This window comes from Lactuca virosa, chromosome 3 (assembly GCF_052849685.1).
Source record: "Lactuca virosa cultivar CGN04683 chromosome 3, Lactuca_virosa_CGN04683_v6, whole genome shotgun sequence".
Classification (NCBI taxonomy): Eukaryota; Viridiplantae; Streptophyta; class Magnoliopsida; order Asterales; family Asteraceae; genus Lactuca; species Lactuca virosa.
Window position 1 is genome coordinate 413,075,036 of NC_136428.1, and position 72,089 is coordinate 413,147,124.

The window sequence follows — 72,089 nt, forward strand, 5'->3', positions numbered from 1 at the left end:
ACTGGGATGCCGAGGATCACAAAACAAGGTGTAAAGTAACCACGCAAATATACTTGGTACCCTTAATATTTACCCCTCAATCGATGTGCCGGTTAACCACACACACTCCAACGATACTATGATAAACATTAAGTTACCCTTTGCCTACCTTGTTAAGTCCAGGTTAGTGTGTCGGTTAACCACACACGCTCCACTAACAGCTTAAACAAAGTGCAAAGTGTAATTTCATGGATTAGCACCTTATTCACACTTTCCTAAGTAACTAAGATTGGGAATTTATAAGTGTTTAGTTACTTAGTATTTATCATTATACTTATAATGAAGGGAGAATTATAGTCCTTGTCCTACCTGTTCGGCTAACGACCCTCCACTGGTCAAGGAAGCGGTGAGTGAGAGTGGACACCCATTAAACTGCCATTTTATAAGCAGTAACCTTATACCCCCCTTATAAACCGGCTTCGTGAATGAGGCATACTAATGGTAAGACGACTTGCTCTTATACATATAATATATTAAACTTTTAATATTATAATAGTATAAGGGTGTATTTTAGACATTCAAAATACTTGGTGGTTTAATCTATTAATTAAACTAGACTTTCAATTTAATTAAACTCAAACCATATATTTATGGATTAATAATACCCTTTTAATTAGACGCTTTAATTAACTATTAATAAAGTCCATAAGAGTTAATTTGAACTATTCAACAAAACATCATAATTTCAATTATTAAACTCAAAATTAAAACCATTTAATTAATTGTTTAAGTTATGAACCCAAGAGTTTTAGAATTCAATTCTTTTTTTCATAAAAAACTTTTTCCAAATTCCAAAACTTGAGGGCAAGTTTTGTAACTCTTGAAAACCTTTGGATTCCATAACTTATGGAGTTAAATACTTGTTTTATGATGAAACTTTTCATGTTCCATAACTTAAGAACAAGTTATGGAATTCTTTAAAACATTAACACCAAATTTTGTAACTCCATAAAAACTTTGAATCAATTTTTTTTATTAAAAAAAACTTTCATATCCATAACTTATGGAAGTTTCAAAACTCTTAAGATCACAACTTTAAAAAAAAGAAAACTTTTGAGCTCCAAAATTTTATGACAAAATTTGCAACTCCTTAAAACATTTAGATCAACCTTTTAAAACTAATAAAATAATCATATCATTTTATCTTTTACTAAATTTGACCGAATTCAACTCATATAACAAATGATTCAAATTTTACAAATAATTCGTTTTTCACAAAACAAATAATTATCTTAAAATTTGACAAACGTCATGTTTTTTTTTTCCTTTTTTTTCAACTTGAAAATAAAACATTTGCATCAATATAACAGAAAACAACCCATGGCTCTTATACCACTGTTGGGTTTTGAGCATTCTAACACTCCTATGGTGTACATGCAATCCTATAAACCTTGGATCTATGTTTTCTCTATTATACATGCAAATATTAACTATTCCAAGGTTACATCCTAACTAGCATATTATGAAGCACCTATACTACAAAGTTCTAGTTAGATGACATACCTTTTGATGTAGCTTGATGTCTTCAAGCTTTAAGAGCTTAGCCCCAATAGTATGGAAGTCTCAAATGGAATCACAAATCACCAAAACACCTTGGAAGAACTTGAGAGAATATGTATGCACACTAAAATCGGCCCACTCTTATTTTCACATACTTGTGCCAATTTTGTGAGCCAAGGACCCATTTATATATTATGGAGGATTAGGGTTACATCCATGTAAACCCTAATACCCGTGACCTTTCATTTACATAGGATCCATGGGTTAAAAGCTCCATGGACCATCCATAAAAGCTTAGCCCAACCTAAATGAACTTGGCCCATTCCATATATATAAGAGTCCGTATTTAATTAGTTCTTTTTGATCACTTAATTAATTCTAAATTAATTCTTGATCAATACTAATTAAATAATATGATTCCATATTAATATATTAGAACTTATAATATATTAATATAAATCATAAATATACTATTCTCAAAAGAGTATCCATATAAATTGTGCCGGTGAAGTGCAACCCAAATGGACCATGCCGGGTCGGGTCAAGTATATACCAAATATCGTTATGGACTTAGACATTAATCCAACAGTAGTAAGCTTCGTCATCTTCACCATCTTTCTTCTCAGCCATCTTCCTTAACATGCAATCCTTGGCAAAGTGGTTCTTGCCAGGACAGTAGTTGCAATCGTACCCAAAGTCTCCCACAATCTTACTCTCCTTCTTTTCTTTGTCCTTTTGAGAGGTGTTCTTGGTTTCTTCTTTCACCTTTTCTGAGCTGTAGCTTCCCTGCCAGTTTCGGTTCTTGTTGACCGGGGACTTTCTGTGAGCAAACTTCTTTAGGTTTGTAACCATCATTGCATATTCTTCACTGTACAGATCACACTCTGACATATCAGATTCCTCCTCTTCGTCTGCTACATTCTTGCTCTTAGAAACAAGGGCCAGTGAACCAACACCCGAAACTATCTTCGCTTCCTTTGTCACCACACTTTCATGAGATTTGAGTATACCCATCAGTTTCGCCAGCAAATATGATTTAAATTGCTCATGAGCCTTCACAGTCGATACCACTGCCATCCATTCGGGCCTTAAGCCATTCATGAAGGTAACCTTTTGTTCGATCACCTTCCTTTCAATACCGTGCTTCATCATCTTGCTGAGCAGATGGTTGAAACGATCGAATGTCTGAATGAGTTTCTCTTTAGGTTTTTGTTGGAAAGCACCGAATTCAGAGAGCAATAAGGTTTGGATCGAGTGCTCTAGATCCTCATCATTTGAATATAATTCTTTCAACTTATCCCATTTTTCCTTAGCTGTTGTGCATGAACTTACCAGACGAAAAGTGTCGGATTGCAAAGCAAATGTGATCGTCGTCATGGCTTTAACGTTGCATAACACCTTGTCTTTTTCGTCTTGAGGGATCTTATCTACGTCCGCCAAGAGTTGGTTATACTCTTTTTGAATCTTGATCGTTCTGTTCGTTCCAGAGTGAACAAACGGATCCAATGTTATTGCTTCCCAGATAAGATAGCCATTGTCTTCGAATCCAACGACATAGTCTTCGAAGTGATGCGCCCATACTTCATAATCTTGAGTATAAAAGATGGGAACCCTCGTAGTGGATCCTATACTATTGGAGATGTTGATCGGATTTATTTGAGAGTCAACGTGAGATATGATGAACTTTTTCTTTTAATCTGCTAGAATCAGACTTGTAAACTTGAACTTAGGGTTTTATTAAACACAAGACATACCGTCGACAAAAAGAAGACAACTTCTATATATTGATAAAAGCGGAAACCCTAAAGGATTCTTCAAACAGAAGAGATGCGTATGTATTACACAGTCTCCTGCTCTGATACCAATTGATGGGAATAAAGCGCTATAGATCGATAGATTCTAAACAGAAAAACAATATTAATCGAGTAAAGAACACAAGAATGGATCAAATGGTGTCGAATGATTAATATCTCACACCTCAGAAGAGCTCGATGAAGAACTTCGACTGTAGAGGTGTGCCAGGGTTACAATGCAAAAGCTATTAATGAGAACGATAACCTTAAAGCTATACATGCATGCATAATATATAATCTAACCCTAATGAAAAACCACGGTTGGATAGGCCCAAACCGGGTAAACAAAATGGACTATTAAACGAGCCCAAAGACGCAACACTTAACCCCAACAGAACTCTGTGACAACCCGAAATTTCTGTCTTGTACAACCATTCAATTCAGTCAAAGTCAGATTTGTTTCTGCTAACTTTTAGCACTGTTTAGAGTCTGTTTGAGCAGTATAAGCCTAGTATATCAAAGGATCAAGTGTTAGATTGGGTCAAATGAAGTTTAAAACCATCAATCAAGCCAAAAACCCCTCAATGAGGAGTTTGCGGCGATGACACATGAGTTTACGGCCGTAAACTCATGGTGGCCGTAAACTGTAGCCTATAAGTATGAAGCGTGGGCCATTTTTCTCCACTTTTACCATTTCCAAGGCTAGGTACTTGAAAACTCTCTCAAGTATCATAGGATCTTGCTTCAAAACCGTCAAAAATGTAAGTGATTTCTTCCATCTATGTGTTAGTACATCTCTTATTCTTGAATCACCTTTGAATTCATCCATGAATTCCATCTTTTGGGTCTAGATCTTCAAGATCCTCAAGAACATCAAGAACACATAAGTTCTTTGGGCCGAAATCTACTCTTCTAAGTTTCTAAATCGTAAGTACCCTCTTATATACTTGCTATCTAGTTAAGACTCTTGATTCTAGCCTTGAAATCAAGATTTTCCCAAGAACAACAAGAGTTTACGGCCAAGAGCATCTCCCTTGGCTGTAAACCCTAAATATGGGTGCATTTGGACCTTAAACTCTTCCTAAGGCTTGTACATGAACCTAGAACCCTTCCTCAATGCTTTAAGCCCTTTAAAACACCCATATGCACAAAGTAGCATGAGTTTACGGCCGTAAACTCATGGGGCCGTAAACTCATTGTAAGTACGCAAATCTGCTTGTGTATCAATCAGATCTGTTTGATGGTGCGGAATCCCAATCAAACGGATGATTTCAGATCAAAAGAAGAAAAGGAGAAGAAGAATAACTTGAATCTATGATGTATTCAAGATTGGAATGATGAACAATACACAAGATTAACACACACTTTCTTCTCTCTCTATATTCTCTCACACCTTAGAATACACACACTTAAGCTCCTTGGCTCTTACCCTCAAATGCACTCCTCACCCTATATATATGGACCTAAGGCCAAGCACAAAATACAAATAATCCAATGCTAGATCGAAAACACATGGGTTTTCGGTCCAAGCTACAATTAATCCTATAGTATTTTTGGCCCAAATAATAAAAACAATAAATGCTTAGAAAAGCAAAGTATAAACCATATTTTTGACCCAACAATCTCCCCCTTGGTTTATAGCTTTCTTTTCTAAATGACCCAACAAGCTCCCCCTAAAAAGGTAGCTGGCTTTTCTTGTTAATCTTCATTGTGAGCTTGGCTTCAGCATTTATCTTCAAATTCTTCACAACTTCAAGATGAACTTGATGAATCTTCAATGAATGAATTCATCTGGAGCAATTGGGCTTATCTTCAAAATTTGACATTGAAGGCGCATTGGGTGAAGAGGCTTCTTGAAAAGATTCTTGAAAGATAGCGCTTTCAGCTTGAGAATCTTCAGAGAGAACGTTAGAGAGAACGAATCTTCTGGATCACTTCAGCAGGTACGTAGATAGCAGCAAATTGATTGAGGAGGCTTCAATGCAACCTGTCATATAATCTTCAAGTGCAACTTCACCTTGCTTCTGGGGTTGAAACATTGAATGTCGAAAGAATAATCTTCATTTCTTGCTCCTTCGAATGAGACTTCTTCGATGCTCACAGATGAAGCCTCGGCTCAGAAAATCTTCGATACAGTCTCCATGAGTCTCATCTAAATCTGAATTCATTTTTTCAAGACGAAACAAAACTAAAAGAAAAACTTAGCACACAATATTTTTGGATTTTTTATATTTTCTGGAAAAATAAAAACAGAAACAAAAATATTTTTGGATTTTTGATTTCTCTGAACAAGAAATAAAATGGAATATAACACTATTTTTGGATTTTTAATTTTCTGATTTTTGTTTGATTTTTGAATTTTTTTTAATTAATACTCCCCCTAAATTTGTGCGTAGAGGAAAACTATGAACAAATTTAACAAAAATAAAAATATTTGGGATCAAAGTTGTCAAGCAATCCAATACTATTTATCAGCACACACCTGCATGTCTAGATCTGGACAATCACCGGTATTGTGGTCCACTTAAACAAAAAAGATGTTGACAATTTGGATAGATTATAAGTGACAAGTTATTGTGATATATATTCCTAAATGGACATTTAGCTGACGACGACCAAGGATATTGTTGTCCACTTAAGTTGAGCAGCGAGATCTACAACCAATCTATAATTGTTCAATTTTAGTTGTACTAGAACTTGTTTCCTGCTTCCTGATATACCCCAATAATCAAGAACTTCCAAAGAACTCCTTACTTTATGTGAGTAGTCAATCATTAAGAACGAAGTCAGATATAGAAGTGCATATGTTGTATCCCAGGTCGGATGTTATCCAATCACACAGAGGGAACAACATATGACTAACAGAGATAGAGGGATTGAGAGGTAGAATGTTGCATATGTTGTGTCCCAGGTCGGATCTTCCGATCACGCAGAGGGGACAACATATGGCTAACAGATAGAATGAATTTCATAGATAAGGAGGTGCGTAGAATTAGAGTTGCATATATTTCAATCCAGGTCGGATATGTTCCAATCACGCAAAGGAAGCAACATATGGCTGACAGATAGAAAGCAAGAAAATAATTTCCTACAGACCTACTTTATCAGAACCCCCCAGTTGCCCTATCAATACCGGAATTAATGACATAAGTTCGTACATCAAGGAAGAGTTAAGCCACAGTTCTAGATGCATATTAATTTAGTTTATCTCGAGGGTTCTCGTGTTTATCTCACTGCTCAATCTACCCGAGCGTCGTATGGTCAATCCAAATGAAACTATCTAAGTCTATATTGTCTAGTCCTTTCATGGTCAATCAATGTCTAGTCCTTTTAAATCCTTTGTGCCTACCAGCACATTGAATACAGAGTCTAGACAATTCGGCTTTAGTGCATTACACGAATTGCATATTGCCCTTTAGCACTAGACTTCATATCACTTCCCAATAATAACTACTAAGAAAAAACTATTAAGAAAATGAAAAATTGTCTTTAAAAAGAATCAGAGTAAGATAAACTCAGGAGTATAGAGAAGAAAATGCAAACCGTAATTCACCGATTGAATTTGCATCCAGAAGGTCTGAGAACAACACGCATAATCTCAGAACAGATCCGAAAATTCTTCATGTCATTAAGCATTGACCCCATGAGTGATCCCTTCCTTTCTTCCTTTCCCACAAAGGACACATACTCTCAAATAATGTTCTGAGTGTTGTACAGTTGAGAGATGCCTCCTATCATGTACCTGGAACAGCCACTACCAACAAACCGAAGTCTGATGATATGCCTCCATAGCTGCTCCGACACAGAGCGGGATTGGTTGGTCTTTGGAACCCAGTCCATTTTGAAACCGGGTTGACCTTTCTCATCGTTGCATAGTACTCTCTCCCAGGACATGTCCTGCTTATCACAAACAGAAGATGATGAAATATTAGAATCGTTAGAAGATTTGGGAGAATGGACCTTCAGAACCCATCTGTAGTTGGGTTTAACCCATTTCTTGTTAGATCCGATGGGTGCTTCGGCACTTGATTTTGAACTTGAAGCCGATTTTCGAGTTGACTTTGATTTTAGATTGGGCTTTTTGGCCGACATTCCATTCTTGACCTTGGGAGTTGGATTCTTGGTCTTGTGGGATTGATTTTTGGCCTTCGTGGCATTCCAGTCGCCATTTTCTTAACGTGGCCTCGAAGGGTTTCCATTGTAGAATCTCCATCTTGGCGCATTCTGCCAGCCTTATGCATAGTAGGGACCATATGCGCGATTTGGACAATTTCTGGAAACGTGTCCAGGTGTTCCACAGTGAAAACATATCTTTTTCTTCACTGTGAAGTTCTTTCTTCCTGCCCCTGGTGGCGTGTCCTTGCCTTGTCTCTTATTGTTCCCACAAGCACAATTACAACAGGCACTCTGTTTCACTGGAATTGGTGGCCTGTATTTCTCAACAGCAGGTTGATCAGAAGCAGCTGAGTTCGAAGCAACAGATTTAGAGTTCAAGGGTCGTTTGTTTGTTCAGTAGTTTTCTCCTTGTTCTCATCCTCTACTGCTTTACCTGCGCAGGAAGTAGAATCATTAGTATCTTTTATCTCAACACCCTCAGTTGCCTGTTCAGCAGCTGGTTTACCGTATACCATAAATGGTTCTCGGTCAATCTCTTCCTGAGTCAAGGGATTAACAGAATACGAATGGTTAAATGGAGGACGGACACTCTCATATCCTAAACCATTGGTTTGATTATCTTTAAAACTCAATTGTTTTTCAAATAAGGACTCGACTGTCTTACTTGACGCAGTATAATTTTTGAAACTAACATCTGTTTTTACACAATTAAAAAAAATAATATATATATATATATATATATATATATATATATATATTATTTTTTTAATTGCCCTTTGACTTAAAAACCGAGAAAGTCAACCTTCAAATTCAAATTTAAAAGTCAAACTTAAAAAGTCAAACTTAAAAGTCAAACCGAAAGGCTAAATTTGAAAATTTAAAAGTTAAACGAAAAAGTCAAAGTTTAAAGTCAAAGGTCAACCTTGAAAGTCAAAAGCAAAATTTTAAGGTCAAAAGTTAAAAATAAAGTCAAAAATTAAAAACTAAATTTTTTGGGTGAAAATGAAGTTTAAAAATAAAAGAAATTGATTTTTGGGGTTAAAAGTGTCAAAATTCGAAAATTGGAACCGAGAAGGAGGTGTTTTGAATTAAATTTCGAGGGATTGTCACAAAGGATCGGTTAGCCGAGTTGGGTAAGGCGTGGGGTTGATGAACTAGAGGTCCCGGGTTCGATCCCCGGCACCCTCCAATTCTGCTTTCCCTTTTTTTTTATATGAAGCTGACGCGAGGACGAAGGTGCGAAGCCGGAAACGCTGCAGAGCCGTGAACCTGAGGCGAGACCGAAAACGTGTGTGAACCGAACACGTGCACCGCAAACCCACCAGACCGAATACTCCGATTCCGACCGAAAGCTCCTCGGAAATCGCTGGTTACGACGAAAAACAGCGTTTTTTGCTCATTTTTGCTCCAAAACTCGATCAAAAACTCGTTTTTATGAAAAACGCGAAGAACAAACCCCCCTTATTTTGCCAAGATCTATCTAAAAACGCAAAAATCTCTTCAAAATAAGTTCAAATAAGCTCCACATCTGAAAATTTTGATTGATACAATCCAAGCTCTAATACCACTTGTAAGTCCCCAAATCTGCTTGTGTATCAATCAGATCCGTTTGATCGTGCGGAATCCCAATCAAACGGATGATTTCAGATAAAAAGAAGAAAAGGAGAAGAAGAATAACTTGAATCTATGATGTATTCAAGATTGGAATGATGAACAATACACAAGATTCACACACACTTTCTTCTCCCTCTATATTCTCTCACACATTAGAATACACACACTTAAGCTCCTTGGCTCTTACCCTCACATGCACTCCTCACCCTATATATATATGGACCTAAGGCCAAGCCCAAAATACAAATAATCCAATGCTAGACCGAAAACACATGGGTTTTCGGTCCAAGCTACAATTAATCCTATACTATTTTCGGCCCAAATAATAAAAACAATAAATGCTTAGAAAAGCAAAGTATAAACAATATTTTTGACCCAACACTCATTGGCCGAAATCACATAGGGCTATAAACTCATGGCCGTGAACTCCCTTGGTCATACCATTTTGGCCATGAACTCCCTAGAATGGCCATACACCTTTAGTGTTTTGGCCGTGAACTCCCTAGAATGGCCATACACCTTGGTCATACCATTTTGGACGTAAACAATATATCTGTGTGTGTACTCAAGTCTTCACTTGACACCTAGCATCCTATACCACTCTTTCATCGAAACTACTCACTACAAGTGAGTTCATATCCCCGTATTTTCATAGTTTTTACTGTTTTAAGGGGGGGGGGGGGAATACAAGTCTAACACAAAGATGTTGTGTTATAACAAATAATTTCAAATGGATTACAGTTATCAAAACAAATGGTTTCAAACATCTTATCGAAATGAATTTCAGTATCATCAAATCAAGTGGTTTTAAGCGATTGTTTCAAAAAAAGACATCAAGTCACCAAAATGGATTTCAAAATATGAAACTTCTTTTAAATTTTTTATAAACTTATATTTTCCTCCAAAAGAATTCACGTTTGTATATATATATTTATATAAATAAGATTTAAAAGGTTTAGGACTGACAACCCACTTTGGTTCCTTTTCCTTGTTTGGATGTGGATTATAAGTAACAGTTGTCTGTCCGAGTGTCATTTAAATTTTACTTATATATATTTGTATATGTATACAAATATAAAAGTTAGTTCAATAAATTTCAATGACCATTTGTAACATGTTGAGCAAGGGTTACATTCATGAATACTTATTATCAATTCAGAATGTCCATATAAATTATAGTAGGTGTAATTTATGATTCATAGTACATTGATTTACAAATCAAAGTATATGTGACAACCGTCAATTTTTGACCAAGTCAAAGTCAACTAAAGTCAACAAGTCAAACCGGTCAACTCATCTAACCCTTGTATATTAGGATTTCCATTATGTTCCTTATTAAACTACTCGCAATCTTAATACAAAGTATCACTTAGAGTTTTCACGTGTTCGGAAAATCTAAACCCTAATCAGGGCAACTGATGAAACTACTCGATAAAACATTATTCCATACCCCTCGAGAGCGTATAACAATCATAACAAGACTTAAGGAGGTTTACAAACCTTGCGTTACAAAGCCAAACACTCAAAAATGTCACAAAAGAAATCTCTCCCAATCTCTTTCACTCTATCTCTCTCTATTAAAAATCTCTCCCAAATCTCTCTCTGTATGGGAAAGCTCTCCAAGAATGTGAAATCTCTCCCAAATCTCTCGCTATATGAGAAATCTCTCCAAAAATGTGAAATCGCTCTCAAATCTCTCTCTGTTTGAGAAATCTCTCCAAGAATGTGAAATCTCTCCCAAATCTCTCTCAAAAAGTTCCTTTAACTTTTTATAATCATTTCGGGCATCCCGACACTTAACTTGGTGAAAAACGGTGCAAAACGGGAAGAATTCTTGAAAAATAGCCTGAACAAACCGAAACCCTCCTTTAAGGACCGAAGCCTCTCGGACCGAAAGTGCTTAGAACCGAACTGAGTCGGACCGAACCCGAAGCTGCCTGCGAACCGAACCCGAAGGTCCCTTTGGACCGAACCTTCCGAACCGAAACCATTAGGACCGAACCAAAGTCTGATGATCTGAACCTGAAGTTCGCTTTAGCTCCTGGCCTTCGCCTTCGGGCTATTTCGCTCCACCTCGCCTTCGGGCCCAGCAGCAACAAGGACTGAACCTCGACCCAGTACCGAGAGGTCTCGCAGATAGCCCTTTCCTTCCCAGTTTTCGACTACGACTTCATTTTAGGCCCGTTTTACATAATTTTAACGAGGGATTTTCACCCAAAATTATATTTTAACATATAAAACCCCATACTTCATGAATAATCACGTTTTTTAGTGTAAATCTTATCCAAGGAGAGTGGGTGAAGTATTTGAGGTGGAGTGTTGACTTTACTTTAGTTTATGACACAAGCAACCACCCACACCCACTCCATGACCAGCCCACACCTCCCCACCATACCTGGTCATTTCATTGTCCTTTTCCCCCTCTTTCCAGCCAAGTACTTTGACTCAAGGGTAGGAAAACCCTTATCTCTCCTCCCATTCACTCACACTTCACCAATAAGCAAAAACTCATTCTCCCTAACTTCTCTCTCTAGATTTCGAGATTCAAGGCTGATTTTGAAGTTCTTCATCTACCTTCGTAAGTAAATCTCTTCCCACACTTGATTTTCTTACACTTCTTCACTCAAATCATGAGTTCCTTACACAAATATCGTCATATTTGTTGTTAGATCTTCGAATCTTCAAAGCATCATCTAAGTGTTCTTGAGTTGAACACTTCTTTTCTTCATCATCCATCTACTGAAATCACTCAAGGTGAGTTCATACCCCTATCTTTTCTTGTTTTTCTTAAGTTTTAAGGGGGGGAATACAAGTTAAAACACCAAGAACACAACTAAACTCATTTAACAGCCTTCCTCAGAAAAGTTCAACTCCATTCACGGACTGTCTTGGTCAACTTAAACATTTTAGTTTTCAAAATTGTATTAGGTGAAAATAGTTCAGATTCATACCTTTAAAATGACTACTTGCACATCACCATACGATTTTTCTACGTATTATGGTGATTTTTACGAAACTGCCTATCATTTGAAAAACAAATTCGGACCGGTCTGTGAATATGAAAATTTTAACACAAATTAAAGGCTTCCAAAAATTATGAACAAACTAGACACATTTTATGAACTCTCAGAATTTACGGATTCAGTTTTCGACTTCGTATGATTTTTCTATGATTTTTCTAAAACAGTGCAGAACGGTTAAAAACTAGTTAACGGCTTATAACTTTCATAACAATTTGTATTATGTTGAGCAAAGTGTATAACAATAAGATCTAAATATTGAATGTATTTTCTTGTTAGTTTATCATCATAAACTGAAATTTTGTCATTCATGATCAGGTTTACTCATTCATTTCGAATACATATAATAAACTTCAATAAGCATAGTTTATGGATTTTTACTTCATGAAAAAGGTTTTACTCTCAAAACAAATGGGTTTTTCATATCCTACGTGATAAACTATAATAGTAATAGTTTAAGGATTTCATATCACTAATTTATTCAGAAAAAGTGATTTTTCTTCCTCCACGGAAGAGGTTTTAATATCAAACTATGTGTAAACTAGTTAACTTAGGTTGTGAGGCAATTCTCTCCCCGTACGTTCGAGTACGGGATCCCAATTCCTGTAAGTTATAACCAGAGTCTCTTGTAGGGAGAGCGTGATAATTGTGTATAGATCTATATTGGGTTTGACACCACACACCTTGCTGCTAGCTACAGTGGGACCTGCAGGTCTACGGGTGACAAGAGTCATAGTATCTTAACGTCTGAAAAACGTTGTGCAGGTTATTTCTCGTCATAGTATGGTTATAGCGACTCACATAGGTAGTTAACTATCTTTCAAGTTTACATGGAAAATTTTACTTTGAAAAGGGGTTCACTTCCAAATCAAAAAGGGTTTTATGCCGATTTAAAACCACTTTTATATCTTTAAGTATGGAAAATACTTGTTTACTTTCGGTCCTGGGATTTAGGACCACATAAATTTTATAAGGAAAATATAGGATTTTCTTTGGAATCATATATCTGTTAAAACTATATTTCATCTAGAATTATTAGACTTCAGCTATAATTGCTAAGTGTATATGCTAGAGTTATATAAGAATCTAGTCATAATCGACTTAGAATTAGTGGGCCCGCCTTACTTCCTGTTCCTTGTTTGGTTGTGGACCAAGGGCAGACCCATTATATTTGACGGTTTATTTAACTTAAATTTTATATAACTTATATACACTGGGCGATTATAGAAGGAATCTATGGGTCTTTCTGTTGGATATAGTGTCTAAGTCCATAACTATATTTGGTATGTACTTGACCCGACCCGGCATGGTCCATTTGGGTTGCACCTCACCCGAACATTTTATGGATAATCGTTTGAGAATAGTATAAGTTATGATTTATTAATATATTATAAGTCCTAATATATTAATATAAAATCATATTATTTAATTAGTATTGATCTATAATTAATTTAGAATTAATTTAGAGATCAAAAGTATGACTAATTAAATATGGGCTCTTGTATTTATATAGTGTGGGCTAATGCTTATTTGGAATGGGCTAGGCTTGTATGGAAAGTCCATGGATACTCCATGGAGCTTTAAACCCATGGATCTCATGGAAATGAAAAGATATGGGTATTAGGGTTTACATGGATGTAACCCTAATCCACCACACTATATAAAGGAGGCTTTGGTTCTTGAAATAGCACTAGTTGATGTGTGTAAACCAAGAGGGCCGATTTCAAGAAGTTTGTGACTATTCTCTCAAGTTTCCAAGTTTGTGGTGATTTCTGACTTCCATTTGAGGCATCCACATTATTGGTGCTAGGCTCTAAAACTCCAAGCAATCAACTACTACTACAAGGTAAGTAATTCTACTAGTTTTATTTGATTCAAGTATCCCATGCCATGCTAGTTAGGATAAGAACCTTGGAAAAATAATTATTTGCATGTATCTTAGTCAAACATAGATCCAAGGTTTCTAGGGTTGCATGTACACCATATGAGTGTTAGAATGCTCAAAACCCATCAGTTGTATCAGAGCCAGGTTTGTTTATTTGATACTTGATGCAAAAAAAAAAAAAAAAAAAAAAAAAAAAAAAAAAACTCTAAAATCGAAGTTTTGTTCAGAAGCTCATATCAAAATTTCAAGTTTTGTATATGTACTTACGATTGTTGAAATTTTTGATATGAACATTCATAAACATATGAGTTTATAAGATCATAGAAATTATGTGCTAATAATTGATTAGATTAATTCTTGATCTTTATGTGTTTTAATGGAGTCCATAACTAGTTCTTAAGTTATGGATAAACAAAAGTCACATTTATAAATAACCATTAAAAGAACACATAGGTTACAAAAAATGAAGAGTCTTCATTTTTAATAACCATTAACTCATAAGTTATGAGAAATGAAAAGTTTTGAAAGTTTACAAAACTTTCCCTCAAGTTTAGGAACATGTAAAGTCATATTAAAAACTTTAGTTCAACCCCTAGAATTTTAAAAGTTAAAATTCAACCCTTATACTTTATAATATTATAAGTTTAATAATATTTATATATGTATAAGATCAAGTTGTCTTACCGGTAGTACGCCTCATTCACGAAGCTGGTCTATAAGGGGCGTATAAGGTTGTTGCCTATAAAATGGCAACTTAATGGGTGTCCACTCTCACCCACCGCTTCCTTGATCGGTGGAGGGTCGTTAGCCGAACGGGTAGGACAAGGACTTATAAATTCTCATTAAAAGTATAATGATAATACTAAAGTAACTAAACTTTATTGAATTCCCAATCTTAGTTATTTTAGGAAAATGAGAATAAGGTGGTAATCCATGAAATTACACTTTACACTTTGTTTAAGTCGTTAGTGGAGCGTGTGTGGTTAACCGGCACACTAACTTGAACTTGACAAGGTAGGTAAAGGGTGACTTAATGTTTATCATAGTATCGATGGAGCGTGTGTGGCTAACCGGCACATCGATTGAGGGGTAATACATTAAGGGTACCAAGTAATTTTCATGGTTACTTCACACCTTGTTTTGTGATCCTCGGCATCCCAGTCACAAAACTTGAAGGGCACACTCGAGATTGAAACATGCCATTGAAGAAAGTTCAATGAATCTCAAAGAATCTAGGAGTTTCTAAACCAATTAAAACCTAATTAAATATTTCGTTTTTGATGGTGGAAATTGGTGAATCGTCATTCACCTACCTTCAAATATCTTATAACTTAGATTACGGCATCCCTCTTCTAAGTTATAAAATATTGTGTTGGGTCCTAGCCTTAATAGTGTTAGGTTTTGAGCATTCTAACACTCCTATGGTGTACATGCAACCCTATAAACCTTGGATCTATGTTTTCTCTATTATACATGCAAATATTAAATATTCCAAGGTTTCATCCAAACTAGCATATTATGAAGCAACTATACTACAAAGTTCTAGTTAGATGACATACCTTTTGATGTAGCTTGATGTCTTCAAGCTTTAAGAGCTTAGCCCCAATAGTGTGGAAGCCTCAAGTGGAATCACAAATCACCAAAACACCTTGGAAAACCTTTAGAGAATATGGATACTTGGCTCACACTATGAAATCGGTTATTGCCCTCTTTAGTGTATCCACATTAGCCACTAGCCTAATTTCATGAACCATAAGACCCTTTATATAGTGTGGAGGATTAGGGTTGAACCCTAATACCCATGACCTTTCATTTCCTATGATCCATGAGTTAAAGCTCCATGGACTATCCATGAATACTTAGCCCAATCTAAATGAACTTGGCCCACTACACATATATATATCTAAGAGACCATATTTAATTAGTTCCTTTTGATCACTTAATTAGTTATAAATTAATTCTTCATCAATACTAATTAAATAATATGATTATATATTAATATATTAGAACTTATAATATATTAATATAAATCATAAATATACTATTCTCAAAAGACTATCCATATAAATTGTGTCGGTGAAGTGCAACTTAAATGGAGCATGCCGGTTCGGGTCAAGTACATACCAAATATAGTTATGGACTTAGACATTAATCCAACAGTATCCCACTTGGATAAGTCTAAAACTATTATTGAGTATGACTTCAAAAACCAACTGGCAATCGTAGCTCTTAAAGCCGTTGTCGAACTCTGATCTTGTCAATGAACTCTGACCTTTGTCAATGACTTGTCCATTAGATAAGGGATCATATATTCCTCCATTGTAGATATCATATGGACTGAGACATGGATTATAATCATTCTCTCTGTCCATTTGTTGTTTCCCGATTTTCGATTTATGATGACTGACTGATTGAACAAATCAAATCAGTCCTGGCTTGGCCAAGCACTCACATGTGTCATCGCTAAATCATCGAGGGGCCCACAGATATCGCTTTTATCCCGAAGGTAAAAGGAATGGATAAACTTCGACTCATATGGCTTGTTCTACTACTTGTTGAATCATACACAAAGGCACGTTTTATAACATCGAGTTACCAATGTGTTTTCATGCAATCAATGTATAGCCAACTCATAGTAACAACTCATATCTCTAGGTTTGAAGAATATAAGATATTATCGTCTCATGATCACTCGTGATAAAATCCATGAAGTGATTCAAATGAGAACGGGTTTAATCCAATACTTAGAACTTATGAGCACTCATGAGTATTGTAGCACCACTTTGTCCACCAACTTGGACCTCTACAAACCAACCCATGACAGTCTTGATTCATATCTACTTCCAACATATGACTGACTGTGGATGGTTTGAATAACTTAATCATTCAGGAAGAGCGACTTAGTTATTCTGGAAGTCAAAACATGCAAAGTGAAACACAAGAATAAATGAATCAAATCTGGTATCAAACCCTATGAATATAAATAAACACTTTTATTTATCACCATACTGATTACTCATTATTCATTTTTTCGGTTTTATCAACTTTATACTTGAATTAAAAACACTAGTTGTCCCATGCTCCAAGCATGTACACTATGTTTTTCTTAAACAATAGCTTTGCCATACACCAAGTATGCACTCTATGTTTGTCTATGATCCTTACTTTGTGAAATAAACCAATTGAACATAATTTCAATGATTCTAATTTCACACTCCCAAATCCTTATCGAAAAATGTGAGAATTTCAAATTCCTATCATTTATCGAAATCTGTTTAGATTTTAAACTTATATGCACTGACCCTCCTGTAATGAATATGTACAAAGTCACAAAGACTTGTCAACGGTCATTATAAGGTATTCCAATGGAGATCAACTCCATGGAAACTAAGTCTCATATTCAAAGTACATTGCTTTGGACATGATTCTTGCATTAAGTTTTCTAATCTTACACAGATAACTTCCACCTATGGAGACAACTCCATATTCTCATTTTGACTATCACTTCTGAATAAGAGATGCCTCTTTTCAGAATATGTCAATATGGTCCTTCCAAAATTAGCACTATACTTCCAACTGTCCCTGAGCAACCAATCTTTGGTAAACCTCAGATTGTGATTGACAATTGTTTAATCATTTTAGTCATATCCAATTCTAGACCTTTTCCCTTCTTAATGCCTCTAGGCATTTGGAAAAATTTAGAAATGACAAATATTATAGCACATGCAATCGATCCTATACCCAAAGCAAATGGTACACGATTCATGATGTCTCACATAAAGACATGATTCTAGACCAGTCTTTTGCTACAATATTTTTATTTGCCATGTTTTCAAAATTTGACTATGAAGAGGGATGCCGTAATCATAATCGAATTTTGAGAACTCAATATATAGAATTTCCTTAAGTTGAACCAATCCAACATGAAATTCATATATATATATATATATATATATATATATATATATATATATATATATATATATTCTTGACTAAGGATGATTAAGGTCTCAATCTAAGCCTTTAGAACTGAAATGAAGTATATTCTATCCCTTAATTATAGCAAAACAACTTTTTCAATCCCTGCAGCCTCACGAATTGAAACTTTTGTTTTCTATAATTAACAATGCTAACTTGCAACACTAACATCAATTATCATGCTCCCACTTACATGATGATTATTAGCATAAGACTTATGCTCCCACTAGCTTTGACATGTACTCAAAAATCAGCTGGACTTCTAGAATTCAATACTTTATTGACTTTGTTACCAAAGTTCAGATTTCTGATACGAGATGCTTTGATAAAACTTTATCAAAATCATACACCTTTCCTTAGATAGCATGCATGTGTGTCTAAACAATTTCAGAACTATGAAAAGGGATGCCGTAATCATAGTCTCAATTGTTTCGACCTTTTGCCATCTGCTTCAAATCTACTTGGTGGAAGTGTTTCCTCACCATCATTTTCATGAATCAGAGAGAAACCTTATGACCCTTAGATTTTATGGTGTATGTGTTCTTATCCATGTGAATCGTCAAAACCATAGTCATAAGACAAGGATAATGACAAATCCAAACTCATATGGACTGAACTTATGCAATCTTAACTTCTTGCCACCTGGCAGTACAGGGCCTGCCATTGCTTCCAAGTTGTTATGCAACCAATTGAGAACTTTCAGAACTCCTATGCAAAGCCAATTTTAACTGGAATGGGCACATAATATGTCAGCACGATAGGTTATAAACCTCAAGTCGTGTGCTAGTGAAGAACCTCAAGTTTTATTCTTGATTAGTTCTTGAAATTCTTTTTAGGATCTTTAAGACTCCCACTATCCTCTTGACATATAAGAATATCTTACCAAATATTCAAGAGATAGTGCGGATTCTTTATCAAGACAAACACTTCACACAATTGGCCTTAGTTGGTCTTTGTTTTATCCAAAACATCACAACTTACCAATTTCAAATGTACAAGAGTTGGACACTTTTACTCTGACATTTGACAAGTGTTTTAAACCTTTCTTTAAGATATGTCACTCAAGTTACAATCTTGGAGTATGACTCTAAGAATTGTTTTGGAACGAAGTATGACTCATCTTCCTTATCTAACCATTTTAACAATTCATGACTCCTCTTCTTAGTCATAAGAATGCACTAAGATGACCTTTAGAGGACTAATTGTGATATGATTTCTAAATCATTAAGATTATCACAAACATGATACTAAAGTACTCTCCCATCTTTTCAGATTTGAGAAACTTTTATCTTTCTACCTAATTTGATTCTTCCCATTCGTTCTGCCATACATTGAGATTTTTCAATGTTTCAGAATTATACTTAAACTTGTAAGTATAACCATATTTACTAAACTTTAGTAAATCAAATAGTCTTAACGAGCTTTGTGGTGGACATGACCAGTGCACAAGAATGTGTACTCGATCCCTTTAGTCCTTCACTTGAGTCATACATCCATGTGAACAAGTAATTAGTCTTGATTTTCCAATGCTTGAAAGTTCTCATTCATCATACTATTCAACTTGCATGATTCCAAGTTTCGGTTCAATTGAAACTTGGGTGATGAGGAACTTTCCTGATTTGGTAAATTTAGACACTACCACAAATGAAAGAATCAAATCCATTTTCCAATATTGCTGTCAGTGGAATCATATAAGCAACAATTTTCCACAAATACCATTGTAAGGATACTTCAAATAAATAAAATTAAACAATTTTCTTTTATTTTAAAACTTTGCGGAAAAACTTATCCTTACAATCCACATGGAAAATTGTTGTTATCTATTCCTTAGCAATATATCATAACTTCTTAAGCAACTGCTCAAAATTCTGATGCGATCGAAATCCACCTTCGCGATCAGAATCAACATATACTTCCTTTAAGATTTCTCTCTATTCTTTGATTCTTAAAACATCAACATGTGACCCAGTCACATCATGTAATGACGATCTCCGAATAGAACTTAACAGAGTTAGATAATGGGCTCTACCTGATGTAGAGTTAAACTTATTGACTTTAACATCCTTAGGTAAATTTGGCAGCTTTGCAATCAATGCCCCTTACTTTGGAAAAATAAACATATGACCCTTTGGTAATGGGACTATCTTAGACTTAGCCTTTCTCTTTACCATTTGGTCAACCGGGTTGACTATGGTGAGTCCCTTTCCATTGGGAAGAGAATGATTTTTCTGGATTTCCAGTGTCACCATTGTCACTGTCCAAAAAGTTTTTGGGAAGTTGATCTTCTAATCAAATTTGCTTTACTATTGTTCCAAATCATTGCTGATTCAGCAGCACCAAGCAAATAGATATGATCATTAAGGTTCATGCCATAGTCTGTTTCATAGTAGTCCTAAAGGAACTCACTATGTGACTTAGAAAGTGATTGAACATCCAACTTTCTCAACACTTTGACACCCAACTCTCCCGGCTTGTCAATATGTGACTTCATCTCTAAGATGTGATCACACATAGACCTTGCTTGCCATTAGGGCTTGAGTGACCTTGAACTTGTGGGTTAGGGAGAATAATTGGAGGAGGTGGAGGAAGAGAAGTATGACATCCATGAGCCAAACTCGGGAAGTCATATTCATTAGGAAAGCTTGGTTTGGGAAGATCATTGTTGTCTAAACCAGACATCAACAATGGGAGAAATTCACGTAAAGTTGATTTAAGTCCTTAATATAACACCCAATATGATATATTAAGGCTAGGACCCAACAAACTATTTTATAACTTGGAAGAGGGATGTCGTAATCGAAGGTATAAAATATTTGAAGGTAGGTGAATGACGATTCACCAATTTCCACCAAGATAAACGAAATGTATTATTAGGTTTTAATTGGTTTTGAAACTCCTAGATTCTTTTGATATTCATTGAACTTTTCAATGGCATGTTTCAATCTCGAGTGTGCCCTTCAGGTTTTGTGACTGGGATGCCGAGGATCACAAAACAAGGTGTGAAGTAACCATGCAAATATACTTGGTACCCTTAATATATACCCCTCAATCGATGTGCCGGTTAACCACACACGCTCCAACGATACTATGATAAACATTAAGTTACCCTTTGCCTACCTTGTTAAGTCCAGGTTAGTGTGCCGGTTAACCACACACGCTCCACTAACAGCTTAAACAAAGTGCAAAGTGTAATTTCATGGATTAGCACCTTATTCACATTTTCCTAAGTAACTAAGATTGGGAATTTATAAGTGTTTACTTACTTAGTATTTATCATTATACTTATAATGAAGGGAGAATTATAGTCCTTGTCCTACCTGTTCGGCTAACGACCCTCCACCGGTCAAGGAAGCGGTGGGTGAGAGTGGACACCCATTAAACTGCCATTTTATAGGCAGTAACCTTATACCCCCTTATAGACCGGCTTCGTGAATGAGGCCTACTAACGGTAAGATTGACTTTATCTTATACATATCTGTATAATTAAAATTATAATAATAGTATAAGGGTGTATTTTAAACATTTAAAATACTTGGTGGTTTAATCTATTAATTAAACTATACTCTTAATTTAATTAAACTTAAACCATGTCTTTATGGAATTATTAACTCTTTTAATTAAACACTTTAACTAATTTAATGAAGTCCATAAAGTTTGAATTTTAACTTTTAAAATTGTAGAGTTTGGAATTAAAGCATTAATGTGTGTGAGACTTTACAAATTCCAAAACTTGAGGGCAAGTTTTGAAACTATTCAAAACCTTTCATCTCATAACTTATGAATTTAATGGTTCATTAAAATGAAGACTCTTTATTTTTATGTAACCTCTTATTCTTTAATAACACTTTTAAAGAAGTGACTCTTAAACATCCATAACTTGAGGACAAGTTATGGAGTCATAAAATAGTTTAATCAAAAAAAAAACTCTTCATTTTTGTGTAACCTATGGCACTTTTATGAGTTTTAAGATTCATAAATGTGACCTTTTATGTGACTTGAAGAAAAGTAACAAAAACACCTTTTATGAACTTCTTTTAGATTAATATGGATTGAAAGCAAGTTAACAAATAATATTTTTCATCAATCTAAATTAACTCATAAAACAAGGTAACACAAAAAAACTTTTCATGTTCCATAACTTAAGAACAAGTTATGGAATTTTAAAACATTAAGACCAAGTTTTGTAACTCCATAAAAAACTTTGAATCAATTTTTTTTAAAACCTTTTCATATCCATAACTTATGGAGGTTTCAAAAAACTCTTTAGATCAAACTTTTCAAACTAATCAAATAATCAAATCATTTTATCTTTTACTAAATTTGACCTAATTCAACTCATGTAGTAAAGTGACTCAAATTTTATAAATAATTAGTTTTTCATAAAATCAAGTAATTATCTGAAAATATGACAAACTTCATGTTTTTTTCCTTTTTTTTCCTTCAACTTGAAAAAAAAAATACATTTGCATCAAATATAATAGAAAACAACCCATGGCTCTGATACCACTGTTGGGTTTTGAGCATTCTAACACTCCTATGGTGTACATGCAACCCTATAAACCTTGGATCTATGTTTTCTCTATTATACATGCAAATATTAAATATTCCAAGGTTTCATCCTAACTAGCACATTATGAAGCACCTATACTACAAAGTTCTAGTTAGATGACATACCTTTTGATGTAGCTTGATGTCTTCAAGCTTTAAGAGCTTAGCCCCAATAGTGTGGAAGCCTCAAGTGGAATCACAAATCACCAAAACACCTTGGAAAACCTTTAGAGAATATGGATACTTGGCTCACACTATGAAATCGGTTATTGCCCTCTTTAGTGTATCCACACTAGCCACTAGCCTAATTTCATGAACCATAAGACCCTTTATATAGTGTGGAGGATTAGGGTTAAACCCTAATACCCATGACCTTTCATTTCCTAGGATCCATGGGTTAAAGCTCCATGGACTATCCATGAAGACTTAGCCCAACCTAAATGAACTTGGCCCACTACACATATATATATCTAAGAGTCCATATTTAATTAGTTCCTTTTGATCACTTAATTAATTCTAAATTAATTCTTGATCAATACTAATTAAATAATATGATTATATATTAACATATTAGAAATTATAATATATTAATATAAATCATAAATATACTATTCTCAAAAGACTATCCATATAAATTGTGTCGGTGAAGTGCAACCCAAATGGACCATGCCGGGTCGGGTCAAGTACATACCAAATATAGTTATGGACTTAGACATTAATCCAACAAATATTACATTTGGGTGTTTTGTTAAGGACTATCTCTATATCTAATCTAATCTATTCCCTGTTCTTTTCAGATGTCTTCCAATAACAATGCTTCTGGCTCAAACCCTACTAGCTCCTTCTCTCTCATGAATCTTTGTGGGAGAGTCATCTTTGATGGGTTCAAATTTACAGATTGGATCAGAAACATCAGGATGGTCACTCGATATGAGAACAAAGAATATGTTCTCGACAAGGAGCTGAAGGTACCCGAGCCAACTGCTACTCCTGAAGAGCTTGCTGAATATGAGGTACATGAAAGAGATGCTACAAAATTGGCATGCATCATGATGGCCACCATGACAGCCGAGCTCCAAAAGTCCTATGAGGACTATTATCCTTTTGAGATGCACAAGGACTTGATGGACCGCTACCATCAAAGTGCTCGTCAAGAGCGATATGAAATAATCTCCTCCATGATAACAACCCGAATGAAGGATGGTGAACCCGTCACGGGCCACATGCAGAAAATGCAAAGGTATGTGGACCGTTTACTGAAGCTGAATGTGAACTTCCCTGAGGAGTTAGCAATAGACATCATTTTGCACTCCTTGCCATCGTGTTATGATCAATTCCGCATGACATATCACATGAACAAGGAAGAAGTCACCCTCAGCAAACTTCAAGGACTCTTGAAGACCGCCGAAAGTGGTCTAAAGGGTAAGTCGGTTGTTACTACTCCTACTCCTACTCTAACTGCGGCCAATGTCTTGGCAATCGGGCATGGCATAGGGAAGAAGAGAAAGAACCCTTCTAAGGGTACCAAGGGTAAGACCCTTAAAGGCTCCTCTTCAAGCAAAACCAAGAAAGGTTTTGTCACTCCTTCTGCTAACCTGAATGAGGCTGAATGCTTCTATTGCCATGAAAAGTCACACTGGAAGCGAAACTGCCCAAAGTACCAGCAAGATTTGAAGGATGGGAAAGTAAAACCCAACCATGTAGGTATATACACTATATTGTCTAATAACTCACCTCATTCTAAGTCTTGGGTCCTTGACACAGGTTGTGGTATTCACATATGTTGTGATTTGGAGGGACTAAAAAGAAGTGAGAATGTGGAGCAGGGAAAGATAAACTTGATCATGGGAAACAGGAAGGCTTCACCTGTCACCAAGATAGGAGTTTATTCCTTAGTGCTAAATAGTGGGTTTACATTAGATATGAATAAATGTTATTATTCGCTAGAAATAGCAAGAAATGTTATTTCCTTTCATGCATTGTATAAACAAGGATTTACCTTTTATTTTGATAATAATAATGGTAGTATTGATGCTTTCTTTAATAATGTTCTTTATTTTAAAGCATTACCTTGTGATGACGTGTATGAAACTGTATCTGTTGTAGATAATCTAGCAAATAATGTATTGTGTATTAACTCTTCCACTAGCTTAGATAAAGCATCCTTATGGCATTGTCGTCTTGGACATGTAAGCAAGAAACGCATAGGCCAACTCCAAAAGGATGGAGTCTTGGAGTCATTTGACCTAAAGTCAGATGATAGTTGTGAATCTTGTTTGCTTGGTAAAATGACAAAGTCACCTTTTACTGGCACTTATGCTAGGGGTGAAGGTTTGTTGGACCTTATACACATGGATGTGTGTGGACCCTTCAGAACCTGTCATAAGAGATGCTAATCGGTTCTATATGACTTTTACTGATGATTTTAGTAGATATGGATATGTCTACCTAATCAAGCATAAGTCAGAAACCTTTGAGAAATTCAAAGAGTTTAAGCAAGAAGTGGAGAATCAGTTGGGCAGGAACATTAAGCTGCTTCGATCCGATCGTGGTGGTGAGTATCTTAGTACTGAGTTCCTTGACTATCTTAAGGAATGTGGGACTGTCTCACAATTGACACCTCCTAGGACACCACAGTTGAATGGTGTAGCTGAGAGGCGCAATCGGACCTTGTTGGACATGGTTCGTTCCATGATGAGTCGAGCTTCGCTACCAATCTCATTTTGGGGGTATGCGTTAGAGACTGCAGCCCATATTCTTAATCTAGTCCCTACAAAGAAGGTTGCCAAAACACCTCACGAGGTGTGGACTGGAAAAGTTCCCAATCTAGACCACATCAAGATTTGGGGTTGCGAGGCTTTCGTGAGACGCGAGACTCACGATAAGCTCGAACCCCGAAGAGAAAGGTGTATTTTCATCGGCTACCCACATAAATCCTTTGGTTACATCTTCTACAGACCCAGTGATAATGTGGTCTTTGGAGCAAGAAGAGGATTCTTTCGAGAGAGAGAATTCATGAGCCAAGGAGACAGTGAGAGGCAAATTGACCTTGAGGAAATTCAAGAGTCAAGTGGTGAAGGAACCTCAAACCCTAGCCCTCAACCTGAGGAGAAAACTCATGTTGAGCCGACTGAAGAATCTATACCTCTGAGGCGTTCCACCAGAGTTAGGAATGCACCTGAGAATTATTATGTTTTTCATATTACTGCAGAAGGTGAGACACTTATCAGTGATAACACACTGGTAAATCTGGATGAGCCTAATAGCTACACGGAAGCCATGGCAGGCCCTGAGGCTGCTAAATGGAAAGAAGCTATGGATAGTGAGATACAGTCCATGTATGACAATCAAGTTTGGAACTTGGTTGAAAATGTACCTGATCGTAAGATAGTTGGGTGCAAATAGATCTTCAAGAAGAAGACCGACATGGATGGTAATGTACACACTTATAAGGCACGACTGGTTGCAAAGGGCTATTCTCAAACTCCGGGAGTTGATTATGATGAGACCTTTTCACCAGTGGCCAAGATTTAGTCTATTAGGGTTATGTTAGCCATTGCTGCATTTCATGATTATGAAATATGGAAAATGGATGTCAAAACCGCTTTCCTTAATGGAAACTTGGCTGAAGATGTTTACATGGTTCAGCCAGAGGGTTTTGTCAGTACAGAGTACCCCAGTAGAGTGTGTAAGCTCAAGAAATCCATTTATGGATTAAAACAGGCACCTCGCAGATGGAATCTTTGCTTTGATGAGAAAGTCAAAGAATTTGGCTTTTCAAGGAGTGAAGATGAATCTTGTGTCTATATCAAGGCTAGTGGGAGTATAGTCAGCTTTTTGGTACTGTATGTGGGTGACATACTACTCATAGGAAATGACATCCCAACCCTGCAGGAAGTAAAGTCCTGGCTTGGGAAGTGTTTCGCTATGAAGGACCTTGGAGAAGCTGCCTATATCCTAGGGATAAGGATTTTGAGAAACAGGAGTAAAAGACTAATTGGACTTAGTCAAAGCACCTATGTGGACAAAGTGTTGAAAAGGTTGAACATGCATAACTCCAAGAAAGGAGAGTTACCCATCCAGAGTAACGCCAGATTGAGTAAGACACAAAGCCCTAGTACTGAGGCTGAGATAGCAGAAATGAGTCGAATACCTGATGCTTCAGCTGTAGGATCGATCATGTATGCTATGACATGTACTCGACCTCATGTAGCCTTTGCTTTGAGCATGGTTAGCAGGTATTAGGGGAACCCTGGCAAGGCACACTGGACTGCGGTAAAGAATATACTCAAGTACCTACGGAGGACTAAGGACTGGGTCCTTACCCTGGGTGGCAGTGAGGACTTGAGAGTTGTAGGGTACATTGATGCTAGCTTTCAGACTGACAGGGATAATTTCCGCTCTCAGTCGGGCTGGGTCTTTACTCTAAACGGAGGGGCAATTACTTGGAAAAGTTCCACGCAGGAGACAGTGGCTGATTCCACTTGTGAATCAGAGTATATAGCAGCAACCGAGGCAGCAAAGGAGGCTATATGGAAAAAGAACTTCATTGGAGACCTTGGCGTTGTACCAGCTATAAAGGAGCCAATGGAGATTTTCTGTGACAGCAATAGTGTGGTTGCCTTAGCCAAGGAACCAAGAGATCATGGGAGATCCAGACACATTGACAGAAAATGTCACTTCATCAGATATCGAATAGAAGAAGGAATCCTCATGGCAAAGAGGGTATCATCGGATGAGAACCCAGCAGATCCCCTCACGAAGGGACTGACTCGGGCTAAGCATCTCCAGCATGCTCGGAGCATAGGGCTGAAGGATGATATTAGTTTTAGTAGTTAGATAATCTTGAAATTTGTAAAATGTAATTGACATTTGATGATAAATAAAAACTGTTATTTCTGAGTAAAGTATTGTTATCTCTTGTCAATCGTTTACTATTATTTCTTTTTGCATGTTTTGACTTCCAGAATAATTATGTTATGGTTTATATCATATTATTCAAACTCTCCACAGTCGGTCATATGTTGGAAGTAGATATGAATCAAGACTGTCATGGGTTGGCTTGTAGAGGTCTAAGATGTTAGACAAAGCGGGGCTACAACACTCATGAGTGCTCATAAGTTCTGAGTATTGGATTCAACCCATGCTCACTTGTATCACTTCATGGAATTTATCTCGAGTGATCGTGAGACGGTAATATCATATAAGTCTTCAAACCTAGAGATATGATTTGTTGCCTATGAGTTGGTTATGCATTGATTGCACGAAAACGCATTGGTAACTCGATGTTATAAATCGTGCCTTTGTGTGTAGTTCAACAAGTAGTAGAGCAAACATATGAGTCGAAGTTTATATGTTCCTTCTAGGATTAGAAGCGATATCTGGGCCCCTCGATGATTTTGTTTTGACCTATGTACCGGGCCCGGTCAGAACTAAATTGATGTGTTCAGTTAAGTTCTATGTCAAACAAATCGGAAATCGGGAAACAAATGTTGGACAATAAGCAAGACCATGTTCCATGTATTTGTCCGGCTGATATCTCGAATAGAGGATTATATGATCACTTATCTAAAATGGCGCTTCATAGTTCAACAGAGTTTCAAGAGCTACGATTGTTGATCGGTTCCTGAAGTCATACTTGCAACTATAGTTATTTGACTTATCCAAGTGGGAGACTGTTGGATATAGTGTCTAAGTCCATAACTATATTTGGTATGTACTTGACCCGACCCGGCATGGTCCATTTGGGTTGCACTTCACCCGAACATTTTATGGATAATCGTTTGAGAATAGTATAAGTTATGATTTATTAATATATTATAAGTCCTAATATATTAATATAAAATCATATTATTTAATTAGTATTGATCTATAATTAATTTAGAATTAATTTAGAGATCAAAAGTATGACTAATTAAATATGGGCTCTTGTATTTATATAGTGTGGGCTAATGCTTATTTGGAATGGGCTAGGCTTGCATGGAAAGTCCATGGATACTCCGTGGAGCTTTAAACCCATGGATCTCATGGAAATGAAAAGACATGGGTATTAGGGTTTACATGGATGTAACCCTAATCCACCACACTATATAAAGGAGGCTTTGGTTCTTGAAATAGCACTAGTTGATGTGTGTAAACCAAGAGGGCCGATTTCAAGAAGTTTGTGACTATTCTCTCAAGTTTCCAAGTTTGTGGTGATTTCTCACTTCCATTTAAGGCATCCACATTATTGGTGCTAGGCTCTAAAACTCCAAACAATCAACTACTACTACAAGGTAAGTAATTCTACTAGTTTTATTTGATTCAAGTATCCCATGCCATGCTAGTTAGCATAAGAACATTGGAAAAATAATTATTTGCATGTATCTTAGTCAAACATAGATCCAAGGTTTCTAGGGTTGCATGTACACCATAGGAGTGTTAGAATGCTCAAAACCCATCACTTTCTAGGGTTCATTATCGCATAACATAGAAGCATTCATTTCACTTAATAAAGAAAATATTGGATTTTTTGGAAACATACTTTGTCGCTTTTACAAGGAAAACGGTTTCTTTCTCAAACAAAACTCTTATGAACTCACCAACTTAATTGTTGACACTTTTTTCAAAACTACTTGTATTCTCAGGAAATCAGTGAAACAGGAAAACCAACAGCATTTTGAGGATGGGACGATAAATCGTCAAACGTTTCATTTTGTCATCATAATGTAATTGATTTTGAAACATGTAAACTTATTCCATTTTGTAACCTTTTCAATTATATTTATTGTGACAACCCGAAATTTCTATTATGTACAACCTCTCACTTCAATAAGAGTCAGATCAGTTTCTGCTAACTTTCAGGCTTTTTGGATTAAGTTATAGTGTTTTAAAGTTAGTAATTCATGAGATGACAGGAGAGAGGATGCTCTAGGGTTTATTATGCAACAATAATGTCCCAAAAATCCAAGAGTTTTGAGTTTAAGGTCTAAACAAATGTGTATACGGCCGTAAGCCATAAAAAGGGGTATAAATATGACACTTAGTCATATTTTACCACTTTTCACATTTTCAAAATCCAAAACCAAATTCTCTCTCAAGTATCATCCAACATTTCTTCAAGATCTTCAACTTGTAAGTGTTTCTAGCCCTAATAAGTTGATATCTACCCTAATCTAGTGATCTAACATGATTCCATCCGTGAAATCATTCCAAAAGTGTAGATCTTCAAGTTTCAACAAGAACACACACTAGTGTTCTTGGACTTTTAGCACCTTTTCAAGCTTCTACCTAGTAAGTACTCCTATCCTAGTGTGTTATAAGGCTTGTTACACTTCTAAACATCAAGAAAACACCCAAGAAACAAATGATCAAAGGTGTTTACGGTCCAAGAACACCTTGGACCATAAACCCTATTAAGGGTGCCAAAGTGTGCCCTAGTTGCTTCTAAGCCTTGGAAACTAGTCTAGACCCCTTCCTTAATGTGTTTAGTACTTGAAAACATCAAAAGACAATAAATCATTTGGGTTTACGGCCGTAAACCCAAAGACAAATGGTCCAAGGACCGTAAACTCCCTAAAGGAGTGAAATGGTGCCCTAATCTCTTCCTAAGGCTTAAACATGAAGTATGAATGCTTCTTGTGATCTTTAAGGCTTCAAAACACAAAATGGTCAAAGAAACATGAGTTTACGGCCGTAAACTCATGGGTTTATGACCGTAAACTCAAGGAGTTATGGTCACAAAACCGTAAACTCCAAGGGAGTTTACCCTTGAACCCCAAACTGAATAGCAAGGTCCTACCACCCTTAGATGCAATCCTTATGACTTATAGCACTTAAATCAAGTGTTTTACATGTCTTAGGATGTCTTAAACTTGGTTAATTAGTTGTTTTATGACTAATTGGATACATATATGTGATTATATGTTAACTAGGATCATTGTGTGTGTACAAGTCTTCACTTGACACTTAGGATTCTACATCATTCAGTTCATCCACAACCACCCACTACAGGTGAGTTCATACCCCTTAATCAATCTTTTAAATGATTTTAAATGCTTTCATGGGGGGAATACAAGTAGAAAACAGGAAGTTATAGAATCAATCACATGTGATTTATAACTATGTTTTCAACCAACTGATTTCACATACTTCAAAATGTGATAAATACAATAGTTTTCGGTTGTTTTATACTTTGTTATCAAATGATTTACTTTTGAATTATTTTATAAACTGACATCAAGTCATCATTATTTATTGTTCAAAACTCTTAAATGTTTTACAAAACCTCTTTCAACTTATTGTTAAAAACCATATCTATACACTTATGTTTCATATACATATATATTGATATGAGAGCTTTCATTCTTTCTTCAGTTCCAACACGCTTGTGTAGCAAAGGTGTATAAACCTACTTGGAAATTCAATTTACATTCCAGTAAACTATTATAGGTATATAGTTTAGGGGATACAAACTACTATTCCTATTAAAAGGAATTACACAAGAGTCAGTTCATTCATGAGTCTATACTAATACATTACATACAATATGAAGAGATACTATTACATGGATACTTTTACATGGATACTATTACATAGATACTATAGGATGAGATGTTATTACATATTATATGTGTAGATACTATTATATATGTACGGGACTAACCATTCTACACCCAGCTGTTAGCTATAGAGGGAAAATGCACATCGACGGATGTCTACGGTTAATACTATTCGACAATTACTATGCCGTGTTTATCCTAGTACCAAAGGATAATACTTAAATGATTATATAATTTCCCTTTTACTTTTATTTTGTGACACACTCACATAAACGATGAGGTAGACTATATATTTATAATAATAGTCGCACATGGGAAAAACTTTCATTTATACAGAAATGCATCCTTCAAAGCACATGGGTCTTGATAGAAGACTACCTTTTATACTAGTAGGAAATATGGGATTTTCTAGGGTTTTCACACTTATACTAAATGTTTCATTAAACATATACTAGTCTTTCATAACAGCTTTTCAGAGTAATGACACTAAAATACTTATGAATTCACCAGCTTTATGCTGATCTACACTTTCAAAATAACTTGTATTCTCAGGTCACCAGTAGACAGGTACGATAACCAGGTTTTGAGAAGACGGAGCACAGTCAAGACTCGTCTTTTATTTTGATTACATATTTTGGTGTCTTATTACTATGATAGAACAGTCATGTATTAAAAACTTTACTTTTAATGCAATGGATGATGTTGTTGCTTGTTTACTACTTTGCACTGTTATGATACTTTACATGACGTCCTCCACCCCCGAACGTTTCCGCCGTTCTTGGTTTTGGGGTGTGACAGATTGGTATCAAAGCTTTGTTTATAGTGAATTGAGTATATCAACCCATAAAAGATATACATACTATAAATACATTGGGATTAAAATACTCTGACCAAGAGTTTATACTTTTAAATAATAAAATATTTAACTAAGTATACATGCCTGCATTCATACTAAAATCAGTGTCACAATGACAAGAACAAAAGTATTACGATTGTTGAATATCACAAGTAAGCTCGGGGATGTATGGTCAGTCCTGGGAGTGGCATAGCCTGATCAACTATGCTGGTCCGAGGAGTGATTAGCACATGCCCAAGAATGGTTGTGATATGGCAACAAGTCTAAAAACTTACCAACACTACCACAATGAAATACCATTGGGGTATTTGGTGTTATTATAAATACTTATATGAGAATTAAAGGTCTTTATTAGTATGCCAATAGTTGTTTAGTGGATACACTAAGGTTATATGTACTAGGGTGTCATAGACTTAGAATATGTGATCTTTGCTTTACTTCCTGTTCCTTGTTTGGTTGTGGATTTAGAGTTAGGGTCACCTATTCGAAGGTCTATCCTATTTTGAGTACATATAACTGGTATGCACTAAACAAGTATTGGAGTAACTAATAAAGATCATCTTATAATTATCTTAGTTAGTACGTCTATTAATTTCTTCTTATATCCCTTTTCTCGCGTAGATATCATGGCTGGATTCCATCCCCACGGCGACCCGTACTACCCTAACCATGGCAATGCTGGATGGCTCGGTGAAGAGCCAGAGAATGATCACCCAAATTCCTTTGGATGATCACGAAGCTGAAGGTTTTTCTGATAGTTCAGACTCAGAACCAGAAGTCAACAACCTACCCCCAGCTGCTCAAAACCCAAACCTAAACCCTCGACCAACATTTCAAGGACCCACACCCCCGTGGGCCACAAACTTCAATAGATGGAGTCAGGAACAGGGTCAACCCTTTCCCTACAATGGAGACAGAAGCTTCTACAACCTCATTGAGGGAGGTTCAGCTGACAGGGTCCTGCCCATCATGGTTCGTAGGATTTCCCGGAACACCGAACAGGGTCGAGCCGCTATCGACCGAGTCGTAGAGGTTGACGCCAACTCTGGCGTAAACACAATCTGCATTCGCCAACTAGAGTCTGCTCATGAAAGGACTCTGGTCCACAATGCAGCTCTGCAGAGAGAACTTGCTGGAACCCAAGCTGAAGTCAGGGAACTTCGATCTCATCAAGTAAGATCTGACAGGCGTGTGAGGGACATAGAACGCCTTCTGTTGGAATCAAGAACTCACTCTAGTAGTTCTCGTCGCCGATAAAATCTCATCGAATTCTCTTTTGGATATAACCTAGTTATGTAAAACTCTGGTCTAATTCCCTATCTTTGTAAATCTTAGACCTGTTAGGTCTTGATTAGGTCGTAGTCCTGTAAAAATTTTCCCATCTTGGTTGATGTAAGGCCTCCTTCTTTTCGCCATTTTTCCCGAACTTGTTACATCTGTAATTCCATTAATATTGATAGGGACCCAATCTCATGGGAATTATTATCCAAATGCTATCATCTGTTAGTTCTAGATCTACATTCAATCGTGCTGTTAGGCTATGAAGAGTTAGTCCATGAGTCATTTTCATCAATTTTACAATTTAATTCTTATCATTATCTTCATCTTTCTAAACTTATAGCTAAAAGATGCCTCCTCGTAGAAATCCAAGGCGTAACAATAATAACGAAACACCGATACCACCACCACCTCCACCACCTCCTCAGTTCGACGCTGCTATGTTCCAAGCGACTGTCACGGCGGTCGTAGCGGCTGCCATGTCACACATCAATACTCCTGTCCCTAGTGGATCGGGAACAGGTGCACCTCCTTCCAACCATGGCGAGAGTCATGGCCATCCCCGGGAATGCACCTACAAGGATTTTACGAATGCCAAACCCAGAAATTTCAATGGAACTGGAGGGGTTATGATCTTAAGGCAGTGGATAGAAAATACAAAAGTAGTCTTTGAAATCTGTGCCTGCCCAGAAAACAATAAGGTCAAGTTTGCTACTTGTACCTTTTCTGACAGGGCTTTAACTTGGTGGAATGGCCACGTTAAGTCACTGACTCTAATAGTGGCAAATTCGATGAGTTGGGAAAACTTGAAAGCCATGCTGATGACAGAGTACTGTCCACGAGGGGAAATTCAAAAACTCGAATAGGAACTCTGGGGTCTTGAAATGGTTGGTTCTGACATATCAACTTATACTAATAGATTATGTGATCTGGCAATTCTTTGCCCTGATATGGTTGCTCTTGAGAGCAAGAAAATAGAGAGATATATTTGGGGACTGTCGCCCCAGATCCAGTCAAGTGTGTTAGCATCCAGGCCTGTTACTTTTAACAGCGCCAAAGAGCAGGCACAATCTCTTATAGATCACGGAAACCACCAGAACCCAACGATTTCTACACCTAAGCAACAAAAGGGAAACAACAACAACAACAAGAAAAATGGGTGGAACAAGAGGAAAAGAGGGGCTTCGCAAGAATCCCCAAAGAGACAACAAATGCACCTTCCATCACAACGGACCTTGCCGGGAAATGCAGTTCACTAACTGCAACAGAAGGGGGCATACCGCCCGTTTCTGCAAGACTCCAGCAAGGCCGACCGCTCAAGTTCCTAACGCCGGTCTGGGCCAAGCTTGCTACGGTTGTGGCAAAGTGGGCCACTACAAGAGGAACTGCCCTAAGGCAGGGATAGCTGGCGGAGTAGGAAGAGTTCTGGCCATAGGCCACGAGGAAGCCGTAGCTGATCCTACAATAGTTATTGGTACGTTTCTCCTCGATAACTCATATGCTTGCATACTTTTCGACAGTGGAGCGGAGAAAAGCTTCGTAAACCAGAAATTTGCACACCTGCTAAAACAAAAACCACGTGCATTAGATAAATCATTCACTGTAGAAATAGCAAACGGGAAAACGGAAAGTACTAACTGCATATACGTAGGTTGTACTCTAACTTTAGATGGCCATACTTTCAAGATAGACCTCATGCCGGTCCCAATTAAAAGTTTCGACGTCATTATCGGCATGGATTGGTTGAGTCTTCATCTCGCCGACATCTTGTGCTTTGAAAAAGCAGTTCGTCTTAACCTTCCTAACAGCGAAACTCTAGTTATCTACGGCGACAAACCTAGTACGAACCTTCGCATCATTTATTGCATACAAGCTCAGAAGTGCTTGCGAAAGGAATATCATGCATTCCTCGCACACATCGTCGATACGAGTCAAGAAGTGAAAGATATTCAGAACATCCCAGAATTACGCGACTTTCTCGACATCTTTCCAGAAGAACTTCCAGGATTACCACCCCAACGCCAAGTCGAGTTCAGAATCGACTTAGTGCCAGGAGCTACTCCAGTAGCTCAATCTCCATATCGTCTGGCACCGGCGGAGATGCAGGAACTTTCCAGTCAGCTTAACGAACTTCTCCAGAAGGGATTCATTAGGCCAAGCTTCTCACCATGGGGAACACCGGTCTTGTTCGTCAAGAAGAAAGATGGATCGTTTCGTACGTGCATCGATTACAGGGAACTCAACAAGCTTACCATTAAAAATCGTTATCCCTTACCCCGCATTGACGATTTATTTGATCAACTTCAAGGAGCCAACTACTTCTCGAAGATAGATCTACGATCCGGATACCACCAACTACGAGTGTTAGAGGTGGATGTTCCCAAGACAGCCTTCCGAATTCGTTGTGGGCACTACGAATTCGTAGTGATGCCATTCGGATTAACTAACGCGCCCGCAGTATTCATGGATTTAATGAATAGGGTGTGTCGGCCTTACTTGGATCAGTTCGTCATCGTCTTCATCGATGAAATACTCATCTACTCTCGTAGTAAGGAGGAACATAGTCAACATCTTCGTCAAGTCTTAGAAACATTACGATCGGAGAAGCTCTATGCGAAGTTCTCCAAGTGCGAATTTTGGATTCGAAGAGTCGAATTCTTGGGCCACGTAGTTAGTGAAGAGGGAATTCACGTGGACACTTCAACAATCAAGGCCATTGAGAACTGGTCAGCACTGAAGACACCTACAGAAATTCGTAAATTTCTAGGTCTCGCTGGCTACTATCGCAGGTTCATTCAGAACTTATCCCGCATTGCGAAACATCTTACAACACTGACCCAGAAGGGCGTGGCCTTTGACGGGGAAGAGAAGCAAGAGAGAGCGTTCCAAACGCTCAAACGAGCCTTGTGCACCGCACCAATAAGTTCCCTCCCCGAAGGGATAGAAGACTTCGTTGTCTATTGCGATGCTTCAAATCAAGGGCTCGGCTCTGTTCTGATGCAACGAGGTAAGGTCATCGCCCATGCCTCGAGACAGCTGAAGACACACGACGTCAACTACACCACCCACAATCTTAAACTAGGAGCAGTTGTGTTTTCTCTGAAGATCTGGAGACACTACCTGTAGGGTACAAAAAGTACTATCTTTACATATCACAAAAGCCTACAACATATATTCGACCAGAAGGAGCTCAACATGAGACAAGGACGGTGGGTCGAGCTACTCAGTGATTACGAATGTGAAATTCGTTATCATCCTGGTAAAGCCAACGTAGTAGCCGACGCCCTAAGTCGGAAAGAATACTCTGGTCGTAGAGTCAAATCATTGACTCTAACTATCCATTCACACTTGTCCACGCAAATTAAGGAGGCTCAGCTCGACGCTTTGAAACCTGAAAATGTGGCGAGTGAATCCCTAAGAGGGATGGATAAGAACTTGGAAGTCAAGGGTGGCGGAGCCTTATACCTCATGGATCGGATCTGGACACCGAAACGCGGTGGCTTCTGAGACTTGGTCATGACCGAGGCACACAACACTCGTTATTCCTGCCACCCAGGTTCAGATAAGATGTATCTGCATCTTAAAAAGCTATACTGGTCGCCTAACATGAAAGTAGAGATTGCTACCTTCGTAAGTAAATGCCTTACTTGCGCCAAGGTCAAGGTCGAATACCAGAAACCCTCCGGTCTTTTACAACAACCAGAGATACCGGAATGGAAGTGAGAGCGGATCACTATGGACTTCATAACCAAGTTGCCCAAGACAATGGGTGGACTTGATACCATATGGGTCATCGTCGACAGATTGACCAAGTCCGCACACTTCCTGCCTATCAAAGAAACATACAAGATGGAGAAGCTTACAAGAATCTACATTCGGGAGATTGTACGACTTCACAGTGTTCCCATATCAATTATCTCAAACAGAGATAGTAGATTCACTTCGAGGTTCTGGCAGTCGCTACAAAGTTCCCTAGGAACTAGGCTGGACATGAGTACAGCCTACCATCCACAGACCGACGGACAAAGTGAGAGAATTATCCAAACCTTGGAAGATATGTTGCGAGCCTGTGTGATCGACTTTGGAAAAGCATGGGATACTTATTTACTCCTTGTAGAATTTTCCTACAACAACAGTTATCACACGAGCATAAAGGCTGCTCCATTCGAGGCCCTCTATGGCCGAAAGTGCAGATCCCCTCTGTGCTGGGCTGAGGTGGGTGATACCCAGTTAGCTAAAGGACGAGTTCCTGAAAGCACTCTCACAGGTCCGGAGATCATTTGGGAAACGACAGAGAAGATCGTTCGGATTCGTGAACGATTGAAAGCCTCTAGAGACCGACAGAAAAGCTATGCTGACAAACGAAGGAAACCGTTGGAATTCCAGGTGGGCGACCGTGTTCTATTGAAGGTCTCACCCTGGAAGGGCTTAATACGCTTCGGAGAGCGTGGAAAGCTAAATCCAAGGTACATAGGGCCTTTCGAGATTCTCGCAAGAATCGGCACTGTAGCTTACAAACTTAACTTGCCACGCGAACTCAGTCAAGTACACTCTACTTTCCAAGTCTCGAACTTGAAAAAGTGTCTGTCTGACGAGACACTTGTAATTCCACTTGACGAGATCGAGATCAACGAGAGCCTCAACTTCGTGGAAGTACCTGTAGAGATCATGGACCGGGAGGTCAAGCAAACGAAACAAAGCCGTATCCCGATAGTGAAGGTTCGCTGGAAGGCCAAGCGAGGACCTGAATTCACTTGGGAGTGAGAGGATCAGATGAAACTGAAATATCCTCATCTTTTTACTTAGTTATTTGTAACTACTTATTTGCTTAAATTCTAATTTCAGGACGAAATTCCTTCTAATGGGGGGATGATGTGACAACCCGAAATTTCTATTCTGTACAACCTCTCACTTCAATAAGAGTCAGATCAATTTCTGCTAACTTTCAGGCTTTTGGATTAAGTTCTAGTGTTTTAAAGTTAGTAATTCAGGAGATGACAGGAGAGAGGATGCTCTAGGGTTTATTATGCAACAATAATGTCCCAAAACTCCAAGAGTTTGGAGTTCACGGCCTAAACAAATGTGTTTACGGCCGTAAACCCTAAAAAGGGGGTATAAATATGACACTTAGTCATATTTTACCACTTTTCACATTTTCAAAATCCAAAACCAAATTCTCTCTCAAGTATCATCCAACATTTCCTCAAGATCTTCAACTTGTAAGTGTTTCTAGCCCTAATAAGTTGATATCTACCCTAATCTACTGATCTAACATGATTCCATCCGAGAAATCATTCCAAAAGTGTAGATCTTCAAGTTTCACCAAGAACACACACTAGTGTTCTTGGACTTTTAGCACGTTTTCAAGCTTGTACCTAGTAAGTACTCCTACCCTAGTGTGTTATAAGGCTTGTTACACTTCTAAACATAGATAAAACACCCAAGAAACAAAGGATCAAAGGTGTTTACGGTCCAAGAACACCTTGGACCGTAAACCCTATTAAGGGTGCCAAAGTGTGCCCTAGTTGCTTCTAAGCCTTGGAAACTAGTCTAGACCCCTTCCTTAATGTGTTTAGTACTTGAAAACATCAAAAGACCATAAATCATTTGGGTTTATGGCCGTAAACCCAAAGACAAATGGTCCAAGGACCGTAAACTCCCTAAAGGAGTGGAATGGTGCCCTAATCTCTTCCTAAGGCTTAAACATGAAGTAGGAATGCTTCTTGTGATCTTTAAGGCTTCAAAACACAAAATGGTCAAAGAAACATGAGTTTACGGCCGTAAACTCATGGGTTTATGACCGTAAACTCAAGGAGTTATGGTCACAAAACCGTAAACTCCAAGGGAGTTTACCCTTGAACCCCAAACTGAATAGCAAGGTCCTACCACCCTTAGATGCAATCCTTATGACTTATAGCACTTAAATCAAGTGTTTTACATGTCTTAGGATGTCTTAAACTTGGTTAATTAGTTGTTTTATGACTAATTGGATACATATATGTGATTATATGTTAACTAGGATCATTGTGTGTGTACAAGTCTTCACTTGACACTTAGGATTCTACATCATTCAGTTCATCCACAACCACCCACTACAGGTGAGTTCATACTCCTTAATCAATCTTTTAAATGATTTTAAATGCTTTCATGGGGGGAATACAAGTAGAAAACAGGAAGTTATAGAATCAATCACATGTGATTTATAACTGTGTTTTCAACCAACTGATTTCACATACTTCAAAATGTGATACATACAATAGTTTTCGGTTGTTTTATACTTTGTTATCAAATGATTTACTTTTGAATTATTTTATAAACTGACATCAAGTCATCATTATTTATTGTTCAAAACTCTTAAATGTTTTACAAAACCTCTTTCAACTTATTGTTAAAAACCATATCTATACACTTATGTTTCATATACATATGTATTGATATGAGAGCTTTCATTCTTTCTTTAGTTCCAACACTCTTGTGTAGCAAGGGTGTATAAACCTACTTGGACATTCAATTTACATTCCAGTAAACTATTATAGGTATAGTTTAGGGGATACAAACTACTATTCCTATTACAAGGAATTACATAAGAGTCAGTTCATTCATGAGTCTATACTAATACATTACATACAATATGAAGAGATACTATTACATGGATACTTTTACATGGATACTATTACATAGATACTATATGATGAGATACTATTACATATTATATGTGTAGATACTATTATATATGTACGGGACTAACCATTCTACACCCAGCTGTTAGCTATAGAGGGAAAATGCACATCGACGGATGTCTACGGTTAATACTATTCGGCAATTACTATGTCGTGTTTATCCTAGTACGAAAGGATAATACTTAAATGATTATATAATTTCCCTTTTACTTTTATTTTGTGACACATTCACATAAACGATGAGGTAGACTATATATTTATAATAATAGTCGCACATGGGAAAAACTTTCATTTATACAGAAATGCATCCTTCAAAGCACATGGGTCTTGATAGAAGACTACCTTTTATACTAGTAGGAAATATGGGATTTTCTAGGGTTTTCACACTTATACTAAATGTTTCATTAAACATTTACCAGTCTTTCATAACAGCTTTTCAGAGTAATGACACTAAAATACTTATGAATTCACCAGCTTTATGCTGATCTACACTTTCAAAATAACTTGTATTCTCAGGTCACCAGTAGACAGGTACGATAACCAGGTTTTGAGAAGACGGAGCACAGTCAAGACTCGACTTTTATTTTGATTACATATTTTGGTGTCTTATTACTATGATAGAACAGTCATGTATTAAAAACTTTACTTTTAATGCAATGGATGATGTTGTTGCTTGTTTACTACTTTGCACTGTTATGATACTTTACATGACGTCCTCCACCCCCGAACGTTTCCGCCGTTCTTTGTTTTGGGGTGTGACATTTATGATGGTTGTATTTACTTTGAGCACTATTATATTTGTTGTTGTGATACTATACATGAAGTCCTCCACCCCCGGACGTTTCCGCCATCCTTGGTTTGGGGGTGTGACAGATTGGTATCAGAGCATTGTTTATAGTGAACTAAGTATATCGAACCACATAAGATATACAAACTATAAATGCATTGGGACTAAGGTCTCTGATTTGACATTTTTCAAATAACTATACTTTTAGAAATAAATACTTTCTTGTTAAAAGTATACATGCATGCATACATAGTAAGGTCAGCATCATTCTAGAACAAAACAAAAGTAATGATTGTTGAATGGCAGAAGTAGGCTTGGGGATGTATAGTCAGGTCTGGGAATGACATAGCCTGATCAACTATGTCTAACCCAGAGGTGATTAGCATATGCGCGGGAATGGTTGTGGCGTTGCAACAAGTCGAAAAACTTACTAATTCTATCTACAAACAAACATTGAAAAGCATAAGTCAAACATTAAAATACTATAGGAGTATTTTGTGATACCATAACCATCTTATGTGAAAACTAAAGACCCCTATTAGTAGGTGTTTAATGACTGAGTGCATACGCCAAGGTTATACATAATTAAAGATATTATAGACTCAGAATCTATGACTATTGCTCTACTTCCTGTTCCTTGTTTGGTTGTGGACTTAGAGTAGAGTCATTTATTCGAAGGTCTATTCTATCTCAGACTATGTATAACTGTTATGCACTATGTGATTATAGACGTGACTGATAAGGATCACCCCTATAAGTAATTATAGGATTAGACGCCTATTAATTATCTCTTCCACTCCTATTCTCGCACATATAACATAGCAAGATCCTACTTACCAGGCGACCCCTATTTTCCCAACCAGGGAAATGGTGAATGGTTATCAGAAGAATCAGAAGCGGAACCAGAGGTAATCAACCCTCCATGCATAGCCAGGGTTCCCGCGAACCGTTTCGACTACATCGGACCTGTGCCCCGTTGGGCAACCGTGATCGAGGGTTGGAGTCGACGGCAATGACAACAATCACCATGTGGAGACCAACGAGGGTGATATGACCTCAACCACGGGGGACCGACTGACAGAGCCCTCCCGGCAAAGACCCGGCGGATCGCAAACACCAGGGATTAAAACAGGGAGACTGCAAACCGAGTTCGAAAACTGCGCGCTACTACAGACCCTACCGTCTCACGTACCCGAGACTCGGAAAGAGACTACTATTTCAGAGACCAACTTTCTTTTTAAGACCTTATCGCCGCTCGGGCAGAGGCAAGAGAGTAGCAGGGTAGGCACACGACATTCGAAGAGAGAATGGTTACAGCCAAGCGTCGACTGACAGAGCTGCAAGGTGCATCGACTTTGCCTCAGGCATCGCAAGTGTGACAACCGTCAAAATTCGAGTCGGTTCTAGATTTGAATAAACTTAGTTGCACGTATAGGCATGACACATACTAGACTTAGTAACTAGAAGTTAAGATATAACCTATTAGAAACTTGGAAACAATTAGACACAATGGATAATGTGCTTAGATTTCACATTGATATGTGAATTCTACTACTACTTAACTGTAGTGACTATCTATATTTGGGTCACTCTTTGACTCGAACACCTTTTCATGAATCATATACACACATCATGCACTTGACCTAGTAGTAGAAATTAGGTCAAAGTCTCATAGAAACTTAAGTCAAAGTCAAAGACTAGGACTAGTATACTTGATTCCTCAATTTTGCTTGAATCTCGGAATCACTACATAGAGTGCCAATAAACCGGTAAAAATAAATTAGAAGCATTATTTCTAACTTGAATAAGAGTTAGAAAATCCAAAAATAATTTGAAGTCTCAAAAATTTAATTAATTTTGATATCCAAAGACTTACATACTCTCAAAAACCCTAAATGCCCTAAAAACTCACATTTATAAACTTTAACCTTAAAAATTCTATAAAAATAATTATGAAACTTATAATATGATCTTATAATAATTAAAATTATGAAAATGCATTTAAGGAAAATAAAATTTAAGTCATTAACAATTGCCCTAAATTTATAAGTCAAAAATCAAGGTTTCATGAGCAAAAACTTGGTTAGGGTGTATATTTAATAAAAAGTTTGATATTTTTATAAAAGAATTGAATTTTTTTTATAAAATTAAAAGAGAGGGAGGGCATTTTACACTCAAAACCGTCCACCCTCTTCCCAAGATGCTTCCCCTCTTCCCAAAACACATAATCACTCCTCTCTCACACTCCATCTCCTTCACTTCTCTCTCTCTCTCTACACTCTCTCTCACATTCCACCATTTCCCACACTCAAACTCTCTCTTTCCCTCTCTAAAACCACGAAACTCTCCAGCCAAGAACATCTCTTAACCTTCAAATCTTCATCTTCTAGGGTTGTTCTTCATGGTAATCACGAAAATCCTTCAATCTCCTTCACTTTTCTTTCTAGTTTTAAAGGTTTTTCTTGCATTTCCTTGTTCTTCTACACCATTCTCTTAGAAAATTTGTGTGAATGTTCATTCACTTCAGTTTTGATGATGATGGTGGTAGGATTTCGTCCAAAAACAACATGCATGTTGAAAATGGTGAAATCCAAGGACCTAAACCTAAGTCAAGATCATGAAAATGCACTTTTCTACAAGTTTTGGTGTAAAATCACCACATGCACTCTAAGTTTTCTTTCAAAAATGATTTTTGAATATTTCAAACTCATGAATGGTCTTCAAACAAACATGAATGTGATGATCTTCAAGCTTAGATGCTAGATCATCAAAGTATGTTGTTAAAAGCTTTCAAAGATGTTCATGAAGGATTTATTTCCAAATAAATATCTAAAACTCCTTTTCTGACCAAATCCGATTTTTCCCAGATTCCCATCAACAAAATAAGATGCTCTGTAAATTTCCAGAAGATAATTCATTTATCTCGAATTACTATAATTAATGCAAGAAAATAGGTTTTTGCTATGATAAATAATGATCCCTCATTAAGTTTCATCGATTTTTGCTACTGTTTAATATGGTTTTGAATTTTCTTTTTGTTTGGCTCCAATAAATCATAAAAGCACTTTAGAAAATCTTAAAATGATATATAAAAATTTTTGCAGTTACTACCAGAGGTATAAGACTCAGAAAAATATTTTCAGAATTTTTCATAATGCATTCCTATATTTCCCCGATTTTTGTATTAATAATGGCCAAAAAATAGAAAAAATAGTTCTGCTCATCCCAAATTCATGAACATTTACCAGAACACTTTTTAGTACATTAGGAGGCTACATAAAATTTTTGATGATTTTTCTCCTCTGTATTCTATTTTACTCCTATTTTCTAAGATTAAATACACTTAAATACACAAAATCGGATTTCAGTATATAAAAACCACATTTGGTATTTTTCCCAGATTATTTACTCTGTAAATGAAGTGTACAAAAATTGTGGTAATTTACTTTAACTGTTTAATAATTATTCTCCAATTAATGATTATTTAAGAGGATAAAACAAAGAAAAATAGAAAGACTATTTGAAAAATATATTTTATATTTTTCACAGCTTCTACATGTATACTAAAAGTGTTACAAAAAGTTTGGGTAATTTTGGAAACTGTTTTCTATTTATTTCAATTTTTATTAAAATAAATGCTCAAAAATCATAAAATTGGGTTAAACAGTTTAGAAATCAATTTTTATATTTTTCCCAACTTAAGAATGTTTAATAACAATATCACAAAATGTTTGGGTAATTTTGGAAACTGTTTTCTATTTATCACCATTTTTATTAGAATAAATGCATAAAAATCATAAAATTGGGTTAAACAGTTTATAAACCCCTTTTTATATTTTTCACAGCTTAAGTATGTGTAATGACATTGTTATAAAAAGTTTGGGGTATTTTCATAACTGATTTCTATTTTTCATGAATTTTTATCTATTTAGAGAATTAAATATGTGAAAAATGGTTATACATATTCATAATCCATGAAAATTTATCTAGAAGTCTTTTAGTACATTTAGAACCAAAATCTGAAGTTTGGTAATTTTTATTAACTGTTTAGTATTTTTCATGATTTTATGGTTATTCAAGAAACTAAAATCGTGAAAAATAGTCAGACAAATCAAAAATTCAAGAAAATTTATCTTAAGGTCTTTGACTTCAATTAAAACTTAAATGCAAAGTTTGGGAAAGTTTAGAACTAAATTGATTTAGTTTTGAATATTTAATCATTGGAACACCTCTATAATGTTAAATATTAACATTTCAATAATGGAAATTTTCCACATAAATTGTTATATAACAATTGATTCTTTGAAACTTAATTTCCACAGAAAAATGTTTGTAACTTATCAATATTAAATTTTGACACATTATTGGCATAATTGTATTGTAGTAGTAAGTATACTAGTGTTAGATTTCGATTAGAGACTCACTAGCGAATACCATTATTGTAGGAATCGGTAGTGGTACACGTGGAACGTAGTTCAAGGCACCATTTGCATCATCTAAATGCATTGTGAGTATTCACGCACTCCCCTATTTTCAGTTTTTATGTTTTGGGGTGGAAAAGCATGTCCCGAAAAACTATTTTTTTTAATGTTGTATTTAAATTGATTTGTATCAAACATGATTGCTATTTTATTGCTATGTCTCTCTATGTATGTCTATGCAACACAGAACATGAGAACTTATCGTACTAAGGCCCTTCCCTTATCTCTAACCATTAACTCTTTGAGCCAATGGTCATTATAGATAGCGCTATTAGGAATTGACAACTCGCCCTATTGCTGGAGTGCATGATACCATATTCATCTATGGAACGATAAGCATAGATCTTGATAGGGCTTCAGTCATAGGTTTGGTTGAGTATCATTGTTTGCTCATACACATACAAACTCGTTTCTCGTTATAGCAATAAACTTGTTATTAATTATAGCAATTAACTTTGTTTCTCATTACAACAACGAACTTTTATTACTGAAAACTTATATACATGTTTTAGCAATGAATTTGTTTGCTCCTTGTAGCAACGAAATTGATTGCTCATTTTAGCAATGAAACTTGTTTACTTGTTTGAGTAACGAACTTTATCTTCCATGAGAATATGAATGTTGCATCTTATTTGGGCAACATACTTTATCTCTCATGATGACAAAGAACTTTGTTTTTACAAACTTATTTACTCATTTTAACAATATACTTTTATTATTAGAAACTTTTATCAAAACTTTGATTTCAATTCATGGAACCAATATTATTTTGTTTATCTGTGAGTACTCACCAACTATTTTTATAGTTGACGCTCGTTTTACATGCTTTTTCAGGAATCATCGAGTAAGTGGCACTTAGGGACACTTCACTTTTAGGAGCATTCGCATTTGTTGTATTTCAATTTACATTGTAATTTCTTTTAAAAGTTGTTCAAACCCATTGTAAAATTGTAATGATTTTTAATACTATGGTTGGTGTTGTCTTTTAACTTTTGCTATGAAACCCTTTATACTGCCACGCCTCGTGTTTCCGCTTTAGCGGGGTGTGACAGAAAATTGTATCAGAGCCGAAAGTTATAGAGAATACCGGTTTTCCTTTGGAGAACCACAACTATAGCCAAAAAAAAATATTTCTAAGCGTTTTTAAAATACTGAACATACTACTGGTATAACTAATTCGAGTATGCATTATCAGACTTTAATTAAGTATAGCCTGGCCAACTATGCTTAATTAAGGAAACTTAATGCGAGGCTTGAAACGGTTATAGTAGAATTATGTTCAAAACGATTTTCAACTTAAACTTTTGAAAAACAAAATTTTTCGGTGTGCGTACGGGCATTGCATATTATAGGCATTCATCTAGATACACTTAGAAACTAAGTGCACTTTTATAAAAATGCCTTTATTTAGAAATATTCATGTTCCTTATCAAGTACTAGGTTAACCACTTAGGTTATATCACTAGCCACTCTAGGAGCAATGCACATAGTACTACGAATGGGTATTCCTCAGTAGCTATTGACTTTAGATATAAGGTTAGTAGCTAGATATACACTAGTAATAATCATAAGTCGAAACCTATACCAATTATTCCTCAACACCTCTTCATCGTCTTCGTACTAGAGTTACAACAATGAAAAAGTGTTTCGATATCGACACGAATGATAATTGGAGCATCGCGTAAGGAGGTAGATGAGTCGCCACTAAGTAATCACTTGTATACCATTGGTGGGCATTCCGGATTCGACTCACGAGGAGACACGAAAGTTTAACCCATACGTGAGACCTTATTACTACGCTACGATTTAGCTATACGTTGTTTCCACCTTGAGCTTAAAACTTAACATAGGATGTCCCTTTGACCTCTATAAAAGGTCGTAAACTGTATTGAGACCATAAAACGTTTTTCAAACAATTTTTCTTGCCCTTTATCTTGGGGGAAAAGACACCGGCACTCGCCTTAGACTCGCCTTAGTATTTAGGTACGATCAGCTACACTAACATACTTATTCCTTACTTCTTAACCTTCCATCGAAAAATTATTTCGCTTCATCGGTTTTATTTATCATCAATAAAATATTTCATAACCACTTCAATCAACTTAGTAGACATTTCTTAACAATGTAAGTCATATTCTCGCTAAAAATCTTCTGACAACTTGCTTTAACTTACCACTTTTCTTCAAAACTCAATTTAACCATTATTGGTTTTAACCTTGCTATTTCACTTTTATTTCAAATCCATTTCAAATCCATTTCAATGGATAGATGTGTTTTTAAGGGCATATAAACCATTTTAAACCCTGCTTACCATTTTGATACGTTTTCGAAAAACTTAGAAACATTTTCTTTTATAAAAGTGTTTAAACTCTATGCTATAAAAGTTAAACATATAATATTGAAGTCCTATTATATGTAAAAGCTTCATCGGATCTTCAAACCACTTTTGTTTTAAGACTCTTGACTATCTTCTCATTTAGGCATTGTACTTTACTTAAATGTGTTTTCTTGAAACCCAACACGGTATTTTTACAACTTTCTAATTTAAACATGTTTATAGGAAATCTCTAATTCCTACATTTTCAACATACCTCATTTTCTTTATTTTTTTTTTCAAATTAGTTTTATAATTTGTAAAGTTTCTAAAATTTAAAGAATTGGAAAACTTAGTGTTCACTTTTAAAATTTTAGCGACGCACTTTAGACAATGCACAATTATTCATTTAAATATGTTAAGTCTTTACCTTATCCGTTTTAACCATTGTTGGACTCAAGCCTAAAAGGGTCAAGACTGTCAGATTTTCAATTACCTGTTGTAGTGTTTTTTTTTTCTTTTTTCCACTATTGAAGTTTAACTTAATAGATAACTCGTGAATTTTTAGCAATCCCTAGCAAACACTTTAAAACTCCCATATGTCTATTTAATCATCAACATACATCAAATATTTAAGTTTGAAATATATCTCAACCTGGTTTTAAATCTACCTATAGGTATTGTTCTTATAATTTTAACAATAGCAATCATTGCCGCCGCTATCTTCCTTTTTCTTTCCCCCCGAACTTGATTTCTCGCTCTCCTTCTGATTTTAGATCTCGCACGCCATAATATTAACAAAATACATCGTCTAACTTTGTTTCTGTCTATTTTGCTTCTCCTGGTATCATGTTCGTATACATAAAGACTAGAAGTCTACCCTTTCGTTTTGAGCGATTAATACGTGTATAGTCATGAGGCATACCTTTGATTTAGTCAACTTGGATATATTCAATTACGCCTTTTATCATATATATCTTGTTTTTATTTTGAAATCTACTATAAACAAGTGATCTTTATTTACATTTTCTCTTTCGTTCTAAGTTCGGAAACTTGATATAAAATGCAATTTTCATTGTATTTTTCCTTATAATTAATACACAAGATGAATATTCTTATGCTTATCATTTTTTCTATATCCGAAAAATATATGTGGAGGATATGTATTCTTATGCTTCTTCTTTTCTTTAAATACATCAAAAGTCTTGAATTTTACTATTACATATTCTCTAAATGATTGTTTTTGTAGAAACACTAAATTAAGAATCCACTATTTTCAATTATCGATATTTTTACACGTTTCTTAAAATAGCATTCTACTTTGTAATTTTCATTGAGTTCCTAAACTCTCAACTTTGTTTTTATAAATATTCTGACTCATAAGCTTGAATTTGTCCTGACTTAGAGAATTAGACAAGTTTTCAAAAGAGTAATCAAAATATTTTCGTATAAATTCCCTTATTGATGACTTAAACCTGTAACCTTAATTAATCTTTATATTATTTTACTACTTCGTTTGATCGCCACACATGTATTTTCGTTATCTTGGAATTATTACATATTTTGATAATAGTGAGATTAATTATCATTTCTAAACACACATTTTAATAACAGTGAGATTTTTTTTATTCACTTCTAAACACTTAAAATGCTATCTACACAATGTAATTTAAAATATCATAAACTTTCATCGCTTCCATTTGCAACAATGACTCTCTAAATATATTTATTCTTCGAATAAGGTTTTATTATTGTAAGAGTAATTGTAGTAGTAATTATAGCCTCGGAGATCCTCAATAATTTCATAATTTATTTTGTAGACGACACTTAAATAGCCTTCACATTTGAGATGTACCAAAACTTCGTTGCCTACCCTTAGTACGTATATTTAGGAAGTTACCCTCGATCGCTTCTCTTTTATTTGTGCTACCCCTTCTTATTTTGGAATATATCTTTTCCAGATTTAGTAGCCAACCGGAAGTGAACAAATTGTTCATAATCTCTTCTTTATTAGGCGGCGAATTTACACTTAGTGCTAATTTAGAATGCAACTTAATGATCAATGCGGATTTAACGCTCAGTGTAGTTCGTGCTTCTGCATAACTTGTACCGCTCTCTTAATTCAGATAATATATAACTAGATGATCTTTTTTTCGACTACGTCGCCGTGGTTGGATCATGATTCCATGAATCAAATTTTCCATAATCTAGAAGAAAGAACTCGAATTAAGGAAACATTAATTTGACTATAGCTAATGAATTGGGTTCTCCTTTGAGGAAATAAACCCAAAATAATCAAAGAACACTTCAAGTCACCACCTCTCCAGCTATATAATTGTATTCGACTGAGTTCTAATAGAATACGTCACGAATTGAATTTCGGGGCGAAATTCTTTCAACCGGGGGAGAATGTGACAACCGTCAAAATTCGAGTCGGTTCTAGATTTGAATAAACTTAGTTGCACGTATAGGCACGACACATACTAGACTTAGTAACTAGAAGTTAAGATATAACCTATTAGAAACTTGGAAACAAATAGAAACAATGGATAATATGCTTAGATTTCACATTGATATGTGAATTCTACTACTACTTAACTGTAGTGACTATCTATATTTGGGTCACTCTTTGACTCGATCACCTTTTCATGAATCATATACACACATCATGCACTTGACCTAGTAGTAGAAATTAGGTCAAAGTCTCATAGAAACTTAAATCAAAGTCAAAGACTAGGACTAGTATACTTGATTCCTCAATTTTGCTTGAATCTCGGAATCACTACATTGAGTGCCAATAAACCGGTAAAAATAAATTAGAAGCATTATTTCTAACTTGAATAAGAGTTAGAAAATCCAAAAATAATTTGAAGTCTCAAAAATTTAATTAATTTTGATATCCAAAGACTTACATACTCTCAAAAACCCTAAATGCCCTAAAAAACTCACATTTATAAACTTTAACCTTAAAAATTCTATAAAAATAATTATGAAACTTATAATATGATCTTATAATAATTAAAATTATGAAAATGCATTTAAGGAAAATAAAGTTTAAGTCATTAACAATTGCCCTAAATTTATAAGTCAAAAATCAAGGTTTCATGAGCAAAAACTTGGTTAGGGTGTATATTTTATAAAAAGTTTGATATTTTTATAACAGAATTGAATTTTTTTTATAAAATTAAAAGAGAGGGAGGGCATTTTACACTCAAAACCGTCCACCCTCTTCCCAAGATGCTTCCCCTCTTCCCAAAACACATAATCACTCCTCTCTCACACTCCATCTCCTTCACTTCTCTCTCTCTCTCTACACTCTCTCTCACATTCCACCATTTACCACACTCAAACTCTCTCTTTCCCTCTCTAAAACCACGAAACTCTCCAGCCAAGAACATCTCTTAACCTTCAAATCTTCATCTTCTAGGGTTGTTCTTCATGGTAATCACGAAAATGCTTCAATCTCCTTCACTTTTCTTTCTAGTTTTAAAGGTTTTTCTTGCATTTCCTTGTTCTTCTACACCATTCTCTTAGAAAATTTGTGTGAATGTTCATTCACATCAGTTTTGATGATGATGATGGTAGGATTTCATCCAAAAACAACATGCATGTTGAAAATGGTGAAATCCAAGGACCTAAACCTAAGTCAAGATCATGAAAATGCACTTTTCTACAAGTTTTGGTGTAAAATCACCACATGCACTCTAAGTTTTCTTTCAAAAACGATTTTTGAATATTTCAAACTCATGAATGGTCTTCAAACAAACATGCATGTGATGATCTTCAAGCTTAGATGCTAGATCATCAAAGTATGTTGTTAAAAGCTTTCAAAGATGTTCATGAAGGATTTATTTCCAAATAAATATCTAAAACTCCTTTTCTGACCAAATCCGATTTTTCCCAGATTCCCATCAACAAAATAAGATGCTCTGTAAATTTCCAGAAGATAATTCTTTTATCTCGAATTACTATAATTAATGCAAGAAAATAGGGCAATAAATCATATAAAAAACTTTCTCGGGTCTATAGATCCTAGTTAAATTCGTGGATGACCCCTATGATAAATAATGATCCCTCATTAAGTTTCATCGATTTTTGCTACTGTTGAATATGGTTTTGAATTTTCTTTTTGTTTGGCTCCAATAAATCATAAAAGCACTTTAGAAAATCCTAAAATGATATATAAAAATTTTCGCAGTTACTACCAGAGGTATAAGACTCAGAAAAATATTTTCAGAATTTTTCATAATGCATTCCTACATTTCCTCGATTTTTGTATTTATAATGGCCTAAAAATAGAAAAAATAGTTCTGCTCACCCTAAATTGATGAAAATTTACCAGAACACTTTTTACTACATTAGGAGGCTACATAAAAATTTTGATGATTTTTCTCCTCTGTATACTATTTTACTCCTATTTTCTAAGATTAAATACACTTAAATACACAAAATCGGATTTCAATATATAAAAACCACATTTGGTATTTTTCCCAGATTAGTTACTCTGTAAATGAAGTGTACAAAAGTTTTGGTAATTTACTTTAACTGTTTAATAATTATTCTCCAATTAATGATTATTTAAGAGGATAAAACAAAGAAAAATAGAAAGACTAATTGAAAAATATATTTTATATTTTTCACAGCTTCTACATGTATACTAAAAGTGTTATAAAAAGTTTGGGTAATTTTGGAAACTGTTTTCTATTTATTTCAATTTTCATTAGAATAAATGCTCAAAAATCATAAAATTGAGTTAAACAGTTTAGAAATCAATTTTTATATTTTTCCCAACTTAAGAATGTTTAATAAAAATATCACAAAAAGTTTGGGTAATTTTGGAAACTGTTTTCTATTTATCTCCATTTTTATTAGAATAAATGCATAAAAATCATAAAATTGGGTTAAACAGTTTAGAAACCCCTTTTTATATTTTTCCCAGCTTAAGTATGTGTAATGACATTGTTATAAAAGGTTTGGGGTATTTTCATAACTGATTTCTATTTTTCATGAATTTGTATCTATTTAGAGAATTAAATATGTGAAAAATGGTTATACATATTCATAATCCATGAAAATTTATCTAGAAGTCTTTTAGTACATTTAGAACCAAAATCTGAAGTTTGGTAATTTTTATTAACTGTTATTTTTTTTCATGATTTTATGGTTATTCAAGAAACTAAAATCGTGAAAAATAGTCAGACAAATCAAAAATTCAAGAAAATTTATCTTAAGGTCTTTGACTTCAATTAAAACTTAAATGCAAAGTTTGGGAAAGTTTAGAACTAAATTGATTTAGTTTTGAATATTTAATCATTGGAACACCTCTAAAATGTTAAATATTAACATTTCAATAATGGAAATTTTCCACTTAAATTGTTATATAACAATTGATTCTTTGAAACTTAATTTCCACAGAAAAATGTTTGTAACTTATCAATATTAAATTTTGACACATTATTGGCATAATTCTATTGTAGTAGTAAGTATACTAGTGTTAGATTTCGATTAGAGACTCACTAGCGAATACCATTATTGTAGGAATCGGTAGTGGTACACGTGGAACGTAGTTCAAGGCACCATTTGCATCATCTAAATGCATTGTGAGTATTCACGCACTCCCCTATTTTCAGTTTTTATGTTTTGGGGTGGAAAAGCATGTCCCGAAAAACTATTTTTTTGAATGTTGTATTTAAATTGATTTGTATCAAACATGATTGCTATTTTATTGCTATATCTCTCTATGTATGTCTATGCAACACGGAACATGAGAACTTATCGTACTAAGGTCCTTCCCTTATCTCTAACCATTAACTCTTTGAGCCAATGGTCATTATGGATAGCGCTATTAGGAATTGACAACTCGCCCTATTGCTGGATTGCATGATACCATATTCATCTATGGAACGATAAGCAAAGATCTTGATAGGGCTTCAGTCATAGGTTTGGTTGAGACTCATTGTTTGCTCATACACATACAAACTCGTTTCTCGTTATAGCAATAAACTTGTTATTAATTATAGCAATGAACTTTGTTTCTCATTACAACAACAAACTTTTGTTACTGAAAACTTATATACATGTTTTAGCAATAAAATTGTTTGCTCCTTGTAGCAACGAAATTGATTGCTCATTTTAGCAATTAAACTTGTTTACTTGTTTGAGTAACGAACTTTATCTTCCATGAGAATATGAATTTTGCATCTTATTTGGGCAACATACTTTATCTCTCATGATGACAAAGAACTTTGTTTTTACAAACTTATTTACTCATTTTAACAATATACTTTTATTATTGGAAACTTTTATCAAAACTTTGATTTCAATTCATGGAACCAATATTATTTTGTTTATCTGTGAGTACTCACCAACTATTTTTATAGTTGACGCTCGTTTTACATGCTTTTTCAGGAATCATCGAGTAAGTGGCACTTAGGGACACTTCACATTTAGGAGCATTCGCATGTGTTGTATTTCAATTTACATTGTAATTTCTTTTAAAAGTTGTTCAAACGCATTGTAAAATTGTAATGATTTTTAATACTATGGTTGGTGTTGTCTTTTAACTTTTGCTATGAAACCCTTTACACTGCCACGCCTCGTGTTTCCGCTTTAGTGGGGTGTGACAGCAAGGGACAAATCGTCGTGAGTAGAGTTCATACCGCTCACAAGACCTCGTAACTTAGGTTCATGAGTATGCGTTGGTGCTATTCTATTCTATGGGTAAGTACAACACTGCGATTTAAACGGTTATACTAATCGAGAGATCTATTTGCTATCAAAACCTTTCCTTGCATGGATGTGAGGTATAACTGCATCGAGGTCAAAATTTTCTCCGAAACCATAATTACTAGAATCATATTAACAAGATGGGCTTAGGATATACCTAACAGACTCGAAGGTCTATTTAGTCTTAATTATATAACTAAGCATACATCAATTGGTCGTAAGAAGGACCTAGCTTGGATCAAATTACAAGGTTTCACTTGGATACAGAACTACTAAAATACATGAGTTTATCATATATAGACTCTCATTATGAACTGTTTTCAGAACACCATAAACAACCGAAATACGTTACAAATTGAACTAAGATAAACTTAGTTAGAAAACTCGCGACGTATAGCCATTCTAAAAACTCATTATCGTCTCACCTTTAAACATTTTGGTGGAAAGGTGGCTTCTTCGTAGACCTATAGGGTGCGATCATACGAGGGCTAATACACCGGATCCCATCAAAACTCCTCAGCTAAGTGTGTTTGGACAAACATGATCCTAAGATGAGTAAAGCTTAACGCATGTACGAAACCTACTTCTACCCACTACCATAACTCCGTCTCAGGAACGTTAGCAGAAACACTAAGAATAGTACAACAATGTGCAAAAATTTATATATGTGAATATAAATCATAAGAATGCACTTGAGAAAATTATACCCACTCACGAAGTTGTTTTTCATCGTGAAATAGAGCTATGTCTTCGCCAACCCTGCAGATAGACTTTGCTACTTTTCAAGCTGCAGTCACGGCAGCCGTGATAGCCGTCATGGCGCAACTCAATGCTAACAACGCCAGCAAAGATGGAAGCGGTACCGACAATGCAAATTGTTGTAACAATCAGGAACACCGGCGGGTGTCTGCCAATGAAGGCGCCTTAGGCCACAAACCTACGAACAAGAAACAAGAGTTTTGGAACGAAAAGGAGTGTAATCTACCTCAAAAATTTGCTAGAAGACAGCAGTCCGTGGCTGCCCCTGCCATTAAAACGCCAGTCACGACACATGCCTCGACACTAGCCATATGGTGTGTCACCCCAGCACCGGTCAGACCCTATATGGGAACACTCCCAAAGTGTAACAAGTGTAACTTCCATCACAATGGGGCTTGCCGGGTGATGCACTGTAAAAACTGCAACAAGAACATACATACTGCCCGTTTCTGCAGGAACCAAACCCAGCACCTCCCTTCCATCACCAACACCAGGGTAGGCCCAGGATGCTACCTATGTGGTGAAACGGGACACTTCAAGAGAGACTGTCCAACCGAGAAGAATGACGGAGGAGCAGGAGGAGTGTGGCAATTGAACCAGCAGAAGCCTATTAGGACTTTTGTAATGTTTCCAACGACAAAAACGTTTAAGTACCATATGTTTGTAATGAATTTGGTATGCTTGCTAAAATTTCCGTCTTTCTAAAAGTAGTTAAAATACTCTCTCGTTCAAATCAAATGAAAGACACTCATATATGACCTTAGAATCATTACCTATAAGCTGTGATGACTTTGTGCATACATCGGGGCTAATTATAAATCAAAATACTAAAGACTTAAAGAAAATAATTCCATCCTGACTCCTGTTCGATGTCTAGTAGCGGGATTAGGGTGGAGCCACCCACTCGACGATTCCACCAATATCAAATTACATACGACTTACATATACCAGTGCTAGCTCGGTCATAGAGTAACCTGTTCGGAAATCATGATATAAAATATCATTACTAGCTATCAGAACCCACTCACTACCAGTGCTAGCTGCTGTAGTATGAATCATCTGTGGTAATAATAACATCGAACAAAACGGAACACACTGAAAAGAAACACAAGATACTCTATCACTCCAACGAACATTTTGTGTGAATACCGCTTAACACATGTTTTACCTAAAAAGATATTGTTGTCGTCATTCGATTTCGATTGGTATAGTCCTCACTTTCTCGATTTAACGGCTACGAAAGGACCCTTCACCTAACCCACCGAATATCGAAACCTTCGTCTCCCATAAACACATCCATCACGGACTTTTGGGTCATATCCCGTTGTGAAACCCCAAAACACTCACCAGAGGAGTATTATACCTTCCGAAACCTTACCACAAGTATTTCCAGGAGACCCTTCACGCATCAGATAAAGTTCAAGCACAGAAGCTTGGGACGAATACGGTTAGTCTACCACTACTACGTGTATATGCGGGGATAATGTATAATTAAGATTCTACAGACATTGGATGTGTGCTTCCGCCCTATTTCATGTTCCTTGTCTGGTTGTGGACTTGGGGCAGAATCACCCATCCAACTGTCTTGCCAACCTTAAAGTACATACGACCTATATGCGCAAGTTAATGATAGATGGCCCAGGTACGAGTCCTACCATGAACTTCGGGACAAGGTTACCCAGGAGTTCGAGTGAACGCCCTATCAACCGAATAAGTCTTATCTTCTATATAAAAACACAAGGTTTTTACTGGTGAATCTATGATGTCTAGTGTAAACATTATGGTCATATATCATTAAGATTCTATGGACATAGAATGTGTGATTCCACCTCATATCCTGTTCCTTGTTTGGTTGTGGGCTTAAGGCGTGGTCCCCCATCAGAATGCCCTTGCAATCTTAATGATATACGACTAGTTTACACCAAGTGATTATAAAGGAACTGGTAGGACTTATAATGCAAATTTCGTCACAAATTGTTGAAACACTCGTAATGCTAGTGCTCACTAATTACATTATAAAATATTCGAAGTAGTAATACAAAGTATAGAGCGGAGAGCATAAAGGCACACATTGAATACACTATCATTCCAAAACAATAACCCCTTTTAAATCGACTCAGCTCAAGTTACAATAAGAAATTCCAAGGTCGCCATTTAACATCAGGCGGGTTATTCCCCACCATAATCAATTTCTTGTACCACGAAAAGTTCCCCCATCTTTCCTCCAAGTCACAGTCGAAACACTAATTTCGGGACGAAATTCCTTCTAACGGGGGATGATGTGACAACCGTCAATTTTTGGCCAAGTCAAAGTCAACTAAAGTCAACAAGTCAAACCGGTCAACTCATCTAACCCTTGTATATTAGGGTTTCAATTATGTTCCTTATTAAACTACTCGCAATCTTAATACAAAGTATCACTTAGAGTTTTCACGTGTTCGGAAAATCTAAACCCTAATCAGGGCAAGTGATGAAACTACTCGATAAAACATTATTCCATACCCCTCGAGAGCGTATAACAATCATAACAAGACTTAACGAGGTTTACAAACCTTGCGTTACAAAGCCAAACACTCAAAAAGGTCACAAAAGAAATCTCTCCCAATCTCTTTCACTCTATCTCTCTCTATTAAAAATCTCTCCCAAATCTCTCTCTGTATGGGAAATCTCTCCAAGAATGTGAAATCTCTCCCAAATCTCTCTCTATATGAGAAATCTCTCCAAGAATGTGAAATCTCTCTCAAATCTCTCTCTGTATGAGAAATCTCTCCAAGAATGTGAAATCTCTCCCCAATCTCTCTTAAAAAGTTCCTTTAACTTTTTATAATCATTTCGGGCATCCAGACACTTAACTTGGTGAAAAACGGCGTAAAACGGGAAGAATTCTTGAAAAATAGTCTGAACAAACCGAAACCCTCCTTTAAGGACCGAAGCCTCTCGGACCGAAAGTGCTTGGAACCGAACTGAGTCGGACCGAATCCGAAGCTGCCTGCGAACCGAACCCGAAGGTCCCTTCGGACCGAACCTTCCGAACCGAAACCATTAGGACCGAACCAGAGTCTGATGATCCGAACCCGAAGTTCGCTTTCGCTCCTGACCTTCGCCTTCGGGCTATTTCGCTCCACCTCGCCTTCGGGCCCAGCAACAACAAGGACCGAACCTCGGCCCAGTACCGAGAGGTCTCGCAGATAGCCCTTTCCTTCCCGGTTTTCGACTACGACTTCATTTTAGGCCCGTTTTACATAATTTTAACGTGGGATTTTCACCCAAAATTATATTTTAACATATAAAACCCCATACTTCATGAATAATCACGTTTTTGAGTGTAAATCTAATCCAAGGAGAGTGGGTGAAGTACTTGAGGTGGAGTGTTGACTTTACTTTAGTTTATGACACAAGCAACCACCCACACCCACTCCATGACCAGCCCACACCTCCCCACCATACCTGGTCATTTCATTGTCCTTTTTCCCCCTCTTTCCAGCCAAGTACTTTGACTCAAGGGTAGGAAAACCCTTATCTCTCCTCCCATTCACTCACACTTCACCAAGAAGCAAAAACTCATTCTCTCTCACTTCTCTCTCTAGATTTCGAGATTCAAGGCTGATTTTGAAGTTCTTCATCTACCTTGGTAAGTAAATCTCTTCCCACACTTGATTTTCTTACACTTCTTCACTCAAATCATGAGTTCCTTACACAAATATCATCATATTTGTTGTTAGATCTTCGAATCTTCAAAGCATCATCTAAGTGTTCTTGAGTTGAACACTTCTTTTCTTCATCATCCATCTATTGAAATCACTCAGGGTGAGTTCATACCCCTATCTTTTCATGTTTTTCTTAAGTTTTAAGGGGGGGAATACAAGTTAAAACACCAAGAACACAACTAAACTCATTTAACAGCCTTCATCAGAAAAGTTCAACTCCATTCACGGACTGTCTTGGTCAACTTAAACATTTTAGTTTTCAAAACTGTATTAGGTGCAAATAGTTCAGATTCATACCTTTAAAATGACTACTTGCACATCACCATACGATTTTTCTACGATTTATGGTGATTTTTACGAAACTCCCTATCATTTCAAAAACGAATTCGGACCAGTCTGTGAATATCAACATATTAACACAAATTAAAGGCTTCCAAAAATCATAATAAAAGTTATGAACAAACTAGACACATTTTATGAACTCTCAGAGTTTACGGATTCAGTTTTCGACTTCGTATGATTTTTCTAAAACAGTGCAGAACGGTTAAAAACTAGTTAACACTTTGTATTATGTTGAGCAAAGTGTATAACAATAAGATCTAAATATTGAATGTATTTTCTTGTTAGTTTATCATCATAAACTGAAATTTTGTCATTAATGATAAGGTTTACTCATTCATTTCGAATACATATAATAAACTTCGATAAGCATAGTTTATGGATTTTTACTTCATGAAAAAGGTTTTACTCTCAAAACAAATGGGTTTTTCATATCCTACGTGATAAACTATAATAGTAATAGTTTAAGGATTTCATATCACTAATTTATTCAGAAAAAGTGATTTTTCTTCCTCCACGGAAGAGGTTTTAATATCAAACTATGTGTAAACTAGTTAACTTACGTTGTGAGGCAATTCTCTCCCCGTACGTTCGAGTACGGGATCCCAATTCCTGTAAGTTATAACCAGAGTCTCTTGTAGGGAGAGCGTGATAATTGTGTATAGATCTACATTAGGTTTGACACCCCACACGTTGTTGCTAGCTACAGTGGGACCTGCAGGTCTACGGGTGACAAGAGTCATAGTATCTTAACGTTTGAAAAACGTTGTGCAGGTTATTTCTCGTCATAGTATGGTTACAGCGACTCACATAGGTAGTTAACTATCTTTTAAGTTTACATGGAAAATTTTACTTTGAAAAGGGGTTCACTTCCAAATCAAAAAGGGTTTTATGCCGATTTAAAACCACTTTTATATCTTTAAGTATGGAAAATACTTGTTTACTTTTGGTCCTGGGATTTAGGACCACATAACTTTTATAAGGAAAATATAGGATTTTATTTGGAATCATATCTCTGTTAAAACTATATTTCATCTAGAATTGTTAGACTTCAGCTATAATTGCTAAGTGTACATGCTAGAGTTATATAAGAATCTAGTCATAATCGACTTAGAATTGGTGGGCCCGCCTTACTTCCTGTTCCTTGTTTGGTTGTGGACCTAGGGCAGACCCATTATATTTGACGGTTTATTTAACTTAAATTTTATATAACTTATATACACTGGGCGATTATAGAAGGAATCTATGGGTCTTTCTACGGTTCATTATCGCATAACATAGAAGCATTCATTTCACTTAATAAAGAAACTATTGGATTTTCTGGAAACATACTTTGTCACTTTTACAAGGAAAACAGTTTCTTTCTCAAACAAAACTCTTATGAACTCACCAACTTAATTGTTGACACTTTTTCAAAACTACTTCTATTCTCAGGAAATCAGTGAAATAGGAAACCAACAGCATTTTGAGGATGGGACGATAAATCGTCAAACGTTTCAATTTGTCATCATAATGTAATTGATTTTAAACATGTAAACTTATTCCTTGGTGTAACCTTTTTAATTATATTTATGATGATTGTATTTACTTTGAGCACTATTATATTCGTTGTTGTGATACTATACATGAAGTCCTCCACCCCCGGACGTTTCCGCCATCCTTGGTTTTGGGGGTGTGACATTATAGTAGAGTACATTATTTTACAAGAGCAAAGGTTAATTCAAAACTATTCAAGGGTATACATTCTTTCAAGATTCATGATAAGGATACTAATTCAAGAACATACAACAATCATTCATTTCAGAAGGATTAGATTTTCATATCTATTATATAAATAACCTTATATGCTTTTATGAGTCAAGTAGTACAGTTTGTTTAATTCATTTTAAACAATATAGTAAAGTCCTGATATTATGACCAGAATCTCCAGCAGGGGATCGAAACAATGTGTGTATAGATCTATATTGGGATTGACAACCCCGCACTCGGACTGCTAGCTACAGTCAGGCATACACGCCTGTGTGTGACAATTGTTATCATCAACTTTCAGTGCAATCACATCGATGGGTCAGGCCACCTAGTCAGTATGGTTATAAAAACTCATTTAGGATATTAACAACACGTTAATGTATAATTAACTAAACTTAAGTACCTTTTTAAATGTATTAGTTTTACAAGATACAATTTACAGGTTACAGTTTACAGTATTTCAGTTTGTGTAACTAAAACTACTTTCTCATACAGGAGAAAATATAGGATTTTCTGGAAACTTTATACATATTCAAGAAACAGAAAACCTTCTTTCAAAACATAAACACTTATGCACTCACTCAACTTTATGTTGATACTCTCTTTTCAAATTACTTGTGTTCTCAGGGAACCACTAAACAGGTACACCTGAGCTTTTGAGAAGATGGAGCTGTTTATGTCTTGTCTTCTTCTTTTGTACAACTTTTTAGTTACTGTATACATTAGTGAAACTCATGTAAATATTTATACTTTTTAATACAATGGTTGTTTGTACTTTGATTACTATTATACATGTGTTGTGATACTACAAATGAAGTCCTCCACCCCCGGACGTTTCCGCCCTCTGGTTTGGGGGTGTGACAGATTGGTATCACAACATTGTTTATAGTGAACTCAGTATATCAATCCATAGAAGATATACAAACTATAAATACATTTGGGGCTAAGAGCTCTGACTACAAGTATACTTTTAAAAAAATTTAAGTATTTTTACAAAAAGTATACTAACACTCATACCTACAAGTACAATATCATAATCTTAAGAACATAAAAGTATTTGGATGTTGAACATTACAGTCAAACCTGGGCAGTTATGTAATCATATCTGGGATTAATGTAGCCTGATCAACTATATTGATTTGAGATATGACCAACATGTGTTTGGGAGTGATAGTAGTGTTGTGGCATGTCTAAAACTTACCATATATATTCATAAGAACTTTAGAACAGAACATAAAGATTAAGATACTATAGGGATATTTTAGGCACTATATACTAATAACAAACATGTGAAATCAGTAGAAAAATCAAGGGTAGAACTATAAATATTAAGGGTATATTAGAATTATATATAATTAAAGTTATATAGACTTAGAATATATGATTTAGCTTCATTTCCTGTTCCTTGTTTTGTTGTGGATTTAGAGCCGGGTCATTTAATCGAAGGTCGAATATAACCAAGTTATCTATAATTAATATACACTTTATAGTTATAGTAATATCTAGCACAAGTTGTACACAATACATTATTTGTTAATTATAGGTCTTTCTTGTAGAAACTTATCGTTACTAACTATATTCTATATCTCTTATCCCTATTCTCGCTTAGATAACAGTGGTTGGATTTCACATACCTGGAGACCCGTATTTCCCCAATCAAGAACAAGATGCAGAACTAGAGGAAAATCACGAGATTCCCTTAGATGATGACTTTGCTGAAAATTTTCCTGAAGAGAATAATTCTGAATCAGAAGCCTATAATCCACCACCAATTGCTCAAAATTCTAACCCTCGTCCGGTTTTCCATGGTCTGACACCTCTGTGGGTAGAAAGCTTGGAAACATGGAGTCAAGAGCAGGATCAACCAATGCCTTACAACGGAGACAGAAGCTTCTACAACTTAATCGAAGGAGGTTCAGCAGACAGAGACCTGCCGATTATAGTCAGCAGAGTTGCTCGAAATGAAATTCAGGGTAGAACAACCATCAATCGAATCGGGGAAGTTGATGCCAATGTGAGAATTAATACAATCAGTATTAATCATCTTGAATATGCTCGTGAGAGAGATACAAGGGACAATGAATCTCTATTACAAGCCTTAGCTGAAACTCGAGCTGAAGTCATAGAGCTTCGAGCACGCCTGACAGTGTATGAAAGGCATCTACTTGCTATGGAGCGTCAAATGGCTGAGACGAGGTTACATCCAAATGATACACGTCGCCATTAGGAAATACTCTACTCGTTTCCTATTTCACTCTTTTGGTTATAGTTAAGTCTATGGATAGGTTTTAGTGTTATTTTTCAGGTTTTTCAGTAAGACCACGCTAATTTTATTTTTGATAGGTCTTTATGATGTCGATATTTTTCTCAGAATTTGGTGTATTGTAGACCTGCCTAGGGTCAAGTTTTTCCAGAATTATGTGATCAATATGCCAATTTAATCGACACGCATTTTCTTAGTAATTGAATAATAACCATTCAATTTATTATTATTTAGTTACAAGTTGTACTTGTCATAGACTTCTATTTCCAATTCATTCCAAGATTCATATCGAACTATATGTTTTAGTTCAGAGATATCAAAATTCATATTCACTCTTCATATCTTATCATCTTTGTATCTTTTAACTTTTATAGAAAAAGATGCCTCCTCGTAGAAATCCAAGACGTCACAATGCAAATGAACCGCCGGTGCCACCTCCGCCACCACCTCCTCAGTTTGACCCCGCTATGTTCCAAGCGGCGGTCACAGCGGCTGTAGCTGCTGCTATGTCTCAGATCCATACTTCTGGTGCTAGTGGGTCTGGAGCTGGTACAAATCCTGATAACCGGGGCGAAGGTCATGGTCATTCGCGAGTGTGAACTTATAAAGACTTTTCCAATGCCAAACCCAGGACCTTTAATGGAACTGGAGGAGTATTGGCATTAAGACAGTGGATAGAGAAAATAGAAGCAATTTTTGAAATCTGCTGCTTTTACTGAGAGCAACAAAGTCAAGTTCGCTGCTTTTACTTTTTCGGAAAGAGCTTTGACGTGGTGGAATGGTTACGTTAAGTCACTTACTCTGGTAGTGGCTAATTCGATCACCTGGGAGAATTTTAAAGTTATGCTTATGCGAGAATATTGTCAGCGAGGCGAAGTCCAAAAACTTGAGCAGGAACTCTGGGGTCTTTCAATGGTTGGTTCTGATATATCAACCTATACTAGTAGATTTTATGATATGGAAATTCTGTGCCCGGAGATGGTTGCTCCAGAGAGCTAAAAGATTGAGAGATATATTTGGGGACTGTCGCCCTAAATTCAATCTATTGTTTTAGCTTCAAGGCCTGTTACTTTTGACAGTGCTAAAGAGCTGGCACAATCTCTTATAGACCATGGACTCCATCAACACTCAGTGGTTGCTATGCTAGAACAACCAAAGGGAAACAACAACAACAACAATAACAACAACAACAAGAAGGGTCAGAGCAAGAGGAAGGGCAAGTTTTCATAGGGTTTCTCAAAGAAACAATAACTGACTACAGTCAACGCTGCAACTGTACCTACTGCTATTCCTGTTAATCCAGCACCAGCTAAGCCTTATGCTGGTAATCTCCCGAAGTGCAATAAATGCAATTTTCACCATAATGGAAATTGCAGGGAAATGTAGTGTCGTAACTGCAACAGGAAAGGGCATACTGCCCGATTCTGCAGAGCACCACCTCAACCACTTAAGCAAGTACCTATAGCTGGAGTTGGTCAAGCATGTTATCAATGTGGTGAAGTGGGGCATTTCAAGAGAGATTGTCCTAAAGCTGGAAATGCAGGTGGAGTGGGGAGAATTTTAGCCTTGGGTCAAGAAGAAGCAGTGGCAAATCTCGTAGTAGTTACGGGTACGTTTCTTCTCAACAACACTTATGTATGCATTCTATTTGATTGTGGTGCTGAGAAGAGCTTTGTGAGCCATAATTTCAAACACTTGCTAAATCAAGACTCTCAACCATTAAAAGAAACATTCACGGTCGAAATGGCTAACGGGAAATCCGAATCCACCAACGATATATACATAGGATGTACTCTTACTTTGAATAACTATTTGTTTCCTATTGACCTTATGCCGGTCTCTATCAAGAGTTTCGACGTTATAATAGGTATGGATTGGTTGTGTCCTAACCATGCTGACATCCTATGTTATGAAAAGGCCATTCGTCTGAATTTACCAACTAATGAAACTCTTGTTATTTACGGCGACAAACCCGAAACGAAGCTCCTGATCATTTCTTGCATCAAGGCACAGAAGTACCTTCGTAAAGAGTACTATGCTTTCTTAGCTCACGTAGTAGACAAAAAGCAAGAAGTGAAAGATATCGCGAAAATTCCAGAAGTCTGTAACTTTCTCGACGTTTTTCCCGATGATCTTCCAGGAGTGCCTCCCGAACGACAAGTCGTGTTCAGAATGGACTTAATTCCAGGGGCTACCCCTGTTGCCAAATCTCCTTATCGTCTTGCACCTTCAGAAATGCAGGAATTATCCAGCCAGCTTAATGAACGCCTTAGCAAAGGTTTCATAAGACCAAGCTTCTCACCCTTGGGAGCACCAGTTTTGTTCGTGACGAAGAAGGATGGATCATTCCATATGTGCATAGACTACCGCGAGCTAAATAAACTTACCATTAAAAATCGATACCCTCTGCCTCGCATTGACGATCTGTTCGACCAAGTTCAAGGTGAGAGCTACTTCTCAAAAATAGACTTAAGATCCGGGTATCACCAGTTACGGATTTTGGAGGATGACATTCCCAAAACCGCATTCAGAACTCGCTATGGTCATTATGAATTCGTAGTTATTCCATTCGGATTAACGAATGCACCTGCTGTGTTCATGGATTTAATGAACAGAGTGTGTCGTGCATTCTTGGACAAATTCGTTATAGTCTTCATTGACGACATCCTTGTTTATTCTAGAAGAGAAGAGGAACATGGCCAACATCTTCGTCAGGTTTTGCAAACTCTTAGAACAGAGAAACTCTATGCGAAGTTTTCAAAATGTGAAATTTGGATTAGGAAGGTTGAATTCCTAGGTCACGTGGTCAGTTCTGAAGGAATACACGTCGATCCTTCCAAAATTAAGGCTATTGAAAACGGGTCAGCACCCAAAACACCTACATAAATCCGTCAATTCTTAGGTCTTGCTGGCTATTATCGCCGATTTATCCATAATTTCTCTCGAATAGCTAAACCTCTTACCACTCTGACGCAAAAGGGGGTAACTTTTAGCTGGGGAGAAAAACAAGAAACAGCATTCCAAACGCTGAAACGAGCCTTGTGTAGTGCACCAATCCTGTATCTCCATGAAGGGACAGAGGATTTTGTAGTGTACTGTGACGCTTCTAATCAAGGGATTGGATGTGTTCTTATGCAAAGAGGAAAGGTTATATCCTATGCCTCAAGACAGCTAAAAACACATGAAGTCAACTATACAACACATGACCTTGAACTAGGAGCAGTAGTATTTGCTCAAAAGATCTGGAGACATTAGTTATATGGCACGAAATGCACAGTATTCACGGACCATAAAAGTCTCCAGCACATCTTCAATCAGAAAGAGCTGAACATGAGACAACGATGATGGGTAGAGCTACTGAACGACTACGATTGTGAGATTCTTTATCACCATGGTAAAGCTAACGTTGTAGCTGACGCCCTTAGAAGAAAAGAATACTCAGGACGCCGAGTAAAGTTGTTGACCATGAAAATCCATTCACATCTGTCCACACAGATCAGAGAGGCTCAACTGGAGGCCTTAAAACCTGAAAACGTGGCAGGTGAATCATTGAGAGGAATAGATAAGAACTTCAAAGTCAGGGATGATGGAGTCTATTGTTTCATGAATCGAATCTGGACACCAAAGTTCGGTGGTTACAGAGATGTAGTCATGAATGAAGCACACAGAACTCGATACTCCATTCATCCAGGTTCAGACAAGATGTATATGGACCTTAAGAAACCGTACTGGTGGCCTAACATGAAGTCCGAAATCGCGACCTTCATGGGCAAGTGTCTTACTTGTGCCAAAGTTAAGGTAGAATACCAGAAACCTCCAGGTTTATTGCAACAACCTGAAATACCAGAATGGAAGTGGGAGCGGATTACAATGTATTTCATAACCAAGTTATGTGACAACTCGAAATTTCTATCTGGTACAACCATTCACCTCATTAGAAGTCAGATTTATTTTTGCTAACTTTTAAGCTGTTTGGAGTCATTTTGAGTGTTCTAAAGCCTAATACTTCAAGAGGTAATTATAGGAAGTATACTTTAGAGTCTGTTGTGCATCATTTATGTCTCAACACTCCAAGAGTTTGGAGTTTAAGGCCCCAAACATGGAGTTTACGGCCGTAAACTCTAAAGAGTATAAATATGACACTTAGTCATTTTTGACTCATTCTTCACCTTCCAAGCTCAAGAACACCCACATTCTCTCTCAAGTATCATAAGATCTTCTTCCAAATTTTCCAAAAATGTAAGTGTTTCTTCTCTTGATTTGTTGATACAACACTCCATCTAGTAGTTATACATGATTTCATTCATGAAATCTTCTCTTTTTCATAGATCTTCAAGTGTTCTTGATTTCACCAAGAACACCAAGAACACACACTAGTGTTCTTAGACATTAAACACTCTTGCAAGCTTCCTATAAGTAAGTACACCCCTCTTAACTAGTTATGTGCTTATATTACTTGCTAAACCATTGAAAAACACCAAGAAGTCCCAAGAACACATGGGTTTACTGCCAGGGCAATCTCCTTGGACCGTAAACACCATTAGCTGGTGCATATGTGCCACCATTACCTTGTATGGCTTGGATATTGGACTAGAACCTTGCATGCATGAGCTAAGGACCTTAAACCACAAAATGGTAGGAGTTACCATGGGTTAACGGCCGTAAACCCACTTGGACCGTAAACCCAAAACCGTAAACTCCATGGGAGTTGGTCCATGAACCGTAAACCCTAATAAGGTTGCCATTATGAGCCCTAGTCCCTTCTAAAGCATTGGAACCAAGTCTAGATCATTTCTTTGAGGAGTATAGCACCTTAAACAAGCAAAAGAAGCAAGCACACATGAGTTTACGGCCGTAAACTCATGGGGTTATGATCATGGGCCGTAAACTCTAAAAGTTGGTGCAAATTGTGACACTACTACTTCCTAAGGCTTGGACTTGATCATAGGATGCTTAACCTTGACTTGTAAGACCCTAAAACACACAATGGTACTAATTACAATGAGTTTAAGGTCGTAAACTCATGGGGGAAATGACCATAAACCGTATACTCATGTGGTGTTACCATATGGGCAGTAAACTCCAATGTGGGGCCATACTCTCTATGGATGCAACCCTTTTGTACTCCTAGCACTTGAATCAAAGTGTTATCCATGTTCTAGGGTGTCCTTAATTGATTAATTAGTTGTTAAATGATTAATTAGATACCTATGTGTGTCATTACATGTTAAATAGGATCCGTGTGTGTGTTCAAGTGTTCACTTGACACTTAGCATCCTAACCGGCACTTTCATCCAAATCACTCACTGCAGGTGAGTTCATACCCCTTAATCAACCTTTGAGATGATTTTAAATGCTTTTATGGGGGGGAATACAAGTTGAACTATTAAGTTATTATATCAATCACATGTGATTAATAACTGCCAAGCAAATAGATTTTTGCATGATTAACTGTTTTATCAAGCTAAAGGTTTTCATATATTACTTTCAAATCTCTTTTAAAGAACTATAAACTCTTTTTAAATTACTAAACTTTTATCAAAGTCTTTTAAACTCATATTCTTATTAGGTTCATGTCTATATAGATATAGTTATATAAGTAGGATTTAAAGGACTTAGGACTGATAGCCCGCTTTATTTCCTGTTCCTTGTTTGGTTGTGGACTTAGAGAATCCGGTTATTTGTCCGAGTGTCGTTGAAGTCCTAGTTATATATTATGTATATATGTTTGGATATTAAAACTCTTACTTCAGTTCAGCACCTTTGAGTAGCAAAGGTACCTAGATAACCTCTCAAGTAAACTATAATAGGTATAGTTTAGAAATCAACAATAACTTTCGTGAGGAGAACTTAGCTATATCAATATTCTAAAACTTGTACTTTTAGTAAAAAGAAATGTACATAGAAATCAAAACGCGAAATACATCCTCATGACGTAGATTTCACCGTTGTCAAGTGGGTAACCAGAGTCTCCTAGAGGGAGAGCGGCCATTGTGTGTATAGATCTATACGGGACAGACCATCCCACATCCTGACTGCTAGCTACAGTCCCGACCGACCAAGCCAAGAGGTGACAAATGTCACGTTCATTTCGACGCCAGCAGGTCATCGTGTTTACTTCCGTCATTCAGTATGGTTACGAGTATCTTTACATTTAGCTTATAATTCATGGTTTTAAGGTAATTAGTATCACAGTAGTTTCTACATATAAAACTACGGTACTATAATATTTTCCCTAATACATTAAATTTAGAACGTTTTTGATATGAAACGATAATGTAAAACTACATTTTTGATAATGATAGTAACATTGGGAAAAATGTCTTTTAAACACAAAACATTCGGGTCTTAGTAGAAGACTGCTTTTAGTAGAGCAACTCATTTCCTTTAAACACAAAACAGTCGGGTCTTGGTAGAAGACTGCTTTTATTAGAAAAACTCATTCCTTTAAACACAAAACAGTCGGGTCTTGGTAGAAGACTGCTTTTATTTGAGAAACTCATTCCTTTAAACACAAAATAGTCGGGTCCTGGTAGAAGACTGCTTTCAGTAGAGGAACTCATTCTTTTAAACATGAAACATTCGGGTCTTGGTAGAAGGCTACTTTTAGTAGAAAATATAGGATTTTCGGGAAAGAATTTAAATACTCTATAAACTTTTATCACCATCATCTAATGAGATTATTTTAAGGAAAAACATGTATTTATATCAATGTCATTAAAATACTTATGAACTCACCAGCATTAAAATGCTGATACTCTCTTTCAAAATAACTTGTATTCTCAGGTCGTCAGTAGACAGGTACACTCCGGGAGCTTTTGCGAAGTCAGCCTTGTATCGAGCTGCATCTTATGTTATTCTCTATATCTACTTTTGATGTTGTTGCTAAATGTAACCTATGTAAAAACTCATACTATTAATGCAATGGCTGTTGTACTTGGATTACTATACTGCATGTGTTGTGATACTTGACATGACGTCCTCCACCCCAGAACGTTTCTGCCGTTCTGGTTTTGGGGTGTGATAGATTGGTATCAGAGCATTGATTATAGTGAACTCAGTATATCAAATCATAAAAGATATACAACCTATAAATACAATGGGATAAAAACACTCTGACCAAGACTTATACTTTAAAATATAACCATATTTTACAAGAAGTATAAATACATCCACAATATAAAAACCCGAACAAGTATCACAAGAAGAACAAGAATAAAAGTCTTTGGATGTTGACCATTACCGTCAAACTTGGGCTGTTATGTAACTGTAGCTGGAATAAATATAGCCTGATCAACTATATTTATTCGAGATGCGACTAACGTGTGTTTGGGAGTGATGGTGGTGTTGCAATAAATCTGAAACTTACCATATAGGAATGCTAGAGCCAAACCTAAAGTTTAAAATACTATAGGAGTATTTTATGATGCTAAAAGACTAGCAATAAACCCAAAAGCATGTTCAGAAATTCTAGAATCCAACATGTAATTAAAATACTATAGGAGTATTTTAGGAACCATAAATAACCTTGCTTGAAAACTAAAAAGACCCTTATTGATGGATCCATGATTTCAGAGCCTTTGCTCTCAAGGTTATATATAGTGAGGATCTCATAGACTAAGAATGTGTGGTTTCCCTCAACTTCCTTTTCCTTGTTTGGATGTGGATATAGAGTAGTATCACATATTCGAAGGCCTATTAGATCTAAGTTATATAGGATTTGTGTACACTCTGAAATTATAGAAGGACTCGATATGGATCACACATTAAAATGTTTTAATAATCTCTTGAGATTCTTTAGACATTCCCATTCTCGCATAAACCCCCTTTAGAAAACCTTATCCACTTCAGTAATCGACAGAGGAGTCGATAAAGACCCGGAAGAGGTTCATTGAGGAGATTTCCAAGTAAGAAATAATTGAACAGTGAGGAGACTATTGAAATCGCCATGTGCCTATACCCTTTTAGGAACATCGGTGGGAAATTCGCCTGAACTTCCGAGATTCCAGTCACCCATTATGAAGTGACGACGATCAGAGTCGGAATCGGAAGTAAGGCGGAACAGAAATTCAACATGTCTACAGGAGAAGAGAACCCTATATAAGTACCCGAAGAAAACCAACGTTTATTCCAGTCAAGAGTGAACGGAGAACAGAAGGAGCCAATGTATAAAACCCGAGAAGTGTTCTACCCCTATAAAGTCACACTAATAACCCATAAATTAATACAACTTAGTGAGTTAGTGGTTACACTACTCACACTATGTGTTAGGAAAATCGTCTTTCCTGTCGTGACAAAGATAAATAGATCGGATCACAAAATCTCGATTAAGAGTGTTTAGCCCTAAACTTTCATGAACGTTTTCTTGTGTAATCTTTGTTCCGAAGTTCTTTCAAATCTTTTCAAAACCGGAGAGTGAACCTCTCCAGTATAAAGATAACTTAGTTGGAACGACACCCGATTTATGGCTTTCCGATACACTTACTTCTACCCTATTACCAGAACTGCGTCATAGGGATGTAGGTCGACACTTAGAGAACCATAACTCAAAGCGCGGGAAAAATTTTATGCCTATTATAGTAAAGAAAGATACGTCTAAGGGTAACCATCGTCTCTCATCAGTTTGTGTTCCTCATCGTGTAAGAAAAAAACCATGCCTCCGAAGAAACGTAACCAACCCGCTAGCAAGGCACCGACTCTTCAAATCGATGAAGCTACATTCCAAGCTGCAGTTTTCGCAGCCATAGCAGCTGTCATGGCTCACCTGAATGCTAACAACGCAAATGTTAGCAGGAGCACTATCGGGAATCCCGATCATAGCGATGGACAGCAGCAACCAGTACCGGTGTGTAAAGCCACCCAAGAACTCAAATCTAATCCCCTGAAAAGAAAGTTTGAGAACGAGAAGGGGAGTACCTCAACTCAAGCACATTCCGAAGGGCAGCAAGCTGAGGTAGACAATACCCCTATGAACTCGCCTGTCTCAACACCAAGAAGACCATACCTAGGAAACTTTCCCCACTGCATCAAGTGTGACTACCATCATTATGGAGTCTGTCGAGAACCCTTTTGTGTTCGGTGCAACATGAAGGGGCATACCGCTCGCAACTGCAGAAC